This window comes from Mandrillus leucophaeus, unplaced genomic scaffold (genome assembly GCF_000951045.1).
Source record: "Mandrillus leucophaeus isolate KB7577 unplaced genomic scaffold, Mleu.le_1.0 Scaffold1034, whole genome shotgun sequence".
NCBI classification, from domain to species: domain Eukaryota; kingdom Metazoa; phylum Chordata; class Mammalia; order Primates; family Cercopithecidae; genus Mandrillus; species Mandrillus leucophaeus.
In genome coordinates, this window is record NW_012098477.1 from 35,707 (window position 1) to 107,795 (window position 72,089).

The 72,089-nt window shown below is 38.1% G+C and overlaps 1 protein-coding gene across 5 annotated transcripts; it reads left to right on the forward strand.

Annotated features, from left to right (window-relative positions):
* Positions 1–17,812: 17,812 nt before the first annotated feature.
* PYHIN1 (pyrin and HIN domain family, member 1) lies at positions 17,813–56,794 on the forward strand. 5 transcript variants are annotated; one of them, XM_011978644.1, is made up of 10 exons: positions 17,813–18,005; positions 18,710–18,815; positions 23,162–23,446; positions 24,684–24,829; positions 25,374–25,541; positions 28,274–28,696; positions 30,099–30,287; positions 31,182–31,349; positions 53,390–53,514; positions 56,455–56,783. In XM_011978644.1, exons 3-9 carry the CDS (start codon positions 23,182–23,184, stop codon positions 53,507–53,509), a joined length of 1,479 nt encoding a protein of 492 aa, XP_011834034.1. In that variant the 5' UTR covers positions 17,813–18,005; positions 18,710–18,815; positions 23,162–23,181; the 3' UTR covers positions 53,510–53,514; positions 56,455–56,783. The 5 variants fall into 5 exon arrangements, with proteins under 5 accessions (XP_011834034.1, XP_011834026.1, XP_011834040.1 ...); XM_011978636.1 differs by lacking the exon at positions 17,813–18,005 and having other exon boundaries at positions 18,578–18,815; positions 56,455–56,794; XM_011978650.1 differs by lacking the exon at positions 17,813–18,005 and having other exon boundaries at positions 18,578–18,815; positions 24,711–24,829; positions 56,455–56,794.
* The last annotated feature ends 15,295 nt before the right edge of the window (positions 56,795–72,089 follow it).

A 72,089-nucleotide genomic window follows, 5' to 3' on the forward strand; every position in this document is an offset into this window, starting at 1 on the left:
GACCATAATGGAATAAAACTAGAAATCAATAGCAAAAGGAACTTTGACAACTATACAAACATATGGAAATTAAACAATATGTTCCTGAATGACCAGTGGGTCAATGAAGAAATTAAGAAGAAAATTTAAAATTTTCTTGAGGTAAATGAAAATGGAAGGAAACAAAACATACCAAAACTATGTGACATGGTAAAAACAACATTAAGTCCAAAGTTTATAGTGATAAGCACCTACTCCAAAAAAGTAGAAAATCTTCAAATAAACAACATAACTATGCATCTTAAAACCTAGAAAAGCAAGAGCAAACTAAACCCAAAATTAGCAGAGAAAATAAAGATCAGAGCAGAAATAAATGAAATTGAAATAAAAAAAATTGAAAAGATCAACAAAACAAAAAGTTGTTTTTCTGGAAAGTTAAGCAAAATCAACAAACCTTTAGCCAGACTAAGAATAAAGAGAGACAACTCAAATAAATAAAATCAGAGATGAAAAGGGGGACATTACAACTGATATTGTAAAAATTCAAAGGATCATTAGAAGCAACTATGAACAACTATATGCCAATAAATTGGAAAACCTAGAAGAAAAGGATACATTCCTGGATGCATACAAACTACCATGATTGAACCATAAAGAAATCCAAAACCTGAATGGAACAATAACAAATAATGAGATCAAAGTCATAATATAAAGTCTCTAGAGGTTCCTCAGAAAATGAAAAATAGAATTACCATGTGATCAAGGAATCCCACTACTAGATATGTATATCCAGGGGATATAAAATCTATATGTCAAAGAAATATCTCCACTTCTATGTTTATTGCAGACTATTCACTATAGCCAAGCTATGGAATCAATCTAAGTGTTCATCAACAGATGAATGGATAAAGAAAATGTTTTTTATATATATATATATATATATATATATATATATATATATAAAACATTTGTGTGTGTATATATATATAACATTTGTGTGTGCATATATATACACATTACAATTGTGTGTGTATATATATGCAATTAAATGCACTTTATCCTCAAAAAAGAGGGAAATCTTTTGATTTGTAACAACATGGATGAACTTGGAGAAAATGATGTTAAGTCCTCCAAGATGAATGCCTCATGATTATACTTATATGTAGAATATAAAAAATTGATCTTATAGAAGTCAAGAGTAGAATGGTGGTTACTAGATGATAGGGTGCCTAGGAGGGAGGTGGGAAGGGAACAGGATATACAATTACAGTTCGATAGAAGGAATAAATGCAAGACATCTATTGTATAGCATATTGACTATGCTATATGATGATATATTATAGCCCAATAAATACAGAAAGAATGGATCTTAAGTGTTCCCATCCCAAAAATAATACCTATGTGATGTAATTCATTTGTTAATTAAGTAGATTAAAACATTCCACAATATATACATGCTTCAAAACATCATACTGTACAGAAGAAGTATACACAATTTTATCTATCAATTTAAAAAAATAACACTAATAATTAGCTACTTAATCAAAAGTATATATTGAGAATTCACTACATTTTAATCTTTAGCTTCCCCAGGAACACTTGATGAACATAACATAATCTCTGACTGCAGAAAGCCTTCTGTTCTGTGTAGCTCCAGGGGAGGGAGAGAGAGGTATAGAGTCCAGAATACTATAGGTGAATATAGCTGTGGGCTCACTGTCTACTCCTCCAATCTCTTTGACACCTCTTTTCTTTGCTCACTAATCTGTTCAAGTTTCTTTGACACACAGCATGCTCCTTTCTTCTTCAGGATTTTCCCATGCCATATTTCTTTCACCTTGAAACTCTTACTTTGCCAACCCTATCCACTCTCTGGATACCAATATTGACATATCGTACTCAGGAAATCCTCACTTAGACCTCTGTAGTCTAGGTGAAATCTTCATGGTGCTCTCTTTGTGAGGAACTTCTTTTCTTTCTACTATTTATGACAATTGAAGTTAATATATATTTTATTTCCCTCCTTCCTCTGAGTTCCAGTGTTAGGTCTACTTTCTCAGTCTATGGACCACTGTATCCTAGAGGCTATTTCAGTGTCTGCCTCATTGGAAGTTCCCGATAAATATACTTACTCAATTAAAAAAAAATGAAAGCTAAGTCCTAAGTTACGACTCAGTCCAACTAAGGAAAGGACAAATGAATATCATCTGACACAGGCAAGAAGTTGATACCTATTATGAGATCAACTCTAATGTATGCATGCATCTGGGACTAACAACTAATTGAAATTTCAATGAACTTTATTCCAAAAATAAGTGTTCTATATTTATTTGATAGGTAAAGAAAGGAGCTAGCCTAACAGGCCACAAGCGATGAAAGCACTACATGAACCACAATTTAAACATGCTCTGTTCCTCTTTTTCTTATATCAGATTTTGTCTCTTTCAGAAAGAGTAGGAAATGCAAAGAACCAATCAATCAAACTGAAAGTAATTAAATAATTAAATTTAAATTATCTAAAACTCCAGCATCCATATTATGCCCCTCTCAGATTTATTTTTAGGTAAATATATACTTTTTTTCTGAAAATGATATTAAACAATATATTGTCCTATTATATATCTGTGAATAGTTGCATAATTTGCTTTATTTTCTGTATTCATCATTTGGTTGCTTATGAGGCTGAATATCACTGTTACTATTAATATTCTCATGGATGAATCTACTGTTACTGATTAACTTGCATTGGGAAAGGTATTAGGCTGAATGGGTCACACAGATGAGAAGTCAGATCCAGCTAAGTCCAATCAACTCCAGGTGATCACTGTGTATAGTATCCAAGGTCAGACCACTCCAGGAGCTGCGGGTTTGTGGGTGAGGCGAACTCATACCTCTAGCACTTTTTCTTATAAACAACCTTCCCTTCATTAATGTATAATGCTGCAGTTCACAGAGACCTAGATGTTACCGAGACAGGATTTTAAATATAATCCACTCTGACCCTTGGTTTTCTGTCAACATGCTACCTCCTAGAGCCCTGACATTAGGAAATACTGCATTGCTGGCAAAAGGGATAGTGAGGGAGGGCTCTCTGAGAAGGTCTAGCCTAAGGTATATGTATATCTGTACAGTACTAGGAGTTGCTATCCTGCAGCTTGTTCATTTGCTCGTTTTAGAGAGGAAGTCTCACTAAGTTCGCTGGCTAGAGTGCAGTGGCTCTCCACAGGCATGATCATACTGCACTGCAGCCTGAAATTCCTGGGCTCAAAGGATTTTCCCACCCCACTGCTGAGAGTAGAGTCATGTGCCATCATGCCTGGCTACATCTTGTTTTTAATCTGTCACAGTCATTTTCTCATATGTACGGTAGTTACTATGTTATCAGGACCTGAATATTTAGTTTTCATTAAATGATAATTCTATCTATAAAATTCAGGATATAGGAAATAACAATATCCTACGGAAAGGAAAATGTCACAATATCCCCTGCAAGAAAGGAGATAAATTTCAACCCTCCTTCCTTCAACTGAAAAAAAAAAAAGAACCAGAGGTCAAAACTGACTTTTTAAATGCATAGTTTATCCAAGCGAGTCAGATGTGGTTATCCCTGTATTGTGAATACATACCTTGTATTAGTTATGTGCATTACAGACATTTTCTTACAATGTTTGTTGTGTATTTTCACTGTGTTTTCGTTGCCTTTCATTTCCTTTCATGGCCTCTTTACAAAGAGGAAATTGATTTACTTTAAGCTTTAGGAAAACCAGATTTTTATTGTTTTATATTTAGATTACAGCAGAAGTCATAAGAAATCAAATGATGCCCTTCTACTCACATTTAAACAGAAAAACTTATTAAAATATATTAGTAGAATGACATTGATTATAGGTTTCTGAAAGATATAAAACTTGTACTAACTAATAAAACATTGAGGAAATTAAGAGGGCAGGAAACTAATTTAACGTCGTGCTCAAAAGCAAGGTCTTTGAGGTAAGATAGACTTCCTCTACCTGTAGCTCATTAGTTACATGAGATGGGAGAAATAGCTTAAATATTCCTCATGAGATTGGTTTAAAAGCCAGGAAGAAAAACTTGATTAAATTTGATTGCATGCAAATTCTAATTTGTTTATTTTTTAAAAAGGCAAAGTAAACACAGTGAAAATACACAGCAAACACTGTAAGAAAATGTCTGTAATGCATATAACTAACACAGGGTATGTATTCACAATATAGGGATAACTACAGAGTATTTTATTTGAACAGCCCATTTGCAAAATGGGCAAAAGATATGAATAATCACTTTATTCAAATGTCAAATACACATGATCAGATGCTCAACATTACCAGCAATTAATGATTTCCAGAGCATCAATCTATATGGTACAAGATATAAGTCAAGAACAAGATAGGTGTTTATGAGCTAAAAATAATTTATTGTGACTTTTACAGGAGCTTGAATACCCTCATTGGTAGAGTCAACATTAATAAAATCTGAATTATTACCATATGGCCATGCCATTTTTATAGGTAGGTGCTAGAAAAATGCTACTTATACATGTAGCATTTACAAGTAAAAATTTAAACAATTATCAGGAACATTTTGTCTATAAAAATGTAATCTTCCTTCAACCCTATTATCCACTTACATTTATATATTAAAACACATTATATATGACAAAATTAATACTCAGCTATTTCCTTGAAGTTTTGCTTTAATTATATAAATGTAATATTTGCATTTCAGTCCCTAATATCTTATTACTTAAAAATGTCTTATAGTATTTGCTATAGGGTAAAATTTATACACAGAGAAAATTCATGCAAATGTATTTGGTGGCTTCATGACCTCAGGAGTGCACACCCTGTAGTTTGAGAAGTGTGTTGTTGTACCATGCATAATAGCTAACTACTAAATAGTATCTTACTGTTTACAAAATGCTTTCACATGGAGTCTCAAAAATGAAAAGAAAAAACAAAACATTCAGGGACACCTATTTATCTCTGGAATGAGATGATAATTACTTTAACTACTCAGTATGGAATGCCTGATACACTACACTTGCTATTTATTGTAATCTTCCAATGATCACATTTTAAATTAGGTAAATGACTTACCTGAGGCCACACAGCTAGTAAAAGGACTGAACTCAAGTTTTCTGAATGCAGGTGCTCTGTTCTTTCTTTTGCCAACTGCCTTCTTATAATACAGAGTGCAATGGTATATTGTTTTTTTATTTTAAAAAAAGAAATAAAGAAAAACAAGGTTGGTGTTATTGGCTGTGATTTGAAAGGCAGCAACCCAAATATCAAATCCTATTATAATTGAAGTATTAGCAATTATTTTATTTTCTTAAGTCATTTATCTCTCTTCAGCTAGAATATCTGCACAGCTTGATCCCTCATTTTGTTTACATTTCTGCTTAATTGACCCCTCCTAAGCTCGACCTTCAGTGAACAAAAGCTGCAAAATGGCACATGACACCGTAACTCTCTATTACCTACATGACTTGCATTTCTTCATGGCAGTTATCTACTTGACATTACGGTATATATGCTATTGCCATTCATTTATTTTTTAACTGGCAGCCCGCTGAAATAGAACAGTTTGTGGGCAAGGACTTTGCTGTTCATTTCTGTACTCCTACCACCTAGAACAGTATTGCACATACTGTAGGCATTATATAAACATTTTAAAAAGAAATTCATGTTAAATCAACTGTCTAGACATGCCTGCCTAAGAATTCAACCCTGAGAATCTCCACTTTCTAGCCTTTATTGATACATTTGGCGTTAGTAATCTAGGACCAGAGTTAGTTGAACATGGATATACAAGTGTCTTCGTTGTACATTCTCCAAGAGGGATTTCCAAGCCAGAAATAGCATTGATGAAAAACAGAACAAACCACTGAAATCAAGCCACATCTACTTCTGGAATAATTTCAAAACGGGAAAGGTTGAGAAGGCTTTTCAAAATGTGAGATATTATGCCAAATACATAGCACTACACAGAATCAAGGCAGGAAGCTTAGAAACTTCTGTCTCCAGCAGGAGTAATCCAACTTCCTATGGTTCCACTGTGCAAGCTACTCTAGATTCTAAGAAGGAAGTAAAACATGGTGTACTGCAGGGAAACTCAAAGTAATTGAGTTTGTTTGAATTTTCAGACTAAGCTGATAGAAAAGCATGTGGTTTATTTTAAAGGTTCTACTATCAGTTATTTTTTCATCATAATTTAACTGGTGAATCTGATATTTATTTAGGCTATGAGTATATTTGTATTCGGTATATGTGATATGATTTGACTGCGTCCTTACCTAAATCTCATCTTGAATTGTAGTTCCCATAGTCCCCACATGTCACAGGAGGGACAGGATAGGAGGTAATTGAATCATAAGGGCTGTTGCCCCACACCATTCTTGTGATAGTAAGTTTTCATGAGATCTGATTGTTTTATAAGGGGCTTCCCTTTTCATCCACTCTCATTTCTCTCTCCAGCTGCCATGTGAAGAAGGATATGTTTGCTTCCCTTTCCACCATGACTGTAAGTTGCCTGAGACTTTCCCAGCCCTGTGGAACTATGAGTCAATTAAACCTCTTTCCTTTATAAATTACCCAGTCTTGAGTATGTCCTTATAGCAGCATGAAAATGAACTAATACAGTACATTTGTACAGCAGAGAGTGGGGTGCTTCTATAAGGATATCTGAAAATGTGGAAGCAACTTTGGAACTGGATAACAGGCAGACGTTGGAACAGTTTGGAGGGCTCAGAAGTGGAAAATGTGGGAAAGTTTGGAAATTTCTAGAGACTTGTTGAATGCCTTTGACCAAACTGCTGATATGAACAATAAAGTCCAGGCTGAGGTGGTATCAGATGGAGATGAGGAATATTTTGGGAACTGGAATAAAAGTAATTCTTGCTATGCTTTACAAATACACTGGTGGCATTTGGCCTCTGCCCTAGAGATCTGTGGAGGTTTGAAAGGGAGAGAGATGATTTAGGGAATCTGGTGGAAGAAATTTCTAAGCAGCAAAGTTCAAAAGAAAGCAAGTTTAAAAAATCTGCAGCCTGACAATACGATACAAAAGAAAAACTCAATTTCTAGGAAGAAATTCAAGCCTGCTGCAAAAATTTGCATAATTAACGAGGAGCCAAATGTTAATTACCAAGACAATGGGAAAAATGTCTCCAGCGCCTGTCAGAGGCCTGCATGGAAGCCCATCCCATCACAGGCCCAGAAGCCTAGTAGTGAAAAATGGTTTTCTGGGGCCCCACGTCCCACTTCTCTATGCAGCGTTGGGACATGGTGCCCTGCATTCCAGCTGCTTCAGCTCTAGCCATGGCTGAAAGGGGCCAATGTACAGCTCAGACCATTGCTTCAGAAGGGGCAAGCCCCAAGCCTTGGCAGCTTCCACGTGGTGTCGGGCGTCTGGGTGCACAGAAGTCAATAATTGAGGTTTGGGAACTTCTGCCTAGATTTCAGAGGATGTATGGCAAGGCCTGGATATCCAGGCAAAAGTCTGCTGCAGGGGCAGAGCTCTCATGAAGAACCTCTGCCAGGGCAGTGCAGAAGGGAAATGTGAGGTCAGAGCACCCACACATGGTCCCCACTGAGGTACTGACTAGTGGAGCTGTGAAAAGAGGGCTACTGTTCTCCAGACCCTGGAATGGTAGATCCACTGAGAGATTGCATTGTGGGCCTGGAAAAGCCACACTCAGTGCCAGCCCATTAAAGCAGCCGGGATTGGGGCTGTACCCTTCAAAGCCACAGGAGCAGAGCTGCTCAAAACCATGGGAGCCCACTTCTTGCATCTGCATGACCTGAATGTGAGACATGTAGTCAAAAGAGATCATTTTGGAAATTTAAGGTTTGATGACTGCCCTATTAGATTTTGGACTTGCATGGGGCCTGTAGCCCCTTTGTTTTGGCCAGTTTTTCCCATTTGGAATGGGTATTTACCCAATACCTGTATCCACATTGTATCTGGAAAGTAACTAAATTACGCCTGTAATCCCAGCACTTTGGGAGGCCGAGGCAGGCAGATCACAAGGTCAGGAGATCAAGACTATCCTGGCTAACATGGTGAAACCCATCTCTACTAAAAATACAAAAAATTAGCCAGGCGTGGTGGTGGGTGCCTACAGTCCCAGCTACTCAGGAGGCTGAGGCAGGAGAATGGCGTGAACCCAGGAGGCAGAGCTTGCAGTGAGCCGAGATAGCACCACTGCACTCCAGCCTGGGCAACAGAGCGAGACTCCATCTCAAAAAAAAAAAAAAGAGTAACTAAATTGATTTTGATTTTACAGGCTCATAGGTGAAAGGGACTTGCTTTGTCTCAGATGAGACTTTGGACTTGGACTTTTGACTTAGTGCTGGAGTGAGTTAAGACTTTGGGCGACTGTTGGGAGGGCCTGATTGTGTTTTGAAATGTAAGGACATGAGATTTAGGAAGGGCCAGGGCAGAAGGAGATGGTTTGGCTCTGTCCCCACCCAAATCTCATCTTGGATTGTAGTAACCATAATTTCCATGTGTCGTGGGAGGGATCCAGTGGGATGTAATTGAATCATTGGTGCAGTTTGCCCCATTCTATTCTCGTGATAGTAACAGAGTTCTCACAAGATCTGATAGTTTTATAAAAGTCTCCCTTCTTCCCTCAGCTCTCATTTCTCTCTCCTGCTACCATGTGCAAAAGAACATATTTCCTTCCCCTTCTGCCATGATTGTAAGTTTTCTGAGGCCTCCCTAGACCTGCAGAACTGTGAGCCAATTAAATCTTTCCTTTATACCCAGTCTCGAGTATTTCTTCAGAGCAGCATGAGAACAGACTAATACACTTTGTCATAATATTCTGCAATTACAAAGTCATAAACATTTAAATTACTGTCATAAAGCCAAGAAGAAATAACTTGCCATATTCAAAACTCCTGGAGGAGCTCAAGCTCCACTTTCTAAGTAATCCCTTCTCTGCTTTACTACTTGGTGATCACTAGACTAGAATCCCTAAGTGAGATGACTCAGTCACATTTTGGCTCTATCAGCAGCCACCTGGCACTGGCTAAGGGAAAAGGAAAGATCAAAAAAGTAGGCATTTGCACCACTAATTTTCTGCCATCTTGTATTTTCATGATTTATTGTTTATTTCCCTTTCTGACACTCTTAAGCTAATATAGTAAACACTGAAGAATACAGGAACATTAACTGGGCACACAGGAGTCTTTTTCCTTGTACCAAATATTCTCAAGCACTAAATCCAAAACTTAAAATGCAATAAAATCCTTATACCACTTACCCATCACTCATAAATTATTTTTCTCATCTTCACATGTTAACACCCAAAATCAAGCAAAATCTATTAATAAATCTCAGTTCTGATGAAATTTGCTCCTGTTGCTGAATAAATCTAAGTAAATTATAGATAGATATTAGTAACTTGAGGCAAGAATTCCCAAAACTATATGTATGAGGTGAGGAGTTAACTATTGACAACAGTAGAGAATCTCATTTCCAATTTAGGGGATAAATAATATCAGGGGAAATCCTGAGAGCCAAAAGTGGAAGTACAAAAGTAAAGATGAGAAAATAAATTATTAACTAATAAGATTCTTCAATGAATGCTTCCTAGAGTATGGTCAATTATAGATAAATTGAGCAAATAGAGGATGGAGATAACAGAAATTAAAGGCACAGAGTGTGGTGCTATGGTTTAAATGCTTTTGTCCCCTTCAAAACCAATGCTTAAACTTAGCACACAAAGCAACAGTGTTGGCAGGTGGGGCCTAATGGGAAGTGTTTAAATGATGAGGGCTCTGCTCTTATAAACATATTAATGCCACTATAAAAAGAGCTTGTGGGGGTGAATTAGCTTTTTTTGGCTCTCCTATCATGTGAGGACACAGCAAGAAAACCTCATCAGATACTGATACCTTGACCTTGGACTTCCAATCTTAAGAATTACGAGAAACAAATATCTGCACTGTATAATTACCCAGTCTATGGTATTCCACTACAACAGCACTAAGCAGAATAAGACAGTGGGAAAATATGCCTTGTTCATTGCAGAAAGCGTCAGAGAACAATGGTTTTCATGAACCAGAAATGTCATTCTATCATATACTCTCCATGTACTACGCAATGAACATGAGATGAATGGTGCCAGTTCTGGCTATGTACAGTATATTAGAACTCATCCACATCATCTCTGAAGTTTCCATATAAATTCACTCTCCTCTCTGGCCCCAACACTAAATCTCTCCTTTATTCCACTACTTTCCGAACTAGAGAGATCAACCCTAGAACTACAGAAGCCCTTTCTGCCAACAGAATTTTCTGCAGTTTATGGTATTTGTTTAGGGCAAAAGGAAAAGCAGGCAAAACCACAATATAGACTACAAAATTGCAGAGAAGAACTAGGTCTGAGAAGCATTCAAGTTGGAGAGGAAGGAATGCCACAGCTGTGAAAATGTGTTCTGGGTAGGTGACTGCAAAGTGAATGGTAGAAATGTCTAATCCAACTGGAGAAAGCTTACTGATGCCAGGATAACTGCTGCTTCCCAGAACACCCACCCTCCCCTAGGAATGTAGAACAGACTGCAGAGAATCCAAACAATACCTTTGTGCAGGAAGTAAATAGACTACAGAGTGCAACCAGATGGCTTAATAGGCCATCAGTGACTGTTTTTCCCCTCTTTTCCCATTCCTTTTTCTTCTTACGGCTTAAAAGACCAGTCATGCATGTATTGCAAAGGCAGAGATCTTCCTCTTCTTGCTATTACCCAAGATGGCCTCACATGTATCCCCTGAATAAATCTTTGACTACCTACCAATTTGGCGTGGTCTGCTTTCTTTGGTCTGAGCTTGCCCTGTTCTTATGAAGGGTAGGTATTGGTCCAGCAAGGAGTTTTCCCAACAGTCACCTTGCTAGTTAACTGTATTCACTCAGTGTGCAAGTATCCCACCTCCATTATTCCAACTTGTGTACAGAATTCAACTCTCTTTAAAACCTGTTATATACATAAATTGCAACATCTATGCATTAAGTAGAACACACTCTATGGAATACAGAATAACATGGAAAAAATTGATAAAATGGGGAAAATAAAGTGTAATAACAAGATTGAGGAAGGAGATAAGCTTCGACTCCTAGTTTCAACAGTTCAATGAAACAAAGATCAAAACTGATATCTGACTTTCACAGTTTCATTCAGATGGGAGTCGGATAGACAAGTATTAGCTTTTCGAAGGATAAAATAATTTAGTTTAAGCTTTGGGTAAATCAGATTCCTGTGTTTTAACACAATTTTTTCAGTCCAAGCAGGAAGCATGAGAAAACAATCAATGCCCCTGTGCTAATATTGTAAGTGGCAAAGCTTTGGATAAGATAGACCTGGTTTGAATCTGGCTCCAACCCTAACTAGTCACATAATTTTAGGAAAATAGCTTAAATGGTTGCTACACACTGAATTGTGTCACCCAGATTCATATGATGAAGCCCTAACCCTCAGTGTGATGATATTTGAAAATATGAGGCCTTTGGGAGATAATTCGTTTATGATGTCAGGGTCTTCATGATGTGATTGAAGAAAAGGCATCAGATCTCTCTCTCTCTCTCTCTCTCTCACACACACACACACACACACTCTCTCTCTCTCTGTATCTCTCTCTCTCTCTCTCAACCCCCACCAGGTAATGACCCAGTATGAATATGGCTATATACAAGCCAGAAAGAGGGCCCACACCAGAAACTAAGTTGACTGGCACCTTGATCTTGGAACCCCAGCCTCCAGAACTGGGGGAAATGCCTGTCATTTAAGCCACCCAGTCTATGTCATTTTGTTATAGTGTCCTGAGACTCAAGTCAACTAAGACAATAGTCTTCTCTAAGATGGGGAAACTCTGCCTCATAGGGTTGATTTGAAAATCTAGTGACATAAAGCATATACATTACATTTTACAGTCTAGTGCATCATGAGAAATCAATATGCAGTAGGAATCATTGCTCTTAGCAAGGTAAAGACACTTAAAATATTGCTACTATTGAGTATCAATAGTATCAATAGCATTGAGAACTATTTCACACTATTGAGTATTTAGGATGTCAAGGTCTTCATGATGTGATTGGTCTCTTTTAAAGAAAAGGCATCAGATCTCTCTCTGTCTCTCAAAAGCGTGAAGTCACTTTTCACACTTCTCAAAATACTCAGAAATGTGAAATAACACAAATGGTTCCACACAACTGAAACTTTGGTATATGCATAAGCATATGGAAAATGAGGTCAGAATGGTAAAATAGTAAGCTACCTTTTTTCATAAAGGGAGGAATGGAAGTTTCATTGTGAAAAAATAGGTACATAATTAGGAGATTTTATGCAGTGAGAGGATGAATTGAAGGCAGTATACTCATTCCTCAGCTAGAAATCAGAAAAAAGATGATGATGATGATGATGATGATATGACGATGATGATGATTATTATTATTATTTTGAGATGGAGTCTTGCTCTGTCACCCAGGCTGCAATGCAATCTTGACTCACTGCAAACTCCACCTCCCGGATTCAAGTGATTCTCTTGCCTCAGCCTCCTGAGTAGCTGGGACTATGGGCACCCGCTACCACACCCAGCTAATTTTTGCATTTTTAGTGGAGACGGGGTTTCACCATGTTGGCCAGGCTGATGTTGAACTCCTGACCTCATGATCCACCCACCTCAGCCTCCCAAAGTAGAAAAAACAGATTATTAACTATTGAGGAATTTTTCTGCTGGTTGTCAAGTATTTTGCATTATAAAGGCAGCAGAGGGGGTGATATTTATACCACAGGAAATGGCAATTACTACAAATCAGAGCTCTTCTGTAGTTGTTATAGTTAGATTAATATCTAGTTTTGCGACTGCATTCTATTTGTTGCATTTGTTCTTTGTTTCTTTGCCCCTGTTTTTCTGCCTTTTTTGGTTTTAATTGAGCAATAATTTTTTTCTTTTCTTCTCTTAACATATGAATTATTCTTTTAAAAAATCTTTTTATTGTTTGGCTTGGAGTTTCAAAAATATAGCTTTAACTAACCTAAATCTATCTTTAAATATTACTGTATTGCTTTATGTATACAACAGATACTATATAACAGAAAATCCCCTATTCCTCCATTTTTTTCCCTGGCTCATTTCTTGTATTTATATACTATAATGACTGAATACATTATTACTATTATTACTTTAAAAAAGTTATCTTTTAAATAAATTAAGAATCAAAATTTTCAAAATTTAATTGACTTGCATTTATGCCTTCTCTGATGGTCTTCTTTTCTTCATGTACATCTGATCTCCTTCACTTTTGAACAATAATTTTGCCAGATATAGAATTCTAGATTGCCATGTTTTTTCTTTCAATACATTTAAGCATTTCATTTTATATTCTTCTTTCTCTTGTTGCCTCCAATGTTCCTGACAAAAAACTCTACAGTGATTCTTGGAATTGCTTCACTATATACAATACAATATTTTACTTTCCTCTGACTTTGATCAAGATTTTTCTTTGACTTTTCTGCAGTTGGAATATAAAATGCCCAGATACGATTTGTTTTTCAGCATTTATCGCGGTGGAAAATATCTGACCTTCCTGCATCTGAGGTTTTGGCTCTGGTTAGTTTTAAATATTTCTTGGCAATTATTTCTCCAAATACTGGTACAGGAGATGGAAATAAATTATCTTAGGCAGATAGTGAGGGCAAAAGAGTCCTCGGCAGAATTGCCTTCTAACAAAAAGCAGCCCAAAAATCACTTATTTTCTAATAAAGAGCAGCCTGAAAGATCGAACTGCAAACATAGAGAAGGTAGCTAGGAGCTTCCACAGGGGGATGCTGGCAGTGCCAATAGAAAGGGCTACCTGGTGTGAGGCATATTCACCACGGGGCTCCACCTTCCCTTTTTTGTTAGCATGTGTACGGTAAGAAAGAAATAAGCAACATGGAGTAGCTATCCACCTGCATAATAAAAGACTGGAGTAAGGGCAGCCAGAGATTCGGGCCCTATGCAGATGGCACAGCTGGTCCTAACCAGTTTTACACAACCTATGTAGGTCAGACACCATCTCCCCTATCTCATCTATAAAAATCTCTTCATTTCACAGCACATCCGCAACCCATTTTTCCAGGATGCTTCTCTGTAGCAGAGAACTATTCTCTTTCTTTTGCCTGTTAAAATTCAGCTCTAAACCTCACCCTTTGTGTGTGTCTGCATCCTTGATCTCTGTGGCCATGAGACCAAGAACCTCAGGTGTCATGCCAGACAAAGAGACCAGTTCAGTACTTTTTATGCTTCCTTCTTTCTTTCCTTCTGGCTTTTCAATCCCACCACAGTTATTAGATATTCTGAGGGCTGGAGGGCTTAATACTTTTTTCCTTTGCATTTAGTTTGGGAAATTTCTATTGATCTATCTTCAAGGTAACATTCTTTTCTAGATTGTATCTGGCCTATTGATTATTTTCTATTTCTATTACAATTGTTTCACTTCATACATTTTTGTTTGATTTGTCTCTTAGTGTTTTCTTCTCTCTGCGTATCTTACTCATCTGTTATTGCATGCAGTCTACTTTTTCCATCAGAACTTTTAATACATTAATCACAGTAACTTTAGATTCCCTGTCAGCAAATTTCCACATCACAGTCATATCTGAGTCTGCTTCTAATGCTTCTTTTGACTCTTCAGACTCTGTTTTTCCTTGTCTTTAGCATACCTTGCTTTTTCTTTTTGTTGTTGTTGTTGTTGTCAAAAGGAAGATATATATGATCAGGTAATAGGAACTGAAATAAATAGACCTTTAGTATAAGATTTTTTGTTAGTCTGGCTAGGTGTTAAAACGTTATTTACCTTTTGTCCTAGATGTAGGTTCCAAACACTTCAGAATCCTTTACTGTCCTTTTTGTCCCTCCTCTTGACTTTGAACTTCCCTGAGCATCCTCCTCAGAGAGTCAGTCTACCAGGAATAAGCAAGAAAAATATTGGAGGATAATATAAATGACCAGTATCACGAAAGTAAAGGGATAACACTGCAGATATTAAAATGGTAATAAAATAATATTATGAACAATGTTATGCAAATAAGTTTGTTTACTTACTTGCGTAATTCCTGTAAAACACAAATTTGTTACAGAAAAAATTCCCATGAAACACAACTTACCAAAACTGTCTTGTAAGGAAATAAAACAACTAAATATTTTTGTATCTATTATAGAAAGAGAAGTTATAACAAAAATCTTTCCGTAGTGAAAGTTATGGGAATAGACACTTTATGAATTCTATCAGACATTTGAGGATAAAAGTTTGCCATGTCTATACAATCTGTTTTAGAAATGCCAGTTTGCTGTCACACCCAATTAAAGATATTACACAGAAACTAAAACAAAAGCCAATTCTCACATGAAAATAAATATAAAAACACTTTTGAAATATTGAAAAATTATACTTACCAATATACTTATCAATATGATAAATTGTAATGCATCATTAAAAGTGTTTTATCTCGGGAATGTAAGACTGATTCAACATTTAAAACTCAATCACCCTTCCCTCTTCCTTTAGAAACAGAAAACTATTTACTTGAGAGACAAAAGGAGAAGGCACCTGTTTCAGGTGGCCGATGGTCATGAATGCGTAAAGCAATCTTGCTAACGGAGGCTCCCATACAAATGGGTTTTGTTCTGACTCTTAGGGATAGAGAAAGGCTTTAACACTCTGCATTTCCATTTTCCTCTCTGAGATCACAAAAATTATCACAAGCCTTTATCCTTGGGTTTACAATGGACTTTAAAAGTCCCAAATGTGGTTTGTTGGTGTGATTGCTGTTAAGAGAAAAGCTTCAGCTGAATTAAATTTAAAAGAGTTTAATTGAGCAATGAACGATTTGTTATTCAGGCAGCCTCCCTAAGCCAGAGTAGGGTCAGAGACTCCAGCACAGCCACATAGTGAAAGATTTATGAAGAGAAAAAGAAAAGTGAGATACAGAAAATGGACATGAGATAGAGAGCTGGATTGCTTATAGCTCGGAGTTTGCCTTATTTGAATGCGTTTTGAACAAGTGGGCCACATTTGATTGGCCAGAACTTGGTGATTGACCCAAGAGTATACTACAGTCCGTTTACACTTCCATTTAGGCCATCATTCACGCTGCATGAGAAACCTTTAGGCCGAACTTAGAATATGTAAGAAGCCAGCTTTAGGCTAACCTTGATTTAACATTGCTCTTCTACTTACTTTTGCTTTTCTCTTTACAGGCTTTCTGCTGTCTCCTAGACTGATGACTGGGTACAGACTGACAAACATTTTCTATAATAAGCCATGCAGCAAAATCTTTACACTCTGCAGCCAGATGTACTCTGTTGCTAGTCAACTCTTCATTGCACCATGAAGTAGACATTGACAATGCATAAGTGAATAATCACAGCTGTGTTTCAATAAAATTTTACTTACAAAAGTGGATGATGTGTTAGTATTGTCCCATAGGCAGTCATTTACTAACATCTTGGTTAGAATATTAATCTGGTGGGAACTTTTCCTGAGGACTTTGAATGAGCATGGGAATTAGTACTTCAGATGATAAAGTCATGCAGGTTCATCCAGACTTTTTCCCCCTTATCAGGATCTCTTGTATGTTCTATTAATGCGCTTTCTGTGTGATGGCACAAATTGCAAATTATTGCCCATTGCTTCAGAATCAGTACAAATGCACATTTTTAAAGCGTTTCTTTGCTCCATCTATTACAATTTTATCTGCACAGTATGGATTACGGAGCAATGTTCTGAATTGTCTTTGGTGACAGTAATTTGTGTGTTGTATGCTGGAGTCCTAACCAAAGGCATTACTCTGCATGAAATTATTACCACAAAGGGGAGAGAAAAATGTCCTGAAACACGGTAATTTCTACCAAGTTTCCTCTACTCTCTGACCTTTGAATTGGGGTAACCTGACCTTCCTAATATCCCTCTCTACCTATTATGTTAAAACCAACTCAGTGTCTCCACATTAACAGCACGTAAACCTATAAAACCATGAACACTCAAAGGTATTTTTGTGGCCACCCTTCCAGATCCTCCTTGCTTTTTCTTAACTTACTTTTGCTTTGATAAAGTTATCATATGTTTCCAAATCCAGACTTCAACTATCCTCTCCGTGACCCCAGTTTGTACTAAGATGATCAGCTTTCTTCTGCTCCAAGATGGCCTCAGATCATTTGTATTATTTGTGAAGGAAACCAAAAATACTTCTCAAAATACTTAGGACTATTAAGTTAAACACACAGAAAATGCAGGGGAATATGCTGCCTCAGGCACTATTTGCCTGATGGCAGGACATAAATCCTTATTTACTGGAGAAAGCACTTGCTTTTCAGCCCAGAGAAGGCACCACCAGAAACTTGAGGAATCTGGGAACATCCCACATTTTCCCACCTTTAAATGACTGGGACTGCTTTCTCCTTTGCTTTTCACTGTAAAGGATTTATGGCTCTTCATTGAAACACTATTTAAACAAGGTTTCTAAGCCACAGCCTGGAGAGAGAAATACTTTTGAACTGAGGCCTATCCCTTGTGATAAGTAGAGCACACATTAATAAACTGCTTGTTTTTCTCGTTAATTTGGCGTTTTCAGGAGAGTGTCAGCTAAAAAGGGAAATTTAAAAAATACATAAAAAATATATATGTTTTCTCCCCTACAGCTATATCTGGGGCCCCACTTTCCACTCACAGCCACATCCTGCTTGCAGATCTGCTGCTGGGTTAACACAACATCATCTGCCAGTTGGTGTCATTTATTTGACATCTTGGGGCTACGGTACTCTGAAGGACACCCACTGCCCTTAACAGAAAAAATACTGCTGAGAAAATGGTTTAACAGGACTCTCACCCTACCAGAAGTTCAGTGCATTTTCCAGGATTTTCAAGGCTTCGATGCTGTCATGTTGCGAGCCCACTATCCACTTGTGTTTTTCCATGAATAATGAAGAAAACGTGAGTAGTCATGAATCTAATCATTGAGGTTAAGTAACCTAGTCATAGTCAAGAGGATAGCTAGTGTTAAACTCCTTCATATATATTTGAGAAAGGATTTATATATTGGTAATAACTTTCTGATATGGAAAGCCCTAGGTTTGTCAACTATTAATAACTGGGTGAATGCTTCAGGTAGTATTTAAACCAATTGCCATTTCATAGCAGACATTCTCCCATGCGGGAGATGCAGTAAAGTACTGGTAGCAATAGATGCTCCTACCAAGATCTCCTCCTGCAACTGCCACTCTGTGCACAGGAAAGGAGGGAGAAGAAGCTGCCTTGCTTCGTCTTATATTTGACAATCATTCATCGGAATAGAGGTCCCTAATGACTCACATGTAAATCTACTGGCTAAGAAAGTTCTAAGGTTGGAACTCCATTCAGATATCAACATTTGTAAGAAAAAAAAATTTAAATATAACTTTGATATAAATTTTACTTTGATAAGATATCTACAGGAAAGAAACTGTTCATTTTCTCTAACAGGATGGAAAGCGAAAAACACTGGTGAGAGGTAGGAGGAGTCTGCACATTGTTTCACAACTCCTCTCTCCCTAGGGCAAAGCAGAGTGTGAGGAAGCCAGTACTAGTCAAGTGAAGCGACTCTAAGGACGGCCATTTTCCCTTACTGTCTTTGAAAATACTTCATTTTCTTAGCATTTCAGGAGATTATAACATCCGGTATTTCAGTTTCTGAGAGCTTTGCTGATTGATCTTCCTACTCAAAACAATCCTCATTTCCTACATTTCTGAAGATCTCAAGATCTGGACTACTGTTGAAGAAATTTCCAGTAAGGTGAGTACTGTGCGTATTTTTGTAGAAAAGATCTAGATGTTTCCTTGAAATCCACAAAATCACAAGGGAAAAATTAATATTGGCTCTTCAGAGCAGTGGGGTGAAGGGAGTAGAGCTGGTATCAACTATATTCAGAAAAGTGAAAACTGCAGTTACTACTTCCAATTCTTTACTTACTTCAGAGATAGTAGATATCCTTTATTCTACAACTGGGGCACAAATGAAGGAATATGCATTTTGATCATTGCAGATTTTAAAACAAATTCTCTGAGTATATATTCTCTGAGGTTAGAAAGCGTGGTGGCCACAGGGGTCTAGGCAAAAGACAAGATAATGATTTCATTCTTTTTTATGGTTGCATAGTATTCCACACTGTATATGCACAACATGGATATAGCTGGAGAATATTATCTTAAGTGAACTAACACAGGAATACCAAATACTGCATATTCTCACAAGTGGAAGCTAAACATTGAATCCATATGGACACAAGATGGGAACATTAGACACTGGGGACTACTTGAGAGGGAAAGGTGGGAGCAGTATGAGTGTTAGAAGGCTATCTATCTGGTACTATGCTCACTACCTTGGTGATGGGATCTTTGTACAACAAGCCTCAGCGACACACAGTTTACTCATTTAACAACCCTGCACATGTACTCCCTGAACCTAAAATGAAAGTAGAAGATAAAATAAGACAAGATAATGTGGTACACAAAGTATCAGGAAATAATATTAAGTAAAAAAGACATCTAGATGTAGAGCTGTGTTTTATGGTATTATCTCAATTTTACAAAACATGTTCTCACACACAAACGTATGTGAGAACGTTTCGTAAGTAATATTATTCTACAAATGAAAACACAGTAGAAAATTTATCCATTTTGCAAACACAATTATTCAAATAATTTGTGTCAATATTTTCATAAGTATGTTTAACTTTTACATAAGCATCATTCTACACCAGGTATAAAAGGCAGTTTTTCAGTCATTTTAAGATTACTTCCTGCCCTCCTGAAAGTTAATGATTTTTTATTTTTCTAGTGGCAATGTATAGGAAAGAGGCAGGGAAGTCAATTTGAAATAGATTTATATTGCAAAGTTTAGAATTTTTAGAAGTCTTTCTGTATAGCCTGGTGCAATATTTCAGTGTACTTGACTAGAATATGAGATTTTAAATGTTGATTTCAGAATTTATATATGTTAGATAAATACTGCTATCAATTTTGTTGCTCAAATTTGTAAAAATGTTATGTTTTTACTTTGTTCATTTAGTATTGGAAGATATAAAAACTCCTATTATAAGATGGTATTTTCTTGTACTTCTCTCAAATTCATATATATAATATATAGATATGCTCATATGCATATATATAATGTATATTACGTGTGGTATGTGATCATGCATACATGTTTCTAAACATAAACATACATATATAAATATATATATTTGTGGCAGTGTGTGTACATATGTGTGTATATGAAGATAAATATATTATATAAAAATATATTATCATGAAAGACTATACAATAATGAAAAATAATATACATTTATTATTATTAGATAAATCTATAATTTAAATTATTGTATCTTCCCAGGAATTCACCCTTTTACCTTGTGGTATCTGACAATACTCTTTGTCTTAAGATCTTTTTTAAAATGATTCTAACATAGATAAGCTGGCTTTCTTCTAGTTTCTCCTTGCACGATAATTTAAGTTTCTTTTTCACTTTTCAGTGATCTTTCACTGACAACATACATATAGAAATTTTAAATCAAATTTGATAAAAGTTGTCATTTAATTAGTTAAGCTCTTTACGTATAGCGTAATAATTAACATATTTTGGCCTGTTTCTGCTATCTTCACTTCAATTTATAACTCTTCTATATTCTCCTACTTGTCTTTTTTTTTAAACTTACATTTCCATCTCACCCTCTAAGACAATTACATTAGTAAACTGTCACATTCTTTTTCTTCCCTCCCTCCACTATGTTGGTATACTTTCTGTTTCTCTTTTCTTTGATCAGGGCTTTGTTTTTAAGACATAGGCATATATAATCAAGTTCGTTTTTCATTCTTTTCATTTTCCTTTGGCCTGCAGCTTTTTAAAAATTTTTTAAAAATATTCCATTGAGAAGTACTTCCAAAAATGTTTCTGTGTGCATCTTTGTCTGGAAAAACTACTAAGGCCTTGAGGTTCAGAGAATAGTTTTGAGGATCTTTTGTTTAAATATCATTTTGTTTAGATTGAAATTCTAGTTTTAAAAATTATTTTTTCCTTCAAGACAAGATGAGAGCATTTCTTTTGTACCTGGGAGGCTCGATATGTTTTGAAAATCAGAACTTGGAGGTTTAAAAGATAACTTAATGCACATTTTTCTAGAAACCCCAATGTTATCAGTGTCATTACTGCAAAAACAAAAGCACTAATATTTCAGCATCAAAATATATGAATATTTGTGTTTAAGTGGAATAAATAAAAATCATACATAGCCTCCTGTAATCTCACATCTGGTTTCATTTTGCAAGTTAATTGTGTTGTCATACTCACAAAACAAGTCAAAACTTCCCATTTCTAAACTTTTTGTTTAGCAATTTATATGGGATTTTGGACCAGCATTATATAAAAATGATTCCATTCTCCTGTTTCAAGTAGATTTGTTGTTGAGGATCAGTTTCAATCTAATTTTTGGATCTTTGCAGGTGATATATTCTTCATTCTCAGAGGCGTATGGAGTATTTATTTGTTTTTTATATGCTTCAGTTTGACTATATGTCTTTGTATAGATTTTTTCCTTCATTCTATGCTTTTCAATCTGAGGACACTCACGTTCTTTCAAGAAGAAAGCAATTAACAGCCCCAGGAATTTAAATATCTTAATTACATAAGAGGTACACAAATACATGCTTTCTATAATTAAAATATTTGTTTTGGTATTTGTTTTTATTGAGATGGAGTTTTGCTTTTGTCACTCAGGCTGGAGTGCAGTGGCATGATCTCTGCTCACTGCAGACTCCACCTCCCAGGTTCAGGTGATTCTGTTGCCTCAGCCTTCCAAGTGGCTTGGATTACAGGCACCCACCACCATGCCTGGCTAACTTTTGTACTTTTAATAGAGACAGGGATTCACCATGATGGCCAGGCTGGTCTTGAATTCTTGACCTCAGGTGAACTGCCTCCCTCGGCCTCACAAAGTGCTGTGATAATTTAAAAAGGAATTAGGAATCCATAGCATGCTTTGTGTGTCATCATGTGCTAAAGTGCACTGGCGCTAAAGAGGTCCAGAGGAGTAATACTGTGTCCTTAAGGGGACTCTGAAAATTTCTAGAAGGCAAACTCTCAGTTGAGTCTTAAAGGTTGTAGGAGAGGTAGTTAGAGAGAGGAATGTGGGAATAGCTTTCCAGGCAATGAGAAGAGAATTAGCAAAGTCATGAAGCATGAAAATGTTTTATACTTCTGAATCGTAAGATATAAGGAACACACAAGTGCCAGAAGTTTAAAAAAGAAAAAAGAATGCAGATTATTCAAAGTTTTCTGAAACCAATACAAGAAGCAAGGAATGTATTGAAAAGAAAATGAGCAAATATTGAAACATTTCAGTGGGATAAAAATGTGTTTTATAGAGATAAATGTGGATCTGTTAAATGAAAATGAATTAGACAAATCGAGCCTAAAAGAAAAATCAAGCAACTATCAAAATATTCCAGCCAATAAATCCTGTGTTCTGCAATAGAGAAAATGTAGATGTCCAGGAAAGTGATAGTTTTATGGGCACAGAGGACAAATACGGCAGGGTCCAACACCAAGGAAGAGGATACTAATGATAGCTGATAAGAGAAGAGTTAAGGAGAATAGGGTCTGTGTCCCAGCATGAAACTGTAGCGCTGTAGCAGACAGTTATTCATATAAGATGGGAGGCTGCAGCCCATTTACACCTAGGCCACTCCAGTCATAGTGGTGGGTGTGAGAAGGTTTAAGAAACAACAGGCAGGTTTTGGGGGATAGGCCCCAGCCCCAATAAAGGATGGGAAGAGGAACCAAGGACTTTGACACTGCACAGCCCATACTCTAAACACTGAGACAATTGCTTGTTCACAGACCTCCTCCTGACACCTGGACCCAATTCAACTATCCTCATTCAATGGGAAGAATTACTTGGACATTCCTAAAGAAACAGTTCTTCACTCAATTTCTACAGTAACACATTTGGTCATTAAGTCCTTCTTTATCACACATATTCATGAACAACTCTTTCTTATGGGCCACTCATTCACAGAGGCATACATCTTCTTTTAAATCATCTGTATACGTGTGCAACACTGTCTACAATTTTTCTCTTGTAGGTTCACTTATATCTTTAGAGATGGCAAATAACTACAAGAAAATTGTTCTACTAAAAGGATTGGAAGTCATCAATGATTATCATTTTAGAATTGTTAAGTCCTTACTGAGCAACGATTTACAACTTAATCCAAAAATGAAAGAAGAGTATGACAAAATTCAGATTGCCGACTTGATGGAAGAAAAGTTCCCAGGTGATGCTGGTTTGGGCAAACTAATAGAATTCTTCAAAGAAATACCAGCACTGGGAGACCTTGCTGAAACTCTTAAAAGAGAAAAGTTAAAAGGTAATTGGGAAGAGGGAACACCCACCCGCTGCAACCTTCCCAACCTTCCCAACCTTGATTAGAATGCCACCTTGGTCATAGCTGATACATCCTTTTCCCAATTTGTGACTCACTGGCCATGACATTGTTGGCACTTCAGATGCCAACAAGTTGACAATTTATGGCATTCCATTACTAATGTGGATTGACGTATATCGGAGTTGAGGTGCAGCAAAAGAACAAAAAGGAGAGGGAGTTGAAGACAGACTGAGACTTCTAGTACATTTGACAGATTACATAATGACAAAATAAAATTATAAAAAATTGTTGTTTATATCTGAGATATGTACATTTAGCCAATTAATATGTCCATTCTATTGAGAATATTCAACACATCATCATTCTTTATATTACAAAAGATAACATAGTATTTAAATGCAAGCATTGCTCCTGGTAGTATGAAGACCTCCCCTCTTGTCATATCATTGAGTTAAAATAATTAAAACAAAGTCGGCCGGGCGTGGTAGCTCACGCCTGTAACCCCAGCACTTTGGGAGGCCAAGGCAGTTGGATCACGAGGTCAGAAGATCGAGACCATCCTGGCTAACAAGGTGAAACCCCGTCTCTACTAAAAAATACAAAAAATATTAGCCAGGCGTGGTGGCGGGCGCCTGTAGTCCCAGCTACTTGGGAGGCTGAGGCAGGAGAACGGCGGCGTGAACCTGTGGGGCGGAGCTTGCAGGGAGCCGAGATTGCGCCACTGCACTCCAGCCTGGGTGACAGAGTGAGACTCTGTCTCAAAAAAATAAAATAAAAAATAAAAAAGTCAAAAGTCACAATATCTCACCTCACAAACCTATATAACATCTCCTTTCACTGGTTTCTGTAATTTGAATAGATTATCTGGAGAATGTGACTAAGCAGTCAGCATCATGAGAATCTTACATTTTAAAAGGAAATGATAGAAGAATAGGATTGGGAATGGGTTTGACTGAGGCACATGGAGTTCAGAGGACAGGAAGGATGTCCTCACTGCACAGAGGAGGAGTGATGAAAGCACTGAAGAGTATGAGTCAGTGTTTGTGCCTTTGTTTTTCCTGCTGGCCTCCTGGAAGCCAGACTAGGCTAATGCAACAGAGGTAGACTAAAACACACCTGAACTCTCAAGCAGACGCTAAGAGCAAATAGTATTGAAACTGCTTCAGCTGTCCCCGATCATCTGCTCTGGGTTTATACATCTTCCTTTTTTCTGCATTAGTTGTGAATAAAATTGAATCCATTCCAGTCAAAGGAACAACCCCATCTAAAACGAGGAAACAGAAAGAAGTGGATCCTGCTACACCTGCATCCACTGCAAGCAACAGACTTACAGCTAAAGGAGCAGAGGAGACTCTTGGACCTCAGGTAAGCTTCAGGAAGAGGAGCAGGCTTCAAGTCTCACAGTGGAAGCTCTGCTATGGCTCTTCCACTCAATCTCTCCAGCAGACAGTTATTTCTTCCTATGGTTCCCATCAAGTTTCAGATTTATCAAATTACATAATAATTGATCATCTTCTTTCTGCGAGGCAACAAGTTAAATATTTTAGTAAACATAATGTAAATATGTATAAAATAAGTATATTTTCATCCCCAATAGAGAAGGATTTAACTTGAGAGTCAGATAAAAAAATATTTCCTGTGTTTACAAAAGCCTAGTTTTTTAACTACAAGTCAGCATATCCCAAAATACAAGTAATTAAGGAGTGATGTGTGTTACTTTCTCCGCTCCCCTTTTTAAAATGAAACCATCTATGCCCTGTTCTTTCAATTGGCCTGGCGATGTACAACACCCACTTAAGTTTCCAAGAAAAATAATTTATATATAATAAACATCCTGCCTTGTAATGAAAATGTGTTCTGCTTCACTTGACACTGAAAATAATTAACAAGAAAAATAAACTACTTGTAGAAAAGAAGAAAACCATCTGAAGAAGAGACTGGAACCAAAAGGAGTAAGATGTCCAAAGAGCAGACTCAGCCTTCCTGCTCTGCAGAAGCCAGCATGTCCACAGCCATGGGCTGTTCCCCACCTCCCCAGACCTCATCATCAGCTCCACCCAACGCTTCCTCAACTGAGGTACACTCTTCCTGGTCCCCTTGTGATTCATTTTCTTAACCCAAAATGCAGGAATCTGATTTCATCCTCTACTGAAAAATGACATCAATAATCAGCCAGTAAATCAAATGTATAGATTGAGAATTCACTGCATTTTAATCTTTTGCTTCCAAAGGGATACTTGATGAACTTGACATTATCTCTGACTGCAGAAAGTTTTCTGTCCTGTGTTGTCTGGGGAAGAGAGAGAGAGCTGTGGAATCTGGAACTTTCAGCAATAGACTCACTGTCTACTGCCCCCATCTGTTTCACACCCCTTCCCTTTGCTCACTAATTTGTTCAAGTTTCTTTGACATACACCATGCTCCTTTTTCCTTTAGGATTTTCGCACACCTTATTTCTTTCACCTTAAAACTCTTACTGGTCAACTTTATCCACCCTCTGGATCCCAATACTGAGACCTTATCCTCAGGGAATCCTCACTTAGACTCCTGCAACTTAGGCTAAATCTTCATGGTGTTCTGTTTCCTAGGAATTTCTTTCTATTCTACTGTTTATGACAACTCAAGTTAAGAAGTGTTTATATTTCCCACCTACTCAACGTAGTTCCAAGGTTAGGGTTAGTTTGTAATTCTGTGGACCACCGTAAACCAGGGCCTACTTCAGTGTCTGCCTCATGGGAAACTTCCAATAAATACCTTTACTCAATGAAAAAATGAAAAACCAGTGGCTCACGCCTGTATTCCCAGGACTTTGGGAGGCTGAAGCAGGTGGATTGCCTGAGGTCAGGAGTCCGAGACCAGTCTGGCCAACATGATGAAACACCGGCTCTACTAAAAATAGAAAAAAATTAGCTGGATGCGGTGGCATGCGCCTGTAATCCCAACCACTTGAGAGGCTGAGGCATAGGAATCGCTTGAACCAGGGAGGTGGAGGTTGCAATGAGCTGAGATCACACCACTGCACTCCAGCCTGGGCGACAGAGTGAGACTCCGTCTCAAAATAAAAAAGTAAAAAAAAAAAAAAAGAACCATATTCTAAGATATGAACCACTGCAGCTAAGCAAATGACAAATAAAGGTCATCTGACTCAGTCAAAGATACCTATTGTGAGGCCAAAAGTTGTAAAAACAAAGAGAAGTGATGGAATAGGGAAGAGAGCTCAGGAGTTTGGGAAAATGTAGGCAGACAGAAGATGATACACCAAGACTTACAAATGAAAGAAAGTAAACTACAATTAATAATTGCATGATTCTGATAATCCTTATAATGTTGTACTCGTCTCAAATTTGGACAGGTCAGCCTTACTGTATGCATGTATCAGCAATAGTCTAAAAACTAATTGAAACTCTAATGAGCTTTATTATAAAAAAGAATGTTCTGTATTTCTGATACACAATAGAGGAGATCAACTATGATAGGCAACAAGTGATGAAACCACAACACCAACCTCAATTGGAACATGCTCTATTCCCTTTTTTCTTACATTAGATTTTGTATTAATATAAGACTATTTCAGAAAAAAAAGGAATAAATGCAGACAAACCAGATCAAACTTAATTAAATTTACATGAAATTCCAGCATCCATAATTTGCCACATTTCTCTATATACCCTCTCATATTTACTCCTATGTATACACATATTTTTTCTGAAAATACCGTAATACAATGTAATGTCCTATTATGTCTCTCTGAGCAGTTATTATGATCCCCTTCATGCAGGTCCTGTATTCATGTGGCTCCTTGTGAGGTTGCATATTGGTTACTATTAATATTCGCATGGATGAGTCTACGGTTACTGATTAACTTGCATTGGGAAAGAACTTTTCTGTGTTAGGCTGAATGGGTCGCATGGATGAAAAGTCAGATCAAATAAAGTCCAATCACTCACAGATGATCACTGTATATGGTATTCCAGATCAGACCACTCAGGAGCTGCTGGTTTGCGAATGAGGCCTACCTATTCCTCCAGTGCTTTTTCTTGAAATTGAACAACTTTTCCTTCATTAATGTGTTCTGCTGCAATTTAAGGAAACCTGGATGTTATAGAGAAAGGGTATTAAAGACAATCCACTCTGATCCTTGGTTTTCTGCCCACATGCTACCTCCTGGAGCCCTGACATTGAGAAAGGCTGCAATGGTGGAAATGACACTCTGTAGAGAGTGTCTGTAGCCTGAATCTACTGAGATGAGGGCATTCTGAGGGGTTTAGCCCGCAGGTATTCTCACCTGCTTTAAGAGTATTTATCTTAGGCTGGAAAAGTACGAGTTGTATGCTAAAAATTGCCCTGTCTACATTGGTAATAACTAAACACTAGTGATGTATGTGGTTTGTGGTGGATACCCTTTACCATTTTCAGTGCTATTCAATTGTATTTTGTCTATTTTTATGCTCTGGCATTTTAAGCTGGTAAGAGTAAAACTACAATTCATTATTTTATCCTAAATTTATTTTAAGTTACTTCATGATAATCAGCTCAGCATCCACTTGTCTTATGTTGCTATTATATCTTACATTTTAAGGATTATTCTGTTTAGAGAAGAGTCTTCCTTTACCATGTGGTCTCCTATATTACTGCATCTGGCTATGAGACTACTTCAGGATATCCTCTCCTTCCCTGTATCCTGGCCCTAGCTCTACACATCTATAACCGTTTTGGGGCCCAATGTTGTGACTTGAGGTCATTGAAGAGCAATTCTGTATTCCTCACTCAAAAATTTCTTTTTTGTATTCCTTTTTCTATCATGCACAGAGCCTAAAACCATTGGCCAACCGTCAGGCAACTCCCAGTAAAAATATTTTCCCAAAAGACCCAATGATCGTGATGGTACTAAGTGCAACAAAGATATTTAAATATGAATTCTCAGAAAATGAGCAAAGAAGAATGTTTCATGCTACAGTGGCTACGCAGACACAGTTCTTTCATGTGAAGGTTTTAAACATCAACTTGAAGGGGAAATTCATTAAAAAGAGAATCATCATTATATCAAATTATTCTAAACATAATAGTCTCCTAGAGGTGAATGAAGCCTCTTCTGTATCTGAAGCTGGTCCTGACCAAATGTTTGAGGTTCCAAAGGACATCATCATAAGAGCAAAGAAAACTCCGAAGATCAATATTCTTCACAAACAAACTTCAGGATATATTGTATATGGATTATATATGCTACATACGGTAAGGCATCAAAGCTGTTTTGTTGCATTTTCTACAATAACACGTGAAGTTAAAACCCCTGATGTGCTAAATGGAAGTTTGCATATTTACTTAACATTAGAACTCAGGACTCTTTCAAAACTACTGACAAGTAAATAAAGTCTTCTTCAAGGTTAAGACCAGGACTAGGAGAACTATTAATGTTCTCATTCCCATGTTTTTCTTTCCAAAATATCACCCTGAAATTCTTTAGTAAAACATTCACTGAGAAACCTTGAGACTTCATCAGCTATGACTACCTATTATGAGTCATAATGATCAAGGATAGTGAGGGATCCAGATCCATACAAACATAATAGTAAACTTATTTCTTTGATTATAATCTCAATTGTAGCAAAAATCACATTAGTTTCATTTTGAATAAAGTATTGTCCTTTGAGGCTTGAGTTCCAGTTTTGACAATCAGGGCAAGAAATGAATTCACTGATTATACCTGGAAATCAACTGCAGAAAACAGGTAGGACAATGTTCTGACCAAATGAAGCCTATTCATCAAAAAGTATTGAACAACTGAGAAATATAAATTTGGATGATACTTGGAAAGTCAAGTAATCTGTACTCGTATACTAGATATGTCACAAAAAAAGAGCAGAATAATTTTTCTGATATGTTACTGTCAAAATTTATGAAACTAGTTAGCATGAGACATTCCAACTCAGAAAACCAGTCTATACCTGGCTATTGATTCCAGTAATTTCTTACATGATCAACAGCTCACAATCTGTTACATTTATTTTCTAGAATGACCTCTTATTTTAGCAGCGTTGCTTTCTGTACACACTCTTAAAAAAATTATCCTTAGAAATATACATCCAGAATGATGAGTAATAGCCTTGATGAGCAAGAAATTGGAATGTTTGAACATAAGGACCTGATTTCAGAATGGGAGATGTTGAAAGAGATTCAGTAAATGGAGAAAGTCAAAAAAGTAATTAGATAGTTACTAAAAGCTTATTTTTTATTACAGATTCCTCATAACATAGCAAACAATTAGTTGTAACAGATGCCCATTCTTTTTGCATAGGGGCAGAGGCCAAATAAGCCTACCAAGGACTTCAGGTCCCTTTGTATCAAGGTGCTTTGGGAAGCATAGCTGTCTTGGAGGTGAAAGAAGTTGAAATTGGGAAGATAACTCATTGCTCTAGAACTGTAATAGAAATACTTAGAACATTAAGGACTTAAACAAAAAGGATATTGAGGGAGAGCTCTGTGAGATGGTCTAGACTAAGACATATGTGTTGTATGTTGATATAGTACTAGGAGTTGCTGTCTTGCATCTTGTTTTTAATCATCACAAGAGACTTTCCCTTATGTACAGTAGTTACTATGTTCTCACAAACATGATATTAATTTTTTGTTGCAGAAAATTGTAAATAGGAAGACAACAATCTATGAAATTCAGGATAAAACAGGAAGTATGACTGTAGTAGGAAAAGGAGAATGCCATGATATCCCCTGTGAAAAAGGAGATAAGCTTCAACTCTTCTGCTTTCGTCTGAGAAAGAGGGAAAATATGTCAAAACTGATGTCAGAAATGCATAGTTTCATCCAGGTGAGAAATAAACAAATATTAGTTTTCCAAAGATGAAAATCATTTGCTTTAAGTTTTAGGAAACCATACTTCTGTTGTTTTACACTTAAAATTCTGCAAGTTCATAAGAAATGAAATGATGCCCTTGCACTTACACTTAGAGAAAATTATTAAAATATATTAAAAGAATGACATTAATTATCTTCTTCAAAAAGACATGAAACTTGTGCTAACTACTAAAATATTTGAAGAAATTCGGAGGGCACAGGACTAATTGAAGTTAGTTATCAAAACTAAGTTCTTTGCAGTAAGATAGGCTTGGTATATATTTTGCTCATTTAGGTGCATCATATTAGAGAAATAGCTTACATGTTCCTCATAAGATTGGCTTGAAAATTAAATGAGATCATGGATATACATTTTGTATCCCATTGCCTTCCTTGTACATTATGACAAACCACTTTGCGCTAGATACTACTGCTCTTAACAAGGTAAAGACAGACATTGGAAAGACTTCAGGCAGATAAAATGTTACATACAAATATTAAAAGTGAGAAACAGCATAGTGAGTTCTGTACAACTTTGGCATATGTAGAAAGGTAAGAAAAACTCATACAACACAGGTAACAAGTAGTCCTTTTCTCATCTGTCTTATGCCATAAAGACAAAAATGGAGTTCATTTTAAAAAATAAGCAAATAAAGATGTTATTTGACTAAGAATGTTAGATCATTTTACATTTTAGCAAAAAAATATATTGGCAGTTGCCTGGAGGAATACATTAGATAGAGGCAATTTTTAAAGGTAATGACATCTATTAGAATTTAATAAAGGATGATAGTCTCACATATTTAAAGATGTTGTGCTTTCCCTAATATTAAAAAACATTAAACAAAAAAAAAATGAATACTTTCAGATACACAAAAAAACAAGCCAGAGAAGCCATGACTCCAGGAGCATGGCACTACCCCAGGAACGGAGTCAGCATCCAAAACCTTCAGAGGCTGGCACAACCCTACCTGAAAGCCGTCCCAAGACTCCTCAGATGCCGCCAACAACCCCATCCAGCAGTTCCTTCACCAAGGTACAATTTCCTGGGTCCCATGCCTCATATCTCCCAAACATAAATTACAGAGATCATTAGACTGTTAAAAGAGTTTCTCTTCCACAATCTCTTGATAAAATTAAATCACCCATGTGTTTACTGAATGCATGCAGTGAGATACTACCACATCACAGTCTTTGCTATCTAAAATATATTTGTGCAATGATTGCTGACCTCAAGAGGGCTAATATCTTGTGTTGCTCCACCTACTGAGAGGGGGAGGGGTAATGGCCAAACAGAGATGAAGACAAAGCGTGCGTTATGACCCACATTCCAATTTCTTTCACAACTTTCCCCTTTGCTTATTGGTACTATTTCTGAATTTATTTTCAGCACTCCCAGTTGAAATAAATATTCCAAGTATATATTTGGAAACATGTTATTTCATTGTTGGGAATCCATTTCTCCCATCTCATCGCTGGCAAGAATTTCCTTAAATTTCAGATGCCAGCTTAAATATTTTCCTCTGGCAAGTCCTCAATGATACAAGATAGCAGAACTGATGAGTCCTTCTACCCTTTACTTTTACAGGGCCTCCTGTCAATGAGAGTAAATTACTAATTTCACAGAAGTGAAGAGAGAGGCTTATTATATAAGATGTTTTCCATACTTCTTGATCTGGGATTTCCCTTAATAGGGTCAGTGTAGCACATGATATATTTGTAGAACAGAAAAAAACTACAAGTCCCAGCATAGAACATGTAACAATGACAATAATTATATTTCTATGATTTGAGCACTTAATTAGGTGTTGGGTCTTAAATGTTGTTCCTGATGTACATTATCTCATTCCTTCTTCATAACCATCAAGAGGATGCTACTTTCTGTCCCAATTCACATAGAAGAAAATAGACATATGCAGACATAAAAAAAAAAAAATCTTCAAGTTCTCAAAGACAGTGTTAGAGTCAGGATTCATATCCAGACCTACTGAAATGTAAAACTTGAGCAATTTATGATTATATGTGGCTTTAAAGTTGAGATATACTAATGTCAGCAACTTATTTTAAAAATTTCAGAATTGACAGTGTCATGTAATGGGTTTGTTTGCATAGCCCAGGCTCTGCAGGGCTTCTCAAAAATAAGGTACCCAGAATGAACAAAGTCATACAGAAGCCACTCTCCAGAATTAGAGTCCTCTCATTCTTCTCTATAACAGAGTGCTTTTTATATAGTAGATAACTAAATTCTAGAAGTGGTAGAACAATGGAAATTAATGTATTATTAATGAATGGTAAAAATCAGTGAAAATAGAGAAAATTATATGATTGAGGAGACCTATGTCCTTGCTTCTGGAAAAAAATGTTTAAAAAATTACTTCAAACGCTCAAGTAGATTGTTAAGTATTTCTAAATATGATTGATAGCCCTGAGGATTCTGGTTAACTGATGCAGACTACAAAACAGCAGAATTCTGCATCTGGAATTGTGGATTTGAAAGAATCCTTCTAGCACAGTGATTAGATAGATAGATAGATACATACATAGATAGATAGATAGATAGATAGATAGATAGATAGATAGATAGATAGATAGATAGATAGATAGATAGAAAGAAAGAAACATAGAGCTGGATTTCCTACAATCTAAAGAACAGACAACAGGTGCCCATTTGTGTATTTCCTTGACTAGAAAGACTTAGTTAATAAACACCCATCGGACATTTTCAGAGCTAAGTTTGTAATTCTGGTTTCTGTATATGCAGAAGAGGAGATTTAGGGAAATTACACTTATATAGATATTCCAGAGAACATTCACAAAGAGAGGGTCCTGTTAAAACGGATAAAATATTTAGCATGTTGTGGCTCATATTGAAAATTATTAACCAGAAAAAAATAATCTATTTTTCTCTCAACAACTAAGGACACAACCACTCAAACTCCTGACCTCAATCTCCTAATTCAGCCCCAGAGCAGAGTCTGCAGTGAACTGCAGTGAAGAACTCATTTCCATATGGGTTCCAGCATCAGGTTTCTCAGTTACGCCCAAAAACCACATAATACAGTTTCTTACACAAGATACTATCTTGCATTTCCCATTCCTGTGCTTCACAACATCATAATTACTAGGGTGATTGGATCAGGACAGGCACCTCATTGATCCAGACTGAATACAATGTCTTTAATAAAATTTATCATTATTAGTGAAGTATATTCTTTGAGACCCTATTAGATTTTGTCTTTTGGTGTTTACAAAATACATATTCATGAACTCATTCCTGACTCAAGAGAATTACTGTCTTTTGTTGGTCCAGGTGTAGAGAGAGATTGTGGGGATGTAGCCAGATAAAGGAAGATGAATACAAGAATATGTTCATTATCTATATTCCAGTTACCTTTCATCCTTTCACTTTGTTTATGACCACACCTCAGGTTTTATTTTAAACTATCCATGGTCTTTTCCAAATCAGAAGCTTTGACATAGATTGCTTCCTTTGCTGGGATCATTTTCTCCAGTCTCTTCTCTAACCCACCTCTCCACAGGTGCCAGCTTAAATCCCTTCCTAGGACAAGTCCTCACTGGTACCTGTGGGGGTTTGTCCCACAGACCTTGACCCAACAACAGATGAATAATGTATACTGACACAGATATTCTGCCTGTCAGTTCGGCTAAGGGTCCAGGCCCATCACAGACACCAAGGAAGGTGCTATAAAGAGTAGTAGCCACAGCCTCCACTCTGCAGGCATTTATTTAGCACAGATTTAATTGACAAAGGCTTTGAGTCAATACACCTGTAGGTAATTAATCTGATCGCCGACCCCCAAGTAGAGAGCAATTATGCACCCACGATTGATCAAAGGTTGGTCTTACGATCACATGAGTAAACACGCTATTTAGATAAACTACCTTCCTTTGAAACCACTTTAAGCTATTTACTCAAGGTAAGAATTAAGCTGCTCTCAGCCATAGCCCTATCTTGAGACTTTTACAAAACCTTCCAGCCTTCCAAGAAGATTTGTGTCTATGTCCTATAACTTCATCTTAAAATTTTTCTGCCAGCCTGACTGAACTACCACATGTCCCCCTTTTCTATTTTCTGCATCAGGTTCTCTGGACTGAAGCATACAGATATGTGCAGCAACAAGTCTGTTGGGCAGGGCGGTCATTGCTCTTATTCTGGCTTTGCATCCTAGAATTAGCAAATAACATAAGACAACCATGACTATAATTAGCAGCATTCTTTTCCAGTCAGAGTGAGCCCCAGGAGCAGGGCTCTAACCAGGAGAGATGATCTTGCACACCCTTCCATATGGCTGTTTGTTGGGTGTGTGGATCTATAGTGTGAAAGGATTCTAAAATTTTAGTTTTAAGTTGCTTTATGTCTTAAATTTTATGCTTTAAATTTTTATTCTAAAATTTTAGTTTTAAGTTGCTAAATTGTCATGAAAGGTTTCCCAGAGGCGTTGTTTCACTTCATCCCAACCATGTATTGATTGGTTCCGTGGTAGAGAAATGATACAGATATGTTTATGCCCCCCAGTGGCAGTTTCATTGCTGTCGGAATGCCAGTGCATCTTGTTGCTCCCCCACATATTCTAAGGCAGCCTTGAGGGCTCGCAGTAGTGCAAGAATCTTTTGATCTATACCTTGCTATAAGAGAAGTTTATTAGACACATTTCTGGCCATATTATCTACAAAAGCAACTGTTTGTACTGATTCAGTAATAGATGCAACAACCACACTAGCGGTTGCCAGGATGACTATGGCTGAGACCATAAAGGCTATAAGTGTGCCTATGAATCTTTTGAGTCTGACCTGGGACAGGGGACATTCTTAGGTGGCAAGGACAGAAGAACCTTGCCAATCGCGTGTCAAATTGACTGGTAGGAATGCCTCAGATTGTCCCCTTAATATCATAACACTAGCAATATTTAAGTTAGATATATTGTAATCAGTGATACACGAGGCAAACCAAGCCAGTCCCTGCACCCGGATCACAAACGCGGAGTTTTGGGGTATAATGGAAATATCAGTTCCCATAAGGAAAACATATGGATGGGGAGTGCAAATTAGGCACTGATCAGTGTGATTATGAGTGAAGGCTATAGTATAATTGTTACTGGAATTATGATATGTCCCATACCAGGTGTCAAAGGAGGTGCTAAGATGTCCCAGGTACCTTAAAGTGTCATGGAGTGGCAAGGACTTTACTTGGGGTCTGGGATAACCCATCTCCCCATCAGCTCAAATCATAGGGGAATGGGATGAGGTTACAAAACGGTGATTGATGCCATGATGGATGAGGACATCAGTAAGACTGCCCTGCAAATAGCTGTGTGGGCTCCAGTCTAAGATGTTATAATAGCCTAGTTGGAGGCTATGGGCTTGTTCCCCATGACAGACCTCCCAGCTAAAGTGGAATTCATTGCTTTCCCAGCTTTGTTCTTTAGCACAGGAAGGAATGTTTGGGAAAGCGGCATTAATTGCATTACCCAATTTCAGGCTACCTGCAGCTAAGACGGTTAAGGCATTTATTTTGCCATGATGTAGCCACAATTGGATTTGGGCAGGTACACATTAAGGGTTAGAACCTTTATAACTTACACACAGTGGAAGGATAGTGGAGTGATATGTAGTGTTATCTGGCACCTTAGTCCAATGTGTGCCATTATTGAGAGACCCCACTGGGTGTAAATCTAACCCTCCTAGCCAAGCAATCACATTATTAAAGGCTGGGAAGGGAGTGTCTGCCCAGGTGACAGGGTGAAAGAAAGGTAGATCTAAGATATGAGCCCAGTAGAATTTAGCAGGTACAGGTTGCAGACAAAGTGAGAGCATAAAAAAGGAACCATACCCTATGTGAGTTGCAATGTACAACAGAAAGCATAGCAAGAAGCAAATTATCTGGAGTGAATGGTGTCTGTGTCCGGAGCAGGATTCGTTCAGCCTCCTGAGTTGTCCTCTTCAGCATCCCCCAGGTAACGTCTGAGGCTTGTGTTGTCTGAGGAAGCCACATCGTCCAGGGCTGCGGGTCCTGTAGCGTTAGTTCCTTCATTTCTGGTACCAGGTTGGGTCCTAGCCACGCCATGATATGGTTTGATGTGTCATGCTGGAATCCAAGGAGGACCTGAGGGCGTGTGGACACAAGCATGCCCTCTTCCCCATGTTAATAATTCACTTGGACCACACCATACATTACTGTTCACATCTTTCCATAAAACTGAAGGTTTTATGCCTAGAGAGGTTTTAGCAAAGTGCTTTTCTACAGCTTGTGCCAATAGTGTGGCAGGGTATTTACCTATACTCCCCCTTTTTTGTTTCTTGAATATATTTTTAAGTGTGGAGTTGGCATGTTCTACTATGGTTTGTCCTTGGGGGTTATATGGGATGCCTGTGGAATGTTAGATATTCTACATGTGACAAAATTGTTGAAATTGTGAGCTGGCATCAGCTGGACCATTATCAGTTTTAATTTTTGTGGGCTGTCCCATAAATGCAAAAGTTAATGACATATCCAGTGGATTTTCCAAGAAGAACATGTGCACTAATTAGATGAGTGTTAGTATCAACAGATACATGTACATATTTTAGTTTTCCAAATTCAGGGATATGTGTAATGTCTGTTTGCCATAACTGATTAGGTTCTAGTCCTCTAGGGTTAACACCTGTTGAAGGAGGGGATGTGCCTGTGAGCTGGCAATCTGGGAATTGTAGGATAATCTGTTTAGCCAGTCTCTGGGTAAATTGAAATTGCTTAGATAAGTTTCTCCAATTTTGGTGGAAAAACTGATGCGATTAGGTGGCTTGGTCAAGCAGTGATGTCATAACCTGAAGGTCTGCTTGATCATGGCCATAAGCCAATGGGCTAGGCAGTGAGTTGTGGGCTCGAAAGTACGTAATAAAAATAAGATGTGTACGTTGATCTAGCAATTGCTGAAGTCAGAGAAAAAAAGCACATAGGGCAGGCTCCAGAGTGGACTTAATTAGGGCTGTCTGAAGGTTCTGCAATAAATAGAGTAAGCAGAATCGCTAACGATATTGACGGGCTGAGTGGAAAAAGTTTCCAAGGCCAATATCAGAGCCCCAATCTCAGCTCTCTGAGTGCTGGTAAACCGAGTTTGAGTGATTGAATTATGTGGTCTCCACCAGACTGGCGCTTTTCCATGTTTACGTAAACCATCAGTAAACAGTATTGAAGCACTAGGTATGGGGGAGTGAACTACTTTTGTAGGTAAAACATTTACTAGACTTTTTGGGAATGATGAAAAATGGGTGCATCCCAAGGGCTGTTGGTAGAATATCATCCATAAAATGAATAACCTTGCAATCAGGAAATTTTTCTTTCTACTGGGGAGCAGTTTGCTTTTAATTGCTCCTTAATTAACTCATGGACCTCTTGTAATTTCTCTCCCTTTAGAGGTTACTGTTTTACTTAAATTGGATTTGGAGAAAGTCACGTTAGGGGTAAGAGAGAGGTAACAGTGGCCATTATTAGAAAGAGGTTTTTTAAATTTTTGAATTTTACTTAAATCTTAGCATAGAATTATAATCTGGGGTGTCGCTTGTATACAAGGAGCACATGAAATTTTGCCGTGGTCCGCCTGCAGAGCTGGAGAGCTAAGCATGCGGGCCCCAGGGTGGTGGCTGCCTTGCGCTTGCCTAGGCGCCGCTGTTGCCTGTGTGGCTTTTCTTTTCTGTTTTCTGTGCCACTCCCTCCCGCTGCTGCAGGGCGGCTGCTGCCTGCTGGGTGGACCTTCCCACATGTGCCACCTGCCCCTCCCCAGCAGGCTACTTCCTGCGGCTGGGCCTGGCTTCCTGTAGCGGCAGCTGCCCAGGCTGAGTTCCTGGGAGCATTGGCTGGCTCCGGATTTGTGAGCTTCCCCACTGCCGAGCCTTTCTTTCTACCTACTGCTTGCTTGGTGGCACAACTTTGGCCTCTAATGCTTTTTTAAATCTTTTTATAAGCGTTAAAAGAAATGGGTTTATGATTGCCTTGTTGATCTTGCATTACTCTGCAGGCAAAGGGCTCCCTTCTAATGCCGCTTGCTTAAGACAGGGTTCCATACCTGGAGCATATCCTGCCTTTTTTCCCATCTATTGGAGGAAGGGAGCTCAGGCAAAACCTCCGTTCCCGTTTGTTATTTTGGCCTGATGATACTGGGGCTGAGGGAAGAGGAAGTGGTAAGGCAGGTGACAGTTCCTCCTCCTTCCCCTTTTTAGGCTCTTCTGGTTGTAACTAACCAGAGCCCCTCTAACTAAAGCCCATAGCGTTAGGGCTGTTACTGGGACCCATTGCCCTTGTGCATAATGTTGTTGAGGATTTCTCCCTACTTACTCCCAGAGCTCTACATCTAGCATGCCTTCTTTTAAGAACCATTGATTATGGGTTACAACCATTTGCATTAGGTCCCTTAACTGAGCCTGTGAAACTGAGGCTCCGCTAGCCTTAAGCAGCTGTTTCAATACTTTTATATACTGTTTCTCTTGAGCTGATAACTGTTGTCCCATGATGAAACCTAGCCTGAACAAGGCCCACCGGCGCTGAACTTGGAAATCCCAAGTGGACACTAATGACTTACTGACTCACTGACCGTGCAGTTCTTTTTCACCTTCGTTTTTGGGAGGTCCGTTGCACTGCCTTTGCAGTGTTCCTCACACGGGGTACCAACTGCAGGGGTCCATCCTGCAGACCCTGACCCAACGACAGATGAATAATGTACACTGAGACAGATATTCTGCCTGTCACCTCAGCTAAGCGTCCAGGTCCCTCACAGACACCAAGGAAGGCGCTGTAAAGAGTAGCAGCTGCGGCCTCCACTAGCTGGCCCTGTGGGCATTTATTTAGCACAGATTTAATTGACAAAGGCTTTTGAGTCAACAAACCTGTGGGTAATTTGGTTGCCGAACCCGCCCCAGTAGAGAGTGATTATGCACCCGCAGTTGATCAGAAGTTGGCCTTAAGACCACATGAGTAAACAAGCTATTTAGATAAACTACTCTACCTTCCTTTGTACCCACTTTAAGCTATTTACTCAAGGTAAGAATTAGGCTGCTTTCAGCCATAACCCTATCTTGTGACTTTTACAAAACCTTCCAGCCTTCCAAGAAGATTTGTGTCTATGTCCTATAACTTCATCTTAAAATTTTTCCCACCAGCCTGACTGAACTCCCACAGATACCCACATTTCAGATTAGATGAGGTCCTCCCATTGTTGGTTCTCTCCGGTCCTTCATTTATGAGCTTTCCTAGCTCCCTTTACTTTTCATGATAGCCTTAGAACAACTAGAGTGAAGGAGTGATTTTCCCCCTTTCTATACCATAAGCTCAGATGGTAGGTAGAGTTTACCCCAGAGGAACAAAATACAAGAGGGAAAAGGTCAGTTCATGCTATGTGCATCAATTCTTATTCCAGATTACCTTTTCCTCTGACATGATGGGGTAGTTACCTGCACTCAGGGTTCAGAAGCCTGTATTTATGGTGAAAGGGCAGGAAACTTGGAGGAAAAGCAAAATAATTAAATCACTAGTTTTACAATCGTTTCTCACTCCAGCCCTAAGCCCAGCAACAGACACCTCCACCACCTTGTATACACTCTGGAAGACAGGCTTCCTATGTACAAGCTCTCTGTTTTGTTTTTGTTGTTATCATTGTAGTTCTTAGTTCTAACTCACTATGTTGCCTCAGTAGTTTATTCAAGTATTATTTGAGCAAGCAGCCTGTGTCTTTTTGCCAACTTGGCACAAGTGGCTATGAATGGAGCCCTTGCTCAATCATTGCAGCCTCAGATCCATATTCTCTTGGCCACTTCAATGTCCACTTAAATGAACATCTCCAGACAACAATGCCTTTCTCACTTACATTGATTGAATGGGATTATGTAGGAATTTCTAAATCTTACCTGCCAAAATCTTAATCACAAACCTTGCTAAAGCTGTACAGATTATTCTGCTGTACGTGAACATCTCTAGAGCACAGGAATCCCAGGAGAATATTATGCCTTTGTGGCCTCAAATACCTAAACACATCATGCAGCCATTTATTCTTTGGTGTCCAACTACCACCTGTAAAAAAAGAGTATCCAACTACTTACTTATAACTCACTAGGTGAGCAGGAAAGTCTCGTTCCACTCATCGTGGGTTTGCCAGATTTTGTCTGATATAGTTTGTATATGGATTGGGATTTAAAACAAGAAGCAACCTATTCTTATCGTTAATTTCTTACGTTATGTTAACCTAAAGCCAAAAACACAAATTGACATGAATCAGGACCAGGAATGGTAAAGAAAAGCATTACTCTGAGAACATTTTTTTAATAATTTAAAATACTAGTCAACCAGAGTATATATGTTCTCATCCAAATTCCACCATTGTGATGGACTGTTTTATTTGACTATTTTTGAGAAGATAATAACTCAAGATGTTTTTGTCAATAAGTGGTAGAAACGAATAAAGAAGTTTTTTTAATAAAATACTTTCTATACCAGTTTGATCTAGGGTTTCCATGAGAAAGGTGAACAGGGAGTACAAGACATAAGTGATCAGAGTAGACATCCAAATCCCTGCAGAATGAGTATAATACCAAACACAAATGATATTCTACTTTCTGAGTATTTACAGGGTACTGGTTTTAAAACCTGCATTCTATATGTATATGTATATTATCACATCCTTTTTTCATAACACAGTCATGAGAATGCTACTCTTAGCCTTATACATAAGAGAAAACTGAAATACATAGGATTTAAAAATATTCCCCAAGTTTACAAAGATAGTGAGTGTGCTAAATGTAAATTATATGTACTTTATGTATCTTTTCTTATTTGTTCTGCATTACACTGCCTTGATGATGTCATTATTAGTCGTCACATTTCATATTTCTAAATACTGAGGAAATGAGAGGTTAAATCTTCATTTAAGATACTGCTTTTGAGGGACAAGATAACTAACTAGAAACAGCTAGTGTGCACCACTCTTGTAGAGAGAAGAGAGTAGCAAGTAAATGCTAGATCTTCAACTGGAACATCCAGGTGGACCATTGAGAACCACCAAGAAAACAGCTTTACCCATGGAGAATAGAGAAGAGTAAGACAAGACAATTGCTCACCTGGGAATGGCGTGAAGCCAGAGGAGGCTTCTCCACTGCAGGGAGATGGTGGGTGAGTGAGAGTCTCTGTGGACCCATACCTTTGCCACCCTGGGCTCAGGAGATATTCCCATGAGACTACCCCACTGGAGCTTTCAGACTGAGGGGGGAGCTAAGTGGAGCCTGGGCCGAGCCACCACTCAGGCATACAGGGAACACTTGGAGCCTTGGATCCAAGTATCCTGGAATTAGCAGCTGCAGCTCTGGCAATAGGGGAGGTCAGGCTGCGCCACAGGCCTTCAGGAAAGGAGCTAAATCCAGGGGACTAAGCAGCACTGGACTGCAAGCCTCGCCTCCACTGCACCTCACAGGATAAAGTCCACTAGCGTAGTACTCCAGGCACCCCCCTGCCTGGGCTCCTCGGCCGGTAGCAGATCTGCACTTCCCTGGCATGGAGCCCCCAGAGGGAGAGGCAGCCCGCCACTTTTGCTGTTTCACAGCCACTGTCACGGCTGCCTTCAGGCCCTGGAGCGTGTGTGGTGATTAGGGACTGGCCGGATCCCCAGCACACCACAGATGCCTCATGAAAGAGTGGCCAGACTGTTTTATACATGGATTCCGGATGCCAGTTCTCCTCACTGGGCAGGACCTCCTGACTTCAGACTCCAGCTACTCCCTGCCTGGGCTATGGTGACTATAGCATCTCTATACTTCCCTGGGATGGAACTCCTAGCGGGAAAGTTAGGCTGACATTTTTCCTGTCTTGCAGCCCTCACATCAATTGCCTTCAGGTTCTGAAGGAAGGGCAGTGATTGGTGATGGGTAGATCCCCAGCACACTGGAGCCACCCCACGGAAAAGTGGCTGGAGTGTTGTAAACATAGGTCCCTGTTCACATTTCTCCTCACTGGGTGGGGCCCTCAGGCCTAGGGCTCGAACACAACTACCCTGCCCCCTCCTGAACACTTCAGTGGAAAGCAGCTTTGCATTTGTCTCAGGAGAAAATCTCAGAGACTACCCACAACTCCTCCACCATTGCAGCTGCAGTGGCACTGCCCTAACTGCGCTGGGGCCATGAAAGAAACAAAGGATCTGGTCACTATGCTGGCACCTCCAGCGCACAACAGCGAGCACTGGAGAGGAGTCCAGTCTCTCTTCCCTATGAGCTCCCAGCCCCACTCTTCACCAGACAGGGCTCCTGGCTTTGAACTACAGAACAGCTGCCTCACCCATGGCTAAGCATAATGTCTGCTAGTGACTCTGTGTTTCCCTGGGGGGTCCCAGAGGCAACTGATTGCCCCACTGCAATGGCCAAAGCAGTGGTTCTGCCCCGATCCCCTTAGTCCAAGGAAGAAACAAAGACCCCGAGAGTTTCACCTGCGCTTCTAGCATACTACAGTCACCATACAGGCAGTGAGGCACAGTCTCTTCTCCCTATGAATCCTCAGTGCCCCACTCTTCAATGAGCTGAGCCCCTAGTTGTGGCCAGCAATGTAACTGCCCATTTCCTAGCTGAACATTCCCTGTAGCAGTGGCTCTGCATTTCTCTGAGGTGCAGCTCCCAGAGGCAACCAAAAGGCCCTCTGCCACTGCTGCTGCAGTGGTACTGCCCTGCTGCCTTCAGACTGAGGAGGAGCTGCAGTTGCCCTTAGGAGAAGAACTCAGTCTATCTCTCTTGTGATCCACCCGTAGCCCTGCTCTTCACCAAACAAGGACCCTCTGGCTTGGACCCCCAGCACAGCTGCCCCATCTTAGGCCAATTGCACTGGCTGATAGCAGCTCCTCATTTCCCTGGGGTGGACCACCAAGAGGCAAGTGAAAGGCCCTCTACCATACCACTGCTAAGGTTTCTTCTGCTGCAGCCTCCAAGCTGGGGAGGGAACATAAAGTCTGAGCTCACCCCAGAGCTGCAGTGTGCCAAACCAAGATCTGCAGCCAGTACTCAAGTGGGAAAGGAGCCCACACTTTCAGAGCACTGAGAGGGAGCATGCCTTGCATATGGCAGAGCAAGAGTCTACCTACTGACCAGTACACTTAAACGCCACCTACTGGATCACAGCCCAAAACTCCAACACCAAAAATATTTTGCTAATATAGACCCCTGTGTAACCATGGACAAGAATTTAGCTAGAAATTAAAATCCTGCACAAAGCCTCAGCTCTCTAAAAACATCCAGGAAAGAAGGTTTCTAACTACTCAAAAGAAAGAAACAGTGCAAGAACTCTGGCAATTCAGAAAGCCAGAGTGTCTTGTTTCCTCCAAATGATTGCACTAGTTCCCCAGCAAAGGTTCTTAGCCAGGCTGAAATGGCTGAAATGACAGAAATAGAATTCAGATTATGGGTGGGAATTAAGATAATTGACATTCAAGAGAAAGTTAAAACTCAGCCCAAGAAATCTAAGGGTTTCAATAAAATGATACAGGAGCTGATAGAAAAAAATGGCCATCATAAAAAAGAACTAAATTGATCTGATAAAGCTGAAAAATACACTACAAGAATTTCATAATGCAATTGCATGTATTAACACCAGAATGAAATAACCTAAGGAAAAAACCTCAGAGTTCAAAGACTGGCTTTCTGAAATAACTCAATCAGAAATAAAATAAAGAAAAAAGGAACTAAAAAGAATGAAAAAAAACTCTGAGAAATATGGGATTATGTGAAGAGACAAAGTCTAGAACTCATTGGTGTCCCTGAAAGAGACAAGGAGAAAGCAAACACCTTTAAAACACATTTCAGGATATCATCCATGAAAACTTCCCCAACCTTGTTAGAGAGGCAAACTTTCAAATTCAGAGTACATAGAGAACTCCTGTGAGATACTACACAAAAAGACCATCCCCAAGACACATAATCATAAGCTTCTCCAAGGTTGAAATGAATTTTAAAATGTTAAAGACAGCTAGAAAGAAAGGGCAGGTCATCTACAAAACGAACCCTATCGGGCTAACAGCAGAACTTTCAACAGGAGCCTGACAAGCCAGAAGAGCTTTGGGCCTATATTCAGCATTCTTAAAAAAAATAATTTTCAATCAATTATTTCATATACAGTCAAACAAATCTTCATAAATGAAAAAAGAAATGAGGTCCCTTTTAGACAAACAGATGCTGAGGGAATTTGTTACCACCAGACCTGCCTTATAAGAGATACTGAAAATTATGGAAAGGAAAGAACATTACCAGACACTACAAAAACACAAGTAAGTACACAGAATAGTGACACTATAAAGCAACCACACAAACAAGTCTGCATAATAATCGGCTAACAACACAATGACAGTATCAAATCTGCAGATGTCAATATTAACCTTTAATGTAAACAGACTACACACTCCACTTAAAAGGCACAGAGTGGCCAGCTGGATAAAGAAGCAAGACCCAATGGTATACTGTCTTCAAGAGACCTATCTCACATGCAATGACACCCATTAGCTCAAAATAAAGAGACAAAGAAAAATCTACCAAACAAACAGAAAGCAGAAATAAAAAACAGAGGGTGCCATCCTAATTTCAGACAAAACAGACTTTAAACCAACAAAGAGTTAAAAAGACAAAGAAGGGCATTTCATAATGGTAAAGGCTTTGATTTAACAAGAAGACCTAAATATCTTGAATATATACACACACAACACAGGTGCACCTACACTCATAAAACAAGTTCTCAGAGACCCACAAAGAGACTTAGATTCACATACAATAATAGCGGGAGACTTCAACACCACACTGGCAGTATTAGATTGATCATTGAGGCAAAAGAAATAGCAAAGATATTCAGGACCTGCACTCAATACTTGACCAGATGGACCTAATGAACATTTACAGAACTCTCCACCTAAAACCACGGAACACACATTCTTCTTATTGCCACATAGCATACACTCTAAAATTGACCACACAATCAGATATAAAACAATCCTCAGCAAATTCAAGAAAACAGAATCATACTAGCCACCTTCTCAGAACATAGTGCAATAAAAGTATAAATCTATAGTAAGAAAATGGCTCCAACCATACAGTTACATGGAAATTAAACAACCTTCTCCTGAATGACTTTTGGGTGAATAATGAAGGCAGAAATAGAGAAATTCTTTGAAACTAATGAGAACAAAGATAAAATACATCAGAATCTCTGGGACATTGCTAAGTCAGTCTTAAGAGAGAGATTTGTAGCACTAAACACTCACATCAAAAAATTTAAAAGATCTCACATTAACAACCTAACATCACAACTAGAACTAGAAAAACAAGAACAATCAATCCACAAGTTAGCAGGACACAAGAAATAACCAATATCAGAGCTAAACTAAAAGAAATTGAGATGTAAAAAAAAAACAGACAAAAGATCAACAAAGCCAGGAGTTCACCTATTGAAAAAATCAATAAGAGAGATTGCTAGATAGACTAAAAAAAGAGACAAGATCTAAATAAACACAATTAGAAATGACAAAGGGAAATTACCACTGACCCCACAGAAATACAACAATCCTTCAGAGACTACTATAATCAACACTATGCACACAAGCTATAAAACCTAGAAGAAGTGGATAAATTCCTAGAAACATATAACCTCTGAAGACTAACCCAGGAGGAAATTGAGTATCTAAATAGACCAATAACAAGTTCTGAAATTCAATCGGTAAGGAAAAGTCTACCAACTAAAAGTAGCCCATGACCAGATGGATTCACAGCCAAATGCTATCAGATGCATAAAGAAGGGTTGGTACCATTCCTACTGAAACTATTCCAAAATTTGAGGAGGAGGGACTCCTCTCCAATTCATTCTATGAGGTTAGCATCATCCTGATACCAAAAGGCAGAGACACAACAAAAAAAGAAAACTTCAGGTGGTTATTCTTGATGAACACAGATGCAAAAATCCTCAACAAAATACAAGTAAACAAAATCCAGCAGTACATCAAAAACCTCATTCAACACAGTCAAGTAGGCTTTATCTCTGGAATACAAGATTACATACACAAAGCAATAAATGTGATTCATCACATAAACAGAACTAAAATCAAATGCTACATAATCATCTCAATCGATGCAGAAACAGCTTCCAATAAAATGCAACATCCCTTCATGTTAAAAACGCTAAATACGCTAGACATTGAATGAACACACTTCAAAATAATAAGAACCATCTCCAGTAAACCCACAGCCAATATCATACCTTATGGACAAAAGCTAGAAGCACTCCCCTTGAAAACTGGAACAAGGAAAGGATGGCCTCTCTCACCATTGCTATTCAACAGAGTACTAGAAATCCTGGCCAGAGGAATCAGGCAATATAAAGAAATAAAAGGCATCCAAGTAGGAAAAGAGAAAGTCAAAATATCCCTTTTTGCAGATGACAAAATCCTATACTTAGAAAAACCCATAGTCTCTGCAGAAAAGCTCTTTGATCTCATAAACAGCTTCAGCAAAGTTTCAGGATACAAAATCAATATACAAAAATCAGTACACATTCCTATAAACCAACAACATCCAAGCTGAGAGTCAAAACAGGAATGTGATTCCATTCACAATTGCCACAGAAATTGACAAAAAGATTTCTTGTATTCATCAAGGTTGGAAATCACCATACAACATTTTTTTCTAGAGCAGACTCTTTGTGGGATGAGAGGGTTTTCTTAGAATGTAGTATGTTTTGTATATTGTCTCTTATGTGACAGGCACTGTGTACATCACTTTGGATCCATTTTTCTCATAATCTTCAAATCAAAATAGTGAGGCAATCATTTCATTTTTTAGATGAGGAAACTGAAGCTTGGAGAGGTTAGGCAGTCACAGAGAGGCTAACCAAGGAGGTAGTTATTGTAGATAATTCCTATCTACAATAAGAATTACAAAACACTGCTCAAAGAAATGAGGGAACACAAACAAATAAAGTTCCATGCTCGTGGATAGGAAAAATCAATATTATTAAAAATGGCCATATTTCTCAAAGCAATGTACAGATTCAATGCTATTCCTATCAAACCACCAATGACATTCTTCACAGAATTAGAAAACACTATTTTAAAATTTATATAAAACCAAAAATGAACTTGAATAGTCAAAGCATTCCTAAGCAAAAAGAACAATGCTGGAGGTACCACTTTGCCCAACTTCAAACTATACTACAAGGTTACAGTAACCAAAACAGCATAGTACTGGTACAAAAACAGACACATCGACCAATGGAACAGAATAGAGAGCTCAGAAATAAGGCCACCCAACTACAATCACTGGATCTTTGACAAAGTTGACAATAACAAGCAATGGGGTAAGGACGCTTTTTTCAATAAATGGTGCTGGGATAACTGGCTAGCCATATGCAGAAGATTAAAACTGGACCCCTTCCTTACACCATATAGAAAAGTCAACTCAAGATGAATTGAAGACTTCAGTGTAAAACCTAAAACTATAAAATCCCTGGAAGATGACCTAGAAAATACCATTCTGGATACAGGACCTGGCAAAGACTTCATTTTGAAGATGCCATAAACAATTAAAACATAGAGGAAAAAATGACAAATAGGACTTCATTAAACTAATGAGCTTCTGCACAGCAAAAGAAACTACCAACAAAGTAATCAAACAATCTACAGAATAAGAAAAAAAAAATTGCAAACTCTGCACCCAACAAAGATCTGTTATCCAGAATCTATAAGGAATGTAAACAAATTTACAAGAAAAAAATGAGCCACCCCATTCAAAAGTGGGTAAAGGACATGAACAAACATTTCTCAATAGAAAACATACACATGGCCAACAAACATATGAAAAAAAGTTCAACATCACTAATTATTAGAGAAATGCAAATCAAAACCACAATGAGATAACATCTCACACCAATCAGAGTGACTGTTATTGAAAAGTCAAAAAATAACAAATGCTGGTGAGCTTGCACAGAACAGGGAACACTTATATACTGCCAGTGGGAGTGTTAATTAGTTCAGCCATTGTGGAAAGCAGTGTGACATTTCCTCAAAGATCTTAAAACAGAACTCCCATTTAACCCAGCAATTCTAGTACTGGGCATATACCCAAAGGAATATAAATTATTCTACCACAAAGACACATGCATGCATACGTTCGTTGCACCACTATTCACAATAGCAAAGACATGGAATCACCCTAAATGTCCACCGACATTAGACTGGATAAAGAAAGTGTGGCACATGTACACAATGGAATACTACACAGCCACAAAAAACAAACAGATCATGTCCTTTGCACCAACATGAATGGAGCTGGATGCCATTATCCTAAGCAACTTAATTCAAGAATAGAAAACCCAATGCCACATGTTGTTACTTATAAATGGAGCTAAACAATGAGAACACATGGACCCAAAGAGGAGAACAACAGACACTGCGGCCTACTTGAAGAAAGACGATGGGAAGAGGGAGAGGATTAAAAAACAAGTCTTAGTGGGTATCAGGCTTAATACTTGGGTGATGAAATAATCTGTCCACCAAACCCCTGTGACATGCAGTTTACCTATATAACAAACCTGCACATGTACCTCTAAACCTTACAGTCAATATTCAAATCCAGGCTTAATGAACTCTAAAACTGAAGTATTTCATGGTCATATATTGCTTCCAGAGTCAGAATGTAGATGTCAAAATTTCTGAAATATTTTTCTATATATTTAAAGTTAGACATTGTTATGGCTTGAGTTTGTTTCCATAATTCAGGTTCTGCAAGGCTTCTCTTGAGAAATTAGGTAACTGTGACTCACTATCTCATTCTTTGTCTTTAACTGCCATGTTAAGGCCTATGGATCAGATGCCTATATCTTCAGTGAATGGGCAGGCAACTTGAAGCTAAGGTAAAAGGAAAACTGAATCACTATCCTCCAACCTAGTATATTACCGATTACCAAGCGGCACTCGGACCAGCCTTCCTTCTGCATCCCTAATACATGCGTACCAGTTGAAGACAGGACTCCTATGTAAGGAGTTCTCATTTTTTCATTTTGTTTTGTTACTGCTTTTGTTCTTATTGACTGGTTCATTCCAATAATTCATATTTCTCTGTACACTTTCTAAAATTGCTATTTGTGGATGGTGATATCAATCTAGTCTCTTTGCCATCTTACTTCAGGTGGTTAGATGAATCCCATTCCTAGTCATTATCAGCTCCGATCCATTTGTTCTCTGCTACAACATTTAAAGACAATCCGTTTTCTGACGCATAATGGCTTAGACATAATGGAGCGACAGTTTCTAAGTTATCTTGTCTAAATACATAATACAGCCATTTCTACATTCATAGGAATTATTCTGCTATACATAAAATCCCTTAGATACAATAACTTTAGAAAGAGACACGTATCTCCATGGCCACCTACATCTAAATGCACCATGGACCTTTTCTGCTTTGGTGACCCACTCAAAGGTTGTCTCACCACTCAATCTATGATTCACCAGCTGAGCAGGAAAGACTTGCCCTTTTACTCGTTTTGTGTATGAAATAGGTTCATTATGCTTTGGGATCTAAACTCCGAAGAAGACAGAAGCATGACCATCTGTCATGACTCATCTAAAGCATAGATAGCAGAATGGCATGAGTCATGATCAGGGATGGTAGTAGGGAGAAATTACTATGAGGAAAATAATCAACAACTATTTAAATTAATATCCAAGCAAAGCTAAGATCTTAGGCATCCAAATTCTGCTACTGTAATGAAAATGTTTTTATTTGTATTTTATTTTGTATATTTAATTTTTAATGATTTAGGGGGTACAAGTGCAGCTGTGTTATATGGCTAAATAGCACAGTGATGAAGTTGGGACTTTTAGTGTATCCATCACCTGGATAGTGTATGTGGTACCCATTAGATAATCTCTCATCCCTCACCCTACTCCCACGCTTCCATCTTTCTGAGTCTCCAGTGTCGATTATCACACCACCTCTATGTCCAATATCACTTCTTGGCCTTTCCACTGAGATAACTGTAATATCTGATCTTATCAGTTTTGACTTATTTTGAAGAGATACTTGTTCAATCCACTTTTATCAATGAGATTAGACTACTAACTTTGATAGAAGGGAATAGAGACTAGTTTATTTAATATTCTTCCCATACCTCCTCAGTGAGATTTTCTACAACTGGGTCAACATAAAGCATAAAATATCTGTGAATAGAGCAAACACACAAACCCTGCATATACTATAACAATGAAAATAATAATGATATTTCTTCTTATTGAGCATTTACTGGATTCTAAAGTAAAGCTATGTTTATTACAAAATTTATAGCATATATTCTTTATTGTATATCCATGAAGATGCAACATATATCCCATTTCACATATGAGAATCATGAGGTTCAAAGCAGTTAGAAATCTCTCCGAAGTTAATAAAGATAATTAGTGTTAGATGCAAGATTCATATTCAACTTAGTCAATTAAAAAGTTTTTGTAGTTTAGGGAGTATGTTTCTTCCAGTGTGAGAGTAAATATTAAAATATCTGTAATGTATCAGTAAGCATTTCAAATAGTGTTGAATTTTACATTTGGTTTTATAATACAGACTCTTGAAGCTTCTAAAACAGGATGAGGTACACAAGATGACTAGGGTTTGTTGTCCTCACTAGGAAACCACCATAAGCAAACAGATCTTTCAGCACTTTTCTTCCATCTCCTTAAGGACAAAAGAAAAATGCTATGGAAATCTACAAGTAGAAATAAATGAGAGCGATTTGATATTGGAAGTAGAATGTCCTTAAGTGCTTCCCTTAGTGACATTAGAGAGAGTCACGTATGATTTTCTGGACACCCACTATCCTTACATTAACAAGGTATAAAAAAAGACAGTTACTGGGAATGCCCTAGTGAAATCTGGAATGGTTCTGACTACTGTTGGGAATCCTGAAGGATTTTGGATACCTGATGCATATCATTGGATAACCAGAACCCTGACTGGAACTGTGCTTTCAGAGAGTGCTGATAGCAAAATGAAGATCAGTATGCCCAAACAACCGACAGCTGAGTTTTCTGGGTCCTGAAGTGCAAATTACGGGAATCCTTTGCGTATTTGCCTGATGAAAATGGCTTCCATCCATTTGGCTAACATTGTTCTGAAACTTCTACCCTTATAACCTAGAAGGTTGTTTAACAAAAATAACTCCAGCAGAGGTGCTTGACCAAGTTAGCCTAGACGAGTTTTCACTAGAAACAGAGCCAAGGCCCAATCACACACCTATAGAATTTCAGTCAATAAAATGAAGGATGAATGCCATTTGTGAATGTGCAGGTGAAGAGGTTAGGATATCTAAAATTATGCTGTTTTCCAGAGAAAATGCAAGAGGGATGACAATGTAAAAAGAAGAAAAGAAAAAAATAAATTTAAAAAAGCAAAACAGATAGATGATGACATAGATATAGATGATATAGATAGATACAGATATAGAGGCACATACATAATCAGGCTTTATCTCACAGTGAAACCATTAATCAGAAAAGTCAGTCTTTTCCTCAGAACACAGGTGCCAGAATCACCCGAACATATGACTCCAATAAGATAGTATCCTCTCAAAAGTGGATAGTCTGCATAGGTAAGCTTCAGGCGTCAGAGAACCTCCAACTCTGAACCATCCTCAGATGTCACAGAAAATGTCACAAACCCCACCTGGTAGTTCTTTAACCAAAGTACCAGCTTCTTGTTGCCATTCTTTGTGCCTCCCTTTGTTATAATTAAAGGGATAATCAGTATCTTGACAGAGCTTTTCAATCAATATCTGACTAAATACAGTTTTTTATTTTACTGTATTTCTCATTCATCTATTAAGTATGTAAGCAGAGATGCTACTAGATTCTCAGATTTTTATGATTTATAAGGGATACATTAATAAAATCATTCCTGACCTAAAGACATTATTGTGATTTATGGTCCAGATATAGAGTGGAGGAGAGTATACAAAGATGAAGAAATACAAGAATGTGTTCCTCTCTTACATTGTATTGTTCATTCACAGCTTTCTCCCTTTGCTTCAGAACCATAACTCACAGTTTATTTTCAACATTCTTACTCTTTCCTATATGCGTTGTTTCATATACGGTACCCGCTTTGTCTGGAATCTTTTTCTCCTATTCCTTCCCTGGCCCTTATATATTTCTGGGCCAGCCTAAAACTGTCCTCAAGCAAGACCTCCTGATAACCCCAACCAAACATAAGACAGATCATCTCTTTGTGTCCTTCACGTGTCCATTTATTTCCTTTATAATACTTGTCACCACAGTAATTATAGTATATTTTCAACCCTGTAAGTAATTGAGATTACATATACTACCTGCTCAGGTAAGTAAAAATAAGGGTCCATGAATGAGTTTATATCTGTGTGTATCAAATCCTATTCCACACTACATTTTACTTACCAGTAAGTTGGACTGTGTAATCACCTGCCTCTGTGCTACAGCACCCTCTATCAGCAGTGAACAAGAAGTCAACTTACAGAAAGAAAAGGGGAGTATTAAGTCATTATTCTCTCATTTAGTTTTTTGCCCAGGCCCCAAGATTCACACTGACACAGCCTACAGCCTCAATGACTCCCCCACACCTATGAGTTGAAGACAGACTTATTCTTTACAGGAGTTTGCTATATGTGATTGGATTTTTCTTTATTATTTTGTTATCGTTACCCAAAGTTCATATTTTCCTGAAGAGTGTCTACAGATTTTATCTGGTGGATCAGTAAGCAGGCAGTGTGTTTTTCTCATCTTGGCAGAAGTAGCCTTAAACAGACCCCATGCCTAATCATTGCCAGCTCAGATCCATTTTCTCTTATACTATAATGCTAGTTTCTGTGTATGCTGAAATGTGGGTTAAGAAAACTAAATGTATGCCAGCATCCAGAGAGATTAGCAGAGAGAAGATGCTATAAAAAGGGATTTTGACACACACACACACATCCAACTTATATAGGAAACTATTAAGCAGAAAAAACAGTTCTTTCTGTCATAAAGTGAAAGACTAAAGTACCCAAATTTATGACTCCAGAAGGATGAAGCCCGCCCAGGAGCACAGTCACCGCCTGCAAACTTTAGAATCATCTCACCAACTGCGGCCCCTCCTGTTTCTTCTGATACTTTCACCAACCGCCATCCAGCAGTTCCTTAAATAAGGTACCACCTTTCTATTTCCATTCCTGTACCTCTAAAATATAATTGTAGGGGTAATCAGAGTCTTCAGAGGGATTCTCATTTAAACTCTGACTATATATTATTTCATTATTTTACTACATTTCTCATTCATTTGTCAGTATATAATTGGACATGCCACTGGATTCTAAGTCTTTCAATACTCACAAAACATGCATTCATGAAATCAATTCTGTCTTCAAGAAGATTACTGTTTTTCATTGGTGCAAATATAGTGTATGTGGGGAGGTATCCAGACAAGGAGAAATGAATACAACAGTATGTTCGTACCTTCCATTCCAGTTTCCTTTCACAATTTTCCACTATGACTAATGACCATAACTTAGGATTGATATTCAAAATCCCTATTTCTTTACATAGCTAGTGTCTTGACATATGCTGCTTCCTTTGTTTAGAATCCCTTACTCTCATCTCTTCATTTGCCCCAATATATTTCTGGGCCAACCAAAATCCCCCTTCCTCAGAAAAACACTGCACTGATACCCTCCTCCTGCCATAGAACACATCATGCCAAGGTGTCCTGAATATTTCTCTTTATTTTATTTGGAACATTTATTAAAATTCTAATAATAGAGTGTTCTTCAACCATACTTGATAATAAGTACAGCTCGTAGATTTCTTGTCCAGGAGAACATCAGACAAAGGTGAACTAATGAATTTATATCTAAGTGTTCCAATGAAATCCCAGCCTGCTTTTGGCCATGATAGGACCAGTGGAGTCACCTCCACCTAGGGAACGGAAGACTGTGATCTACAGTGAGAAGGAAGGTGATGAAAGAGAAAGGCAAGAGGAGAATCACGTCACCACTCTTTTAGTTGAAGACATGTCACCATACAGACTAGTTGAAGACAGATAACCTATATACAGGGGTTCTCAATTTGTGGTAGTTTTTTGTTTGTTTATGTTTTTGTTGTTTTTGATAAGCCCAAGAATCATATTTTCCTCAATAAATTATACATAATTTATTTGAGAGTCAAAGCTAGCATGTCTTCTTTAGCCATCTTGGCTTAGGTGACCATGGATGGAACTCATATGTAGTCCTTACCAGCTCAGACCCACTTTTCTGTTACTTCATGGACATAATTGGACATCCCAGGACAACATTCTGGAAAAGAACTTATTTCTCCTACATTTTGGCTTTGAAGGGACTACACAAAGTTTGCCTACATTCTACCATTTTAAATATGCATTACGGTCTGTTTCTATAGCCATTAGATTTATTTGACTGTATCTAAACCTCCCGTAGCCCAGGAATCCCAGTTAGGGTCCTATGTCTCCTACACCTAACCACCCATCTAGCCATTTCTTCTTTGATATCTAGCACTTCCACAGGAGGCCTGGAAAATACATCTGATTACTTCCTCTGTGTTTCACTAGTTCTGAAAGAAGTCCTTGCTTTTATATATCATAAGTCACCCCAAAGTGATTGTTTGCATTATTAATTAATTACTAATGATTCATTTGTATAAATTTTTCTATGCTTTTGGATTTAAAGTCAAAAGCAGACCATTCTTATTTTTCATCTTTTGTCATGAGTCTCCTAAATCAAAGAATCCAAAATGGTTGGGAAAACAAATGGAGATATTACTGGCTCAGAATTACTGTATGGGAAAAAAAGACGCTTTTAGTTTTATCCCGAATCACTACAACTTTATCTGGGGTTTCCACAAGAGGGTCAACATAAATCATAATTCTCTTCTGGATCAGACTGACACACAAAACTTGCAGAGTCTTTGAAATAGCAATGAAAATATGATTTTTCTAACTGGGCATCTACTGGGTAAAGCTGGAAGTAAAAGTTATGTTTTTATGTATATGATTGCATTTATTCTTCAATACATCTCTATGAGCACAGTAGGAAGCCCATGTTCCAGGGAAAAAATGTGTTCTGCTCTAGACAAGTTAAGTTTGAGATTCCCACAGGACATCTAAGAATTATCCATCTGATATATAGAGCTTGAACTTGGATAATTTTGGCTGGGCCTTTTATGAATTACGTCAGTATAGACATAGTTGTTAAAACAGTGGATGTGACTGAAAGTACTTAATAGAATAGAAATAATGATGCCTCTCATTTACTGAGTGTGCTGAATGACTCAGACTATTCTAAGGGTTTTTCAATAATTATCTTCATTAATCCTTTATAATCCAATTGTTTCATGTATTAACTCATTTAATTCTTTGTGGTACACAAAGAACAGAAGAGGGAGTTAAATTTGAGGGTAGTCAACATAGCTCATAACAGTCCTAAATTACCAAGGATGTCCCTGAGCAAATCAGAACACAAAGCTAGCTGTCTTTAGTGAGAAACATCTCTGTGTAGACGGAGATGGTTGGATCTACATGACAAAGTTTATGCTGTTTGTCACATACAATCATGTGGGATTCCTGGAAAAAATAAAGGCTAATATTGGAATGCAAAAAGATCAGAACAAAGGCTAACACATTCAGACACACAAAAACGCAAAGGCTTTCTGATTGTTCCAGTTCTCAGGGCCATTTGTCAAAAGTCCCAAGCCTTCCTTGACACAGTTGCACCAGGAATACATTTTGTACGCTCCTCCTACCTTTCTGCCCAATGAGAAGTTTTCCTTTAGCCCTTGTCATTGGACACACCAGCTCCTTTCTCTATCCTGTTGTTCCCTGACATCTCCTGCCCTTTCACTTGGGCTCATGCTGGGTAGGAGTGAATATTGCATTTCATGGCCCCAACAGAGGGGGAAGATGTGACTCCAACGACAGGAATTCATTAAAGGAGATAGGTGAGAATGAAAAAAGAGTCCTTCAGATGGAAATAGAAGAAGAGATGTGGCTCACAGGGAGGAGAGGCAGTGTGATTGAAGAAAGAAATGTATGACCACCTGCATCTCAACTGGTTTATTTTTGTCTCTTTATGCTTCAAGGTCACCAAGGACAAGGATATCAAACAAATACCGTTCAATCTTTATTCCAGTGTGGAAATTTTGCCTGAAGTCCTCCACCTAAAAACCTGATGCCACTGGTAATGATGTTTATGAAGATAAGATTGAAGCACAGAAAATAATATATGTATATATATATCTGGTTGAAATAATATATATATATATATATATATACACACCAGCTATTAATTCTAGGAAATGGAGTATTAAGGGTGCATTTTATTTCATTAGTTTTACTTTTATGCATTTTCTTCATATCATATTTTGCATTCAGAGTTTTCATAATTTGAAAAAAAATAAATTTTTTCTTTATAAAAGAATGCTTCCATAGGAGTTCTTTAATCTATCTGTGAGTTATTTAAAAGTAAATAAAGTGTGGCCTGCAAGTCAGGGTGGGGCACACAGATTTATAGTTTGGATGGGATCTTTAAGGAATAGGCCCTGGTCAAGACTGAACTGACTGTGCCCTGCCCAAAGAAACCAGACCAAGGGGGCAGGTAAGGGTGAAATCCAGCCTATGATTCTGTTGCAACCACTGTGTCCTGGGAAGGAGTTGCTCTAGCCAAAACTAGAGATATCTTTTCAGAATTGGACTCCTGGAGGGGGAATAATTGGGTAATTTGCTTGCCAAACCAGGCACCTTCTGGTGATGTGCGTGAAGGCACTTGCCTATGTTAAAGGAAATCCTGGCCCTGTTTGATGTAAATTACCTGGTTCTGTACATTTCCTTCAGCACCAACAGCTCCTCAGGAGCTCTCCAACCATATTTCCTCTTCTCACGTTGCATTGTATGAATCCATCAGAAAGTTGCCCCAGGCAGACAGTTAACTCAGGCAAACTGAAGAATAATTAATTTATTTTAGAGTAGAATGGCAGAAAGTCGGTATCTAAAACTTACAATGTATTTATAGATCATATATTTGGTACCTGCTATAATTATTTTGTGTCACTTAATCTTCACAGTAGCTCTAGACGGTTGACAGTTTTCTCCTTTTTACTCTCCATATATAAAGAAAAAAAGGGCACAGAAAGCAAATTTACTTTCCAAGTGTCACTTAGGTGGTCTTATATAGTCCTGATTTAACATCCAGGCCTGTTGTTCTGGCTTGGATTAGGTGTGCTAATGTTAGGAGAACAGGGATAAGATGCAAATTAAACAATGAATAAGACGGATTCCACCTAAGATGGAGAAAGCTGAAAAGAGCCTCACTCTCACCCTTATAATTATGAAAAAGTAGATAATTGCAAAATCACAATCTTCTGTACTCATCAGAGAACTGTGGTGGTCTGAAGCTATATATGCCCAGTTAATCTAAGGAAAAGAGGCATTAAAGTTCTGCCTTTATGGTTTGGGCCAACAATCCAAGGAATAAATATAGTTGTTTTTTTTTCCCCTCTTGCCCTGCACCTTTCTGATTATGTCTTTTATGAGACATAAAGGTAAGAAGGTATGATAGATTCAGATACCATGAATAAGTTCTTTTAGACATTCTTTGTTGCCAAATATCATTGCGAATGTTCATATATGTGTGTGTGTGTATGAGATAATTTGATTCATTTGGGAAAATCAAATTTTGAAGGATGTTTTGAAGCCACTGAATTGTTTCCTCATGTGCAGTGAAAAAACTGAAATTCAGAGATTGAGTGAAGTGGTCAAAATCACATCATTCAGCTAGTTAGGAAACAGATTTCATCTTGAGAAGATGTCACAAACTGCTAAAACATCCTCCAAATTCAAATTTGACTTATGGACACTGAACAAATAACTGCTTTATATACAAATGATATTGGTATTCTGAGCTACTCAAATACATAATATTCATATTACTTTATGTAAACTAGGTATAATTGACCACTCTTGAGTATGTAGATGATGGTAATTAAGAGTTAGAGAATGAGTCATTTAGGTGCTTTGTCTAATGTGTTTGCTGATTTCTCCCTGAAATTGTAACTTCTAAGGACAGTCATGTCTGTAAATGAGGTAAGAAAGGAATTATCTTCCACCCAAAAGAATTAGCCTGTTCACTGTGTTTTAATTTAAACAACTTCAACCTCTAATGCCTTGACCCCACTCTATCTTATATTTTTATATCTTACCACACATCAGAGCTCCTACTTGGGACCACAAGTGAGAATCTGGGGCTTCCCCTAACTTTGAAATGTGTGAGCCAAAGAGAAAGACAGAACAGCTCACAGAGATCTAATCTACCCTCATAGACAGTTTAGAGATCAGTTTGTACCAAGTGGTTCTCTGCAAGAGGCAGAGAAATAGCTCTGAGAGGATCTCTAGTGTATTATTAGCAAATGATTGTGATTGGAAGAGGCAAACCCAACACTGTCGGCAATATTGTTTCTCTAAAACCACATAGTGAGGTATGTATTAGAATTTTATTATGATAAGAACACCTGAGATCAACCACTTAACAAATTTCAAGTTTACAATACAGGGTTAGCAACTACAAGCACAGTGTTGTGCAGCAGATCTGCAGAGCTTATTCATCTGGCATATCTGAAATTGTATGTCCATCGAATAGCAGCTTCCATTTCCCCCTTCCTCCAGCCCCAGCCAACCACCATTTTATATTCTGCTCCTATAAGTTTGGCTATTATAGATACTTTACATAAGTGGACTCACGCAGTATTTATTCTCTTATGACTGGCTTATTACACTTAGCATAATGCCCTCAAGGTTCATTCATGCTGTAACTATGCAGAATTTCTTTCTTTAAGAAAGAATAACATTCCTTATCTATATACCTTATACCACATTTTCTTATCTATTCACTCAAAACTGGGACATTTAGGTAGTTTTCACAGCTTGTGTATTTTGAATAATACTGTAATACACATGGGAGCACTGGTAATATCTCTTCAACTTCCTATTTTAATTATTTTGCATAAATACCAAGAAGAGGAAATCTTGGGTCATATGGTATTCATATTTTTTCTTCCAACTTTTGTTTTAGATTCAGGGGCTACACGTGCAGGTTTGTTACATCAATAAGTTGCATGTCGGCTGGGATTGGCATACAAATGATTTTGTCACCCAGATAGTGAGCACAGTACCTGATAGGTAGTTTTTCAGTCTTCACCCTCCTCTCACTCTCCACCTTTAAGTAAACCACCAGGGTCTATTGTGCTTCTTTTTGTGTCCTTGCGTACTCAGTGTTTAGCTCCTACTTATTAGTGAGAACAAGTGGTATTTGGTTTTCTGTTCCTGTGTTATTTTGCTTCAGATAATGCCTTGCAGATGCATCTGGGTTCCTGCAAAGGACATGATTTTTTTTTTTTAATGGCTCTGTAGTGTACCATGTTGTATATGTACCGCATTTTATTTATTTAAACCACTGTTAATGGCCATCTAGATTGATTCCATGTCATTACTATTATGAAAAGTGCAATAACCATACACATGCACTTTGGGAGGCTGATGCGAGTGGATCATCTGAAGTTAGGAGTTCGAGACCAGCCTGGCCAACATGGTGAAACCCCATCTCTACTAAAAACACAAAACCTTAGCCTTTTGTGGTGGCGGGCACCTGTAGTCCCAGCTACTTGGGAGGCTGGGGCAGGAGAATCGCTTGAAACCAGGAGGCAGAGGTTGCAGTGAGCCAAGATCACGCCATTGCATTCCAGCCTGGGGGACAAGAGCGAGACTCTAAACCAACCAAACAAACAAACAAAAAACCATATTCATGCATGTATCTTTTAGTAGAACAATTTATATTCCTTTGGGTATATACCAGTAATGGGATTACTGGGTCAAATATTAGTTCTGTTTTAAGTTATTTGAGAAATCTCCAAACTGCTTTCAACAGTGGCTGAAGTATTCAGCAAATAGCATCAGGATCACTGGCTAGCTGTATGCAGAAAATTAAAACTGGACCCCTTCCTTTCACCATATAAAAAAAGATAGCATATAATTGGCATTTCCACCAGCAATGTATAAATGTTCCCTTTTCTCTACAACCTCACCAGCATCAGTTATTTTTTGACTTTTTAATAACAGCTATTCTGACTGGCGTGAGTTGGTATCTCCCTGTGGTTTTGATTTGCATTTCTCTATTGATTAGTGATATTGAGCATTTTTCACATGCTTGTTAGTTGCATGGATCTTCTTTTGAGAAAGATCTATTCATGGCTTTTGACCATTTTTAATGAAGTTGTGTGGTTTCTGCTTGTTGATTTGTTTAAGTTCCTGATGGAGTCTAGATATTATACCTTTCTCAGAATCATAGTTTGCAAATACTTTCTCCCATTCTGTAGGCTCTTTTCTTTCTGTTGATAGTCTAATTTGCTGTACAGAAGGTCTTTAATTAGATCTCACTTGTCAATTTTTTTGTTTTTATTGTTACATTTGCTTTTGGAGTCTTTGTCATGAAGTCTTTGCCAAGACCAATGTCCAGAATAGTGTTTCCTAGGTTTCTTCTAGGGCATTTATAGTTGTAGGTTTTACATATATCAGTTTTTTTTAACTTTATATTGAGTAGATTTTTTATATGGTGAAAGGAAGGGTTCTAGTTTTAATTTTCTGTATATAACTAGCCAGTTATCCTGACACTATTTCTTGAATAGGAAGTCCTGTTTCCATTACTTGTTATTGTCAACTTCATTGAAGATCCAATGGTTGTAGGTGTGCAGGTTTATTTCTGGGTTCTCTAACCTGTTCCATTGGTCTATGTATCTGTTTTGTTCTAGCACCATGCTGCTTTGGTGACTGTAACTTAGTAGTATAGCTTGAATTTGGATAGTGTAATGCCTCCAGCTTTGTTGTTTCTGCATAGTATTATTTTGATTATTTGGAATATTTTTTGGGTTCCATATAAAGTTTAGAATAGTTTTTCTAATTCTGTGAAAAATGACATTGGTAGTTTGCTCAGAATATCACTGAATCTATAAATTGCTCTGGAGAATATAGTCATTTTAACAATATCGATTAGAATGGAACAATATCCATGAGAATGGAATGTCTTTCCATTTGTTTGTATCATCTCTGATTTCTTTTAGTAGCATTTTGTAACTCTTGTTGTAGACATCTTTTACCTCCCAGGTTAGCCGTATTCCTAGGTGTTTTATTCTTTGTATGGCTATTGTGAAAGGAACTGTGTTCTTGGTTTGGCTCTCAACTTGGGTATTATTGGTTGTATAGAAATGCTAGTAATTTTGGTACATTGATATTGTATCCTGAAACTTTGCTGAAGTTGTTTATAATTTCTGGGAAATTTGGGGCAAAGGCTATGGGGTTTTCTAGGTATAGAATCATATTATCTGCAAAAGGAGGTAGTTTGACATCCTCCCTTTCTATTTGAATGTCTTTTTTATTTTTTTTCTCTTGCCTGACTGCTCTGGCTAAAACTTCCAGTGCTATGTTGAACCAGGAGTAGTGAGAGTGGGCAACTTTGTCTTGTTCTGGTTCTCAAGAGGTATGATTTCAGCTTTTGCCTGTTTGTGACATGATGTTGGCTGTGGGTTTGTCATAGATGTCGCTTATTATTTTGAGATATGTTCGTTTGATACCTAGTTTGTTGACGGTTTTTAACATGAAAGAATGTTGAATTTATTGAAATCTTTTCTGCGCCTATTTAATCACATGATTTTTTTTTTTTTATGTCATAAATCACATTTATTGATTTGCGTATGTTGAACCAACTTTGCATCCCAGGAGTAAAGCTTACTTGATCATGGTGGCTTAGTTTTTGCTGTGCTGCTGGATTTTGTTTGCTAGTATTTTTTTTTTTTTTTGAGGACTTTTGCATCAATATTTATCAGGCATATTGTCTTGAAGTGTTTTTATTGTTTGTTTTTTTTGTTTTTTTTTCCTTTCTGTTTCTGTCAGGTTTTGGTATCAGAATAACACTGACCTCATAGAATGATTTAGGGCAGACTCTCCCCTCCTCGATATATTGGAATAATTTTGGTAGGATTGGTATCAGTTCTTCCTTATCTATCAGGTATAATTCAGATGTGAATCTGCCTGATCCATGGCTTTTGTCAGTTGGTAGGTATTTTATTATGGATTCAATTTCAGAACTTGTTATTGATCTGTTTAGGTAGTCAGTGTCTTCCTGGTTCAATCTTGGCAGGTTGTATGCTTTCAGGAATTTATCTATTTCTTCTAGATTTTCTGGTTTTTTAGCATAGGAATGTTCATAATGGTCTCTGAGAGTTTTTTGTATTTCTGTGGGTTCCATGGTAATGTCCCCTTTGTCATTTTTAATTGTGTTTATTTGGATCTTCTCTTGTTTTACTGTGTATTAATCTGGCTAGTGGTCTATATATCTTATTCTTTCAAAAAACCAATTTTTATTTTCTTGATTATTTTTTGTGAATTTTCACATCTCAATTTTATTCAGTTCAATTTAGATTTTGATTATTATTTTTCTTCTGCTAGTTTTGGGGTTAGTTTCCTTTTGTTTTTTCTAGTTCCTGTAAATGTGATGTTAGGTATAAATTTAAGATATTTCTGACTTTTTGATGTAGGCCTTTAGTGCTATAAACTTTTCTCTTAACACTGCTTTAGCTGTGTCCCAGAGATTCTGATATGTTTTATTTTTGTTTTAATTAGTTTCAAAGAATTTCTTGATTCCTGCACTAATTTTATTTCTTACCCAAAAGTCATTCAGGAGTAAGTTGTTTAATTTCCAAATACTTGTATGGTTTTCAGAGATCTTCTTGGTATTGATTTCTATTTTTGTTGCACTGTGATCTGAGAGTGTGGTTGATATAATTTCTGTTTTTCGAATTTCTTGAGCATTGCTTTATGGCCAAGCATGTGGCCAAAAATGTATGCAGCACAGAGTATGTGCCACGTGCAGATGAGAAGAGTGCATATTCTGTTGTTGTTGAGTGGAATATTCCTTATATGTCTGTTAGGTCAATTTGGTCAAGTGTGAAATTTTGTTCCTGAATATCTTCGTTAGTTTTCTGCCTCAATGATTTATCTAACACTGTCAGTAGGGTGTCATATTTTCCTACTATTATTGTGAAATTAGCTAGGTCTCTTCGTAGATCTCTAAGAACTTGTTTTATGAATCTGGTTGCGCCAGTGCTGAATGTACACATCTTTAGGATAGTTAAGTCTTCTTGTAGAATTGAAGCTTTTATCATTATGTAATGCCCTTCTTCATCTGTTTGATCGCTTTTGGTTTAAAGTCTGTTTCTTTTTTCCCAAAATGAAGGATCAACCCCTGCTCTTTTTTATTTGTTTTCCATTTGCTTTATAGATATTCCTCCATCCATTTAAGTCTGTGTCTTTACATGAAAGATGGTTCTCTTGAAGATGACATGTAATTGAATCTTGCTTCTTTATCCAACTTACCATTCTGTGCCTTTTAAGTGGAGTGGTTAGCCTGCTTATGTTCAAGGTTAATATTGATATGTAAGGATTTGATCCTGTCATAGTGTTATTAGCTGGTTGTTATATAGACTTGATTGTATAGTTGCATATTGTGTCAGTGGAATATTTACTTAAGTGTTTTTTTCTTTTTTGTGGCAGGTAACAGCCTTTTGTTTCCATGTTCAGCACTCCCTGAAGGACCTCTTATAAGGCAGGTCTAATGGCAACAAATTCTCTTAGTATTTGTTTGTCTGAAAAGAATTATGTTTCTCTTTCACTTATAAAGTTAAGTTTGGCTGGATATGAAATCATGGTTAGAATTTCTTTTGTTTAAGAATGCTGAATGTAGGCCTTTAATCTCTTCAGGCTTGCAAAGTTCCTGATGAAAGTTCCACTGTTAGTGTGATGAGGATTCCCTTTGTATATGATTTGCCTCTTCTCTCTTGCTATCTTTCATATTTTTTATTTAACTTGATCTTGGAGAATTGGATAACAATGTGTCTTAGGAATTGTCATCTTGTGTAATATCTTGCTGGGGTACTCTGAATTTCCTGAATTTGCATGTCAAACTCTCTAGCAAGATCGGGTAAATTTTCAGGGACAATATCTTCAAATATGTTCTCCAAGTTCCTTGGTCTCTCTCCCTCTCTTTCTGTGATGCAAATCAGTTGTAGGTTTGGTCTTTTTACATAAACTCATATTTCTTGAAGTTTCATGTTTCATTCATTTTTTATTATTTTTATCCGACTTTTATTATTTTTATCCTGTATTTTTATCTGACTGAGCTGATTTGGAGAACTGATCTTCAAGCTCTGATCCTCTGTTTCTGCTGTTAGTACTTCCAATTATATTATGAAATTTTTATAGTGAGCTTCCAGCTCTAACAGATTAGTTTGGTTCTTTCTTAAAATGGCTATTTTATCTTTAAGCTTTTGCATTATTTTATTGGATTTATTAGATTCCTTTGACTGGGTTTCAGCTTTCTCCTGTATTTCAATGATCTTCATTGCCATCTAGACATTGCTGGGTAGCTAGCATGGTAGTTTGGAGGTAAGACACTCTGGTTTCTACAGTGCCAGAGTTCTTGCACTGGTTCTTTCCCATCTGTGTGGGCTAATATTTTGCTAGTCTTTGCAGTTGCTGTCCTTTGGATGGGGCTCTTTTATTTTATATTCTTTGATGCCGTTGAGTGTTTAACTGTGCTATAACTGTGCTATAAGTTGGCTTTAGTTGATCGGCTTTGGTTTCTGGATAATTTCATGGGGCCAAGGATCAGCTCAGCACTGTTAGGCTGCGTGCTCTACCCCTAGGGGTCTGAAACTAGGCCAACACTTTTTTTTCCTGGCCACTTGAGGTAAAGGACCTGCTGCACTGAAGGGGCTGAGGTGTTCTCAGTCCACTGGCAAAACCATCTATGTGGGGAGATGCTGGCAAAAATGCTTTGGTGGGACAGCAATTGTGGGTCGGTGCAGCCAAGGCCATGCTTCAAGTGGGTGCAGCCAGACAGAAATTCTGAGAGAGGCCAGCAGATGGGGGCACTCTGATCAAGCTGGCCCCACCCTTTGAGCAGATAGCTCATTTCTATCCAGCCCCTGCAGCCAACAAAGGCTAAAGCCACCTAGAGGAGTATGGTAAGCCTTAAGGGATGGGCATCCTTGTCCATGCTCCACTGCAGCCAATCCTGTGCCAAACCCTCTGTCTGTGCAATCTGGAGTTCTGTCTCTGCCAACTCTCCTGGCATTTCTCCTAGCCAGCTCTGATGTCTGTGGGAGTTACGGGATCTCCTACAGCTAGGATTCTGGAAGTCCGTGATGAGAGTGGGCCACTCTACAACTATTTCACTCAACACTTTCCAACATTTTTAATTGTTACAGAAACCTTAATAACGTTTTTCTTAGTGATTATACCATTGTGCATTCCCACAAATAGCATATAAGGGTTAAAATTTCTCAACATCTTCAAAAAGATAACACCTGTTATCTTTTTGGTTTGTTTGTTGATAAAAGACATCCTAACAGATGTGAAGTGATGGGATATTGTCAGACAGTCTTCCAAAGTGGCTACAACAATTTACATTCCCATAAGCAGTGTAGAAAAGTCCTAATTTCTCCATATCCTCATCAACACTTGTTATTACATAATTTTTATTCTAGTCAGCCTAGTGGGTATACCCAACCTAGTGGGTATAAAGTGATTTGCATTTCCCCGATGACTAATGTCAAGCATTTTCAAAAATACTTATTGGCTGTTTGTGTATCTTCCTTGGGATAAATTTCTATTCAGAGTCTTTGCCTATTTTTTAAATAGGTTGTCTTTATTATTAAGTTGTATACTTCTTTATATATTCTAGATATAAGTCCCTTATGGAATATATGATTTACAAATATTTACTTTTATTCTACTGGTTGTCTTCTCATATTCTTGATAATGTTATTTGATACATAAAAGTTTTTAATTTTAATAAAGTCCAATTTATATATTGTTTGCTTGTGCATTTGGTATCATATCTTAGAATCTATTGCCAAATCCAAGGTCATGTGGATTGACACCTATGTATTATTCTAAAACGTATACAATTGCAGTTCTTTTTTTTTTTTTTTTTTTTTGAGACTGAGTCTCACTGTCGCCCAGGCTGGAGTGCAGTGGTGCGATCTCGGCTCACTGGAAGTTCTGCCTCCCGGGTTCACGCCGTTCTCCTGCCTCAGCCTCCTGAGTAGCTGGGACTACATGCCCGGCTAATTTTTTTGTATTTTTAGTAGAGACGGGGTTTCACAGTGTTAGCCAGGATGGTCTCGATCCCTTGACTTCAGGATCTGCCTGCCTCGGCCTCCCAAAGTGCTGGGATTACAGGCGTGAGCCGCCGTGCCTGGTCGCAGTTCTTACATTTAAGAGTTTTGATCCATTTTGAAATAATTTTTTCATATGATATGAAATAATGAATCCAGTTTATTATTTGTATGTGACTATCTCATTGTCCCAGTATAATTTTTTGAAAATGACTAGTCTTTTCTTCTTAGAGAGAAAGCTGCAATACCCATTAATTTTTAAATAATGCATTCACAAGCCAAAGAACACCAAAGATTTCTGGCAAACCACCAAAAGCTAGGGAAGATACATGAAGCAGTTGCTTTCTCAGAAGAAATCAAACCTACTGACCTCTTGATCTCAGGCTTAATTCCTCCAGAGACAAGAAATAATACATTTCTGTTGCTTAAGGCACCCAGTCAAAGATACTTTGTTACAACAACCCTTTAAAACTAATACATTCTTAAAGGAACATCTTCCTTTTCATCAGAACGTTTATCTCAGTTTATTGCATTTATTAATTTCCTGCTAAGAAAAATAACTACCTTCCAAGTTCAAGTATAAGTTCCGTAAAACTTAGATTTGTTTTTAATTTCTTCTTTTATCTACAGAGCCTTAAAGAGTCTCTGGTAGCTATTAAGAACATAATAGAATGGATAAATGGATAAATGGGTGAATGAGTGAATGGCATGCTGGCTTCTCATCAATGCTTCTTTAACATAGCTGTAAAATTTGGCTTAAGTCCCTAGGCTCTAAGGCCAAGTTCCATTTCATCATGAATAGTCAACTTCCACTCATGATTTGAAGATGACCATGTATCAAGATGGCCAAATTTAATTTTTTAAGGCACTCTGTGACAGAAGAGGATAAGAGAAATTGTTAGATATGGTTTCTGATAGAACATCAGCAGTTCTATCAGAAACTGCTTCTTCAGAGCAGGCTGAAGAAACAAGGTGATCACCTTGCATTTAACAGAAAGAAGAATGATTTAGTTATTAGATTAATTTAATATGACTGTCTAGGGGTAGAGTGAGCATATTATGACATGGTGAATTCTCTGTTGTGACCTTTCTTTTTGGGAGGTTGTCATAGTCTACTATTTCTTTTTTTTTTAAATTTTCTCAGTTGACAGATAACATTATATGTTTTTATCAGGTACAATATGATGTTTTGAAGTATATATACATTGTGAGGTGGTTGAATCTCACTGCTTAACAAATACATTACCTCACAGCTATCATTTTTGTCATGAGAAGACATAACATCCACTCTCCTTATATTTTTCAGTAATACAATATTTCATCTTTAGTTATAGTCACCTTGCCATAAAATAGATTTCTTGATATTTATTCCTCCTATCTCACTATAATTATGTATCTTTTGACCAACATTTTCCCATTTCTCCCTCCCCTACAACCGCCCTAGCCTCTGGTTACCACCACTCTACTCTCTACCACTATGAGATCAACTTTTTGAGATTCTACATATGAATAAGTGATATGGTTTGGCTCTGTGTCCCCACCCAAATCTCATTTCAAATTGTAATCCCTGTAATCCCCATGTCATGGGAGGGACTTGTTGGGAGGTGATTGGACCATGGGGGCAGTTTCTCCCTTGCTGTTTTCATGATAATGACTGAGTTCTCACAACATCTGATGCTTTTATAAGTGTTTGGCAGTTCCTCCTTCATACACTCTCTTGCCTGCCGTCATGTAAGATGTGACTGCTTCCCCTTCTGCCATGATTATAGGTTTCCTGAAGCCTCCCAGCCATGTGGAACTGTGGGTCAAGTAAACCTCTTTTCTTTATATCTTTGTCATATACACTACCTAGTCTTGAGAAGTTCTTCAGAGCAGTGTGAGAACAAACTAATACAATGAGATCATGCGATATTTGTCTTTCTGTGCCTGGCTTATTTCACTTAACAAAATTTCCTTCAGGTTCATCCTTGTCATCACAAATAAAAGAATTTCCTTCCTTTTTATGGTTAAAAGGATTATATTTTGTATATATACATTTTCTTTCTTTTTTGGGGAGCTTGGGGATGTTTATTTTTTTGGCATTTGGGAGACATCATCTTCCTTCCCCAGGAGAGGGCAGAGAGAGTTGCCTGGATGTTTACCGGCAAATGGGTGCATCAAAAGCCCATGAAAGCAAGTAAGATCATTGGGGATCATGCGGTCTTGTGTTCAAGTCTTATGTGGTCCCCACCTTTCTGAGTTTTTAAGAATAACAGCAGAGGTTGCAGTAAGCTGAGATGGTGCCACTGCACTCCAGCTTGGGTGACAGAGTGAGACCCTGTCTCAAAAAAAAGAAAAGAAAAGGAAAAGAAATCTTTGGCCACATACGGTGGCTCATGCCTGTAATCCCAGCACTTTGGGAGGCCAAGGTGGGTGGATCACTTGAGGCCAGGAGTTCAAGACCAGCCTGGCCAACATGGTGAAACCCCCATCTCTACTAAAAATACAAAAATTGACCGGGCATGGGGCAGATGCCTATAAGCCCACTTACACAGGAGGCTGAAGAGGGAAAATCACCTGAATCCAGAAGGCAGAGGTTGCGGTGAGCCAAGATGGTGCCATTGCACTCCAGCCTGGGCAACAAGAGTGAGACACTGTCTCAAAAACGAAACAAAACAAAAAAACAACAGGATAACAAACACAAACACAAACACAAGTCTATTACATAGTCATACATTTATCAGCTTTGTCTTTAAATGCAAAGGCTGACCAAAAAGCTAGCAGTGCTGCAAATGTGATGCCCACACCAGCACCTCAGGGCTCTGTTCTCTGTTTCCTTTATCAGTCTGCACATGTGTAGACCTGTCTCACTTCATTAGGGCAGTAGGCATATTCCATCCACCTGTGCTAGTTGAGTAAAGCAAATGACCTCTGACCTGGTTTTCTCTACTGGCCTTTCACTTTAGAGTTCAGTAGTGTATGTCAAGTTTGTTCACTGGAAACACACACGCACACACATATACACAATTTGTCTCTGACCAAGGCCAGAGACAGGCACTTCAAAGCAGGAGGGGTTGGGGTAAGAACTTTATGCTGAATGGATTGGCTAAACATACATATTCAACAGGTTACAGAAAGAGCAATAAATATTCATGAAGGTGGTTGCCCAAAACTGTGGGAGCCCATCTCTTGCATCAGCATGACCTGGATGTGAGACATGGAGTCTAATATTTTGGAACTTTAAGCTTTAACGACTGCCCTATTGGATTTTGGACTTGCATGGGGTCTGTAGCCCTTTTATTTTGGTCAATATCTCCTATTTGGACAAATGTATTTACCCAATGCCTTTAGCCCCATTATATCTAAGAAGTAACTAACTTGCTTTGGATTTCATAGGCTTATAGGTGGAAGGGACTCGCCTTGTCTCAGATGAGACTTTAGACTTGGACTTTTGTGTTAATGCTTGAATGAGTTATGACTTTGGGGGACTGTTGGAAAGGCATGATTGTGTCTTGAACTGTGAGGACATGAGATTTGGAAGGAACTATGAGCTAAGTGATAAGGTTTGGCTCTATGTCCCCATCCAAATCTCACCTTGAATTGTAATAATTGCCACGTGCCATGGAAGGGACCCAGTGGGAGGGTAATTGAATCATGGGGACCATTTCCCTCATACTGTTCTTGTTATAGTGACTGATTTCTCATGAGATCTGATGATTTCATAAGGGGCTTCCCCCTTTGCTCAGCACTCATTCTCTCTCCTGCTGCCCTGTGAAGAGGTGCCTTCCACAAAGATTGTAAGTTTCCCGAGGCCTTCCAAACCATGCTAAACTGTGAGTCAATTAAACCTCTTTCCTTCATAAATTGCCCAGTCTCAGGTATGTCTTTATTAGCAGCGTGACAAAGAACTAATACAAGTTGGTACTGGGAAAGAGTGGAGTGCTGCTGTAAAAATAACCGAAAATGTGGAAGTGACTTTGGAACTAGGTAACAGGCAGAGGTTGGAAAAGTTTGGAGGGCTCAGAAGAAGATAGAAAAATGTGGGAAAGTTTGGAACTTCCTGGAGATTTGGAAGGCTCAGAAGACAGAAAGATGTGGGGAAGTTTGGAACTTCCTAGACTTGTTGAATGGGTTTGACCAAAATGCTGATAGTGATACAGACAATGAAGTCCAGGCTGGTGGTCTCAGATGGAGATGAGGAACTTTTTGGGAACTGGAGTAAAGGTCACTCTTGCTATGCAAAAACACTGGCAGCATTTTGCCCCTGTCTTAGAGATCTGTGGAACTTTGAACTTGAGAGAGATGATTTAGGGTATCTAGTGGAAGAAATTTCTAAGCAGCAAAGCATTCAAGAGGAAGCAGAGCATAAAAGTTTGAAAAATAGGCAGCCTGGTAATGCAATAGAAAAGAAAAACCCATTTTCTGGAAAGAAATTAAAGCATGCAGCAGAACTTTGTGTAAGTAAGGAGGAGTCAAATGCTAATCACCAATACAATGGGGAAAATATCTCCAAGGCATATTGGAGACCATAAAGGCAAACCCTCCCATCACAGGCCTGGAGGTCTAGGAGGGTAAAATGGTTTCCTGGGCTGGGTCCAGGGGTCTGCTGCTCTGTGCAGCCTAGGGGCTTAGTGCCCTGTGTCCCAGGAACTCCACCCATGGCTAACAGTGGCCAATGTAGAGCTCAGGCTGTTGCTTCAGAGTGTGCAAGCCCTAAGCCTTGGCAGCTTCCATGTGATGTTGGGCCTGCAGGTGCACAGCAGTCAAAAATTGAGATTTGGGAACCTCTGCCTAGATTTCAGAGGATGTAGGGAAAAGCCTGGATGTCCAGGAAGAAGTGTGCTACAGAGGCAGAGCCCTCATGGAGAACATGTGCTAGGGCAGTACGGAAGGGAAATGTGGGGTTGGATCCCCCACCCAGAGTCCCCACTGGAGCACTGCCTAGTGGAGCTGTGAGAAGAGGGTCACTGTCCTGCAGACCCCAGAATGATAGATCCACCAACAGCTTGCACCATGCACCTGGAAAAGCCGCAGGCTCTCAATGCCAGCTATAAAAGCAGCCAGAAGGGGGTAAAAAAGTCACAGGGGTAAAGCCAATGGGAGCCCACCTCTTGTAGCAGCATGACCTGGATGTGACACATGGAGTCACAGGAGATCATTCATTTTGGAACTTTAAGGTTTAATGACTGCCCTATTGGATTTTGGCCTTGCATGGGGCCTGTAGACCCTTTGTTTTGGCCAATTTGTCCCATTCCTAAGGGGCGTGTTTACCCAACGTCTGTACCCCCATTGCATATAGGAAGTAACTAACTTGCTTTGGATTATACAGACTCATAAGCAGAGGGGACTTGTATTGTATCAGATGAGACTTTGGACTTGGACTTTTGTGCTAATGCTGGAATCAGTTAAGACTTTGGAGGACTGTTGGAAGGTCATGATTGTCTTGAAATGTGAGGACATGAGATTTGGGAGGACCCATGGGCTAACTGATAAGGTTTGGCTCTGTGTCCCCACCC

Coding starts and splice junctions, on each gene's coding strand:
- PYHIN1 (XM_011978644.1), top strand. CDS start 23,182: ATGGCAAATAACTACAAGAAAATTGTTCTACTAAAAGGATTGGAAGTC. Junction 30,288..31,181: donor AAATGCATAGTTTCATCCAG/GTGAGAAATAAA, acceptor GAATACTTTCAG/ATACACAAAAAAACAAGCCA. Junction 31,350..53,389: donor CCAGCAGTTCCTTCACCAAG/GTACAATTTCCT, acceptor TTATGACTCCAG/AAGGATGAAGCCCGCCCAGG.